Source organism: Pinus tabuliformis, chromosome Q, assembly GCF_031772625.1.
Source record: "Pinus tabuliformis cultivar Carrire ecotype Pingquan chromosome Q, CPIR1, whole genome shotgun sequence".
Taxonomy (NCBI): Eukaryota; Viridiplantae; Streptophyta; class Pinopsida; order Pinales; family Pinaceae; genus Pinus; species Pinus tabuliformis.
Genome location: NC_142296.1, coordinates 562,441,571 through 562,513,659, shown reverse-complemented (window position 1 = coordinate 562,513,659; position 72,089 = coordinate 562,441,571). Strand labels below are relative to the sequence as shown.

The 72,089-nt window shown below is 37.4% G+C and overlaps 2 protein-coding genes and 1 pseudogene across 2 annotated transcripts; all 3 read left to right on the top strand.

Moving 5' to 3' along the window:
* The first annotated feature begins 47,412 nt into the window (after positions 1–47,412).
* On the top strand, positions 47,413–49,041 carry LOC149220682 (DEAD-box ATP-dependent RNA helicase 45-like; annotated as a pseudogene).
* Positions 49,042–52,313: 3,272 nt separating this feature from the next.
* On the top strand, positions 52,314–53,662 carry LOC149220681 (beta-glucosidase 26-like). The gene is made up of 4 exons (XM_089387166.1): positions 52,314–52,475; positions 53,155–53,221; positions 53,340–53,398; positions 53,564–53,662. Exons 1-4 carry the CDS (start codon positions 52,314–52,316, stop codon positions 53,660–53,662), a joined length of 387 nt encoding a protein of 128 aa, XP_089243292.1.
* A 1,705-nt stretch (positions 53,663–55,367) lies between these two features.
* On the top strand, positions 55,368–59,620 carry LOC149220680 (ABC transporter C family member 8-like). Its single transcript, XM_089387164.1, has 7 exons — positions 55,368–55,556; positions 55,691–55,754; positions 55,870–56,016; positions 56,110–56,372; positions 56,721–56,834; positions 58,844–59,125; positions 59,258–59,620. The coding sequence occupies exons 1-7, from the start codon at positions 55,368–55,370 to the stop codon at positions 59,618–59,620; spliced, it is 1,422 nt and encodes a 473-aa protein (XP_089243290.1).
* The last annotated feature ends 12,469 nt before the right edge of the window (positions 59,621–72,089 follow it).

Below are 72,089 nucleotides of genomic sequence, written 5' to 3'. Positions count from 1 at the left end.
AAGGATAGGTATGCTAACATGGAGGATATACCAGAGAACAGCCAAAAAAAGGATGATCTACCGAGCATTGTGGAGCTCGGTAGAGACCATGAGATGATCCCAAGTGAGGCGGGAATGGAGGACCATGAACTGCAGGAGATTCTTGAGAAGGAGAACTTAGATCTAGAAAATTTTCTGGAGCAGGGTATTGCCAAAGGGTTTGACTCCCAGAGAACAGCCAAAAAAAGGATGATCTACCGAGCATTGTGGAGCTCGGTAGAGACCATGAGATGATCCCAAGTGAGGTGGGAATGGAGGACCATGAACTGTAGGAGATTCTTGAGAAGGAGAACTTAGATCTAGAAAATTTTTTGGAGCAGGGTATTGCCAAAGGGTTTGACTCCCTGCCAAAGGAGGAGTTTGACAGGGTTCAATAGTTCTTCCTCTGAAGATCCCAATCGAAGGGTTTTGGAGTCAAAAGAAAATATGACAACCAGGAGAATAGAGGGATAAAAACAATGGAGGAAACACCGGGGCACTCTTCTAAGAATCCGTGTAGGAAAAGAGGAAGAAAAAGACAGAATGAGTTGTTGACCAAATGTGGAAAACTCATGATTAAATCAAGTAAGATGAGAGATCTCATTAGTTACTCCTTTACAAACCTTTCTTAATAAAGATTACAACCTGGAACACTAGAGGCCTAGGAAGTAAAAGGAAACAAATAAATCTTAGCAGTAGATTAAAAGAAGAAAAACCATATATGGTTTTTATTCAGGAAAATAAGTGTTCGATGGACAAGATCAAAGAAATACATAGAAAATGATTAAGCAAGTATGAGTATCTAGAGGTTAAGGCAGATAACTCGGCAGGAGGGATTCTTACGCTTTGGGATCCTCAGAAACTTGGAATCCTGGATGCGGAAGCGTCCGGGAACTATCTATCTTTGGTGATTCAACCTTTGGGTGATAGGGAGACTTACATGATTACAAGTGTCTATGGTCCTAAAAAAATAAAAGAAAAACTCAAGCTTCTCACCTCCCTTGAGGAGTTGAGAGAGAGATATCCTGATATGCCCTGGATTCTGGCAGGGGATTTCAATATGATCAATCTCTTACAGAGAAAAAAGGTGGTACCAGAACACTTGGCAGAGACTCCATTGCCTTCTAGAACTTCATAAATAAAATGAGACTAGTGGATGCTGAAACAATAAATGGCACTTTCACATGGAACAACAAGAGAGGAGGGGCTTCTCAAGTTGCCTCTAAACTAGATAGATTCATAATCTCAGAGGACCTCCTTCTCACAGGCCTTGACATGTCAGCTCTATTCCTTCCCTTTGGAGGCTCGAACCACTGGCCTATCCAGCTTGAAGCCACTTTTATGGGTACACCGAGGAACATACCTTTTAGGTTTGAAAATGTCTGGCTCTCTCACCCTGACTTCACCAACAATATTGACAAATGGTGGATGGAAGATTTGCCCATTCAAGGCACTAAAATGTTCATGCTGCAACAAAGACTTAAACAAATCAAATTCAGACTCAAATATTGGAACATAAAAGAGTTTGGTAATATTTTTAAAGCCAAAAGAGAATTTGAACAGAAACTCTAGGGGATTAATTAGATCATAATCACATATGGTTTTACTGAGGAAAGGAAAAACTCAAGCTGATTCTTTTCAGAAGGAATGGGAAGATAGGTGCATCCAAGAGGAGATATTTTGGAGACAAAAATCGAGAGTGCACTGGATTATAGAAGGGGAAAGAAACACAATTTTTTTTCATAAATCAACTTTGGATCACAGGTCACATAACAGAATTTCAAAACTCAGAGATTTTCAAGGGAAAGAGCTTGTCTTCCACAAAGAAATGGAATTTGTCCTAGTACAACACTTCCTTAGCATTGCAAAGGAGCTTCTCTTAGACAGGTCTTAGTTCATTAACAAATTCACAAAGTACATTCCCAAGCTTGTAACAAGGGAAGACAATTACAATCTTAATAGGCTAGTGTCTGAAGATGAGGTCAGTGAAGTTATAAGTGAGATGCAAAATGGGAAAGCTCCTGGCCTTGATGGATTCAATGTGGACTTCTTCAAAGCATGCTGGAAAACAATCAAACAAGACATCCTTGATGTAGTGGAAGACTCAAGAAGATCTAGAACGGTTTTGAAGGCTCTCAATGCCTCTTTCATAGCTTTGATTCCAAAGCAGGAAAAAGCTATGACACCGGATAGATTCAGACCCATAGCTTTATGTAATGTGGTGTACAAAAATATTTCCAAAGTGATCGCTAATAGACTCAAGCCCCTTCTTCCAGCTCTTGTCTCAGAGGAGCAAATTAGTTATGTGGAAGGAAAACAGATTCTCAATAACATCATACAAGCTCATGTGGTGGTACACTCTCTTAAGAGAAATAAGCACGCTGGTATGATCATACAGCTTCACCTAGCGAAAGCTTATGACAAGCTAGGCTAGTCTTACATCAGGGCAGTGCTGAGAGCTTATGGTTTTGACCAAAATTGGATTAGATGGGTTATTTCCATTGTATCCATGGCTAGTTTATAATCCTGCATAATGGCTTGCCCTCAAGAACTTTATGCCTTCTAGGGGTCTCAGGCAAGGAGATCTGCTCTCCCCCTTCCTCTTTGTGCTTATGATGGAAGGGCTAGGAAGAGTGATAAAATGTGCAAGTGTTGAAGGAAGAATCCAGGGATTGAAACTTACCATAGATGGAGTTGCTTCAACTCACCAACAATTTGTGGATGATACTATGCTGCAGGGCATTCCCACGGTCAAGGAAGCCAAAGCTTTTAAACAAATCTTGAACGACTTTTCTATGGTTACTGGTACAGAGGTAAGCCTTGACAAATCAAAAGTTTTCTTTTTAACACTGACAGTGCTATTCAGAGAAACCTCACCAAAATTCTAGGGTTTCAAAGGGATCAGTTACCTTCTGAGTACCTTGGAATGCCTCTTATAGACAAACCTCTAAGCAGGGGAGTGTGGGAGCCGGTAATTAACAAACTTCAATATAGGATCAGGAAATGGACATGCATATCTTTGAATTTAGCAGGGCACCTTGTGCTTACAAAGGCTGTCCTATAGGCCATACCCATTTTCATGATGTCAGCTCTTCCTGCTCCTATAGGAGTTATGAAACAGATCAGGAACATTCAAATAGATTTTCTTTGGGGCAAAGGGGAAGAGAAAAAGAAATGGGCTTTGGTAGCTTGGGACAAGCTCTGCAAACCTAAGGTCCATGGTGGTTTGGGGCTTCATGACCCTGAAACCCTCAACAAATTTTAGGGTGCAAAACTTTGGTGGAGGTGGCTTAAGGAATCAGCAACCCCTTGGGCCAAGCTTTGGAAACAGAAATATGCAAATAATTGGCAGGAGAGGGATCATATCTGAATGTCTGGGCTTATTAAGGGCTCCCACATTTGTAATCTTGCTTGGGAAAACAGAGCCATTGTCCAACAACACAACTTCTGGGAGATCTGAGCTGGGAAGCTGGCAAGATTCTGGGAGGACAACTGGCAGCAAGAACCAAACTTATTTAGGGAAGAACTAACCGCTCTCAAGATTGACATTGAAAAAAAAGGTTTATGCATGGTAAGTGACTTCTGGGATCAGGTAAGGAACAATGGTAAATGGAAAATATGGAAGGATTTGGGCTATAGTGAGGAGAGCCCTTTGAAAGCTTAGGCAGGCTCTCTTGCTCTGGATTTGGAAGAGAGGAAGATTTTGGTATCATCCTCCTTTGACGAACTGAGATGGGGAAGAAACATAGAAGGTAACGTTAACCTCAAAGAAGATAAAAAAATAGCCCCAGTGTTTGATTATCAAAACCCTGATAAGGTATGGAAGGACCTTTGGCAGCACCAACAATGGATGAAACTAAAGCTGTTTATGTGGTTGGTTCAACAAAAGAAAATTCTAACTTGGGAAAATCTTCTAAAAAGGGGTTTTGTTGGCCCATCCAAATGCCATCTTTGTGGTTCACAAGAGGAGATGATGGAACACTTACTAAACCTTTGCCCATTCACCTCTACCTTGTGGGATTGGGTGGCCTCAGTATTCAGGCAGACTGACAGGGACAAACTCAGTATTACCAACACTTTGAAGAATTGGAGAAAAGAATTCTCAGGCAATGAAATTATCAATAAAGCTTGGAATCTAGTTCCAGGCTTCTTAATCTGGGATGTCTGGAAAGAACGAAATGGCAAGATTTTCATGAATAAAAATGGCTCAACCCAAAACATTATTACACAAATATTAAGACATCTCAAAGACACTGTTGGAGCCCTTTTAAGGAGACCTCCTAAGGACCCTACTCTGCCCCAGGACACTCATATACTGCTGCAGTTGGGTCTCCATTCACTAGTTCCCCAGACCATAAACAAGGGTGTGAGCTAGATAAATGTTGGTAAAGAATTCTGGCAACATCCTCCTCATGGTTTCTTGAAATTCAATATAGATGGAGCCTCTAAAGGTAACCCAGGGATGGCTGGTTTTGGAGGGGTCATCAGAGATGAGCAGGGGTGCATTAAGGATATCTTTCACAGTCATCTGGGGACTGCCACTAATAACATGGTAGAGCTCATGGCCTTAGAGCAGTGCTTGGAAATACTGATCGAGTCATATTTACATAATGCCATCATTGAAGCAGACTCTGAATTGGTTATTAATGCGGCCAAGAAGATATGTAACAGAAAAGCACCGGGAAAAGTTTCAAAACATTGGCGGCTTTTACAGGTCTTTCAACGCATTCATTCCCACCTAAAAACCTTGAGAATGGTCAGCTTCATTCATGTGCGAAGAAAATCCAATATGCTAGCTGATCGTCTGGCGAACGAAGGAGTGTTTTGAAAAGAAAGTTACAGCAGGTATGCTTGGGATTTGACACCCTTGGGGAAATTCCGTGAGGATTGTCAAAGACAGGTGGCCAAAGAAATGGAGTGCTTCCAGACTATTAGGAATTAACAAGACGGGAGACTAGTGGAAGCAGGAGTAAGGGGAAGTGAAAGTCATTCTTAACTGTTGATCCCTCAAAAAATGCTTAAAACAGAGCTTTCTATAGGGGAGGGGCACTTGGTAAACAACATGCTTCTTAGAAGGTCGCTGACCATAGATCTTGACAAACTTCGTCATCGAATGGCTATCGGGTGGGAAAGTGATCGAAGGTTAACTATTCAAGCGGACACAAAGATTTTTAGATCAACGGTTCATAATCTTCATCGGGTCAGTAAAGAGGGTAAATATCATGCAAGTTTCCGATCCGATATCTCGGAGGACCGTCAGATCAACAAGGGCCTAATCATATGGATATCGGGTTCTAAAAGTAATCGAAGGTTAAGTCTCAGACCAGACCCGAACATTTATAAACCAATGGTTCATAATCCTTACCAGATTCGTGAACCGGGTAAAAGAGGCGCATGTTGCCGAGGTGATAGTGTTCGTGACTGTCAAATCTTGCGGGATCTGGATCGAAAGGATATCGGGTTTCAACATGGGAGGAGGTTAAGTCTAAGAACAGACCCGTAGTTTTATACATTGACAGTTTATTTACCCTATCGGCTCCGTAAAGCTGGTAAAGGTCGCGCATATCTCCGAAGCGATTTCTTTAATGACCATTGGATCACTGAGGGTCGTATCGAATGGCCATCGGGTTGGATAACGGGTAGAGGTTTAGATGTAAGATTTAGGTATAAGGTTTCGGGTTGTTCCAGGTTGTTTTGGGTTATCCCTTGTTGGTCTTTACACTTGTAAAGACATGTAATATATGTAATATTTCTTGTAGTTAATAGAATGTTCTACTCTTACTTGACCAAAAAAAGAATATGCATGGAAAGAAAATTTCAATTTGCAACATTTATTCTAGAGAATTAAGTCATTTGTCGAGTCGGTCAAAAGTGAGCTTGAGGGAGATAGGGAATTTGAGGACAATGACTTAATAACTTTTACTCACAAGCTTGATGTACTGTTTGATTTAGAAAAGAGAAACAAGGACTCTCGGATGTGGATTAGATAAAGCAGATCAAAGCTGCATGGTCTAAGATAATCAAAACATTAGAGGACATTATTTCTGAATGTGGAAGCATAAAAAGTAGAAGAGCTAATGCATATATCAAGGAGGTAATGATTATTCAGGATTTAAATAGTCCATGCATTACATATGAGTCTGGATTAGTTTCCAAAGACATGCTGATGGCTGAATTGGAGAATCTAAAGCAATTAAAGGCAATAAAGTTCGATGATAGAACTGATTTTATTGCAAAGGAAATTAATAAATGGCTAATTATTTTTTTAATGTTAACGAATAGTACTTTTCCTTAGATTCACAATTGCAGGAAGAAACTAGAGAGATTGAGGAGGAGATATTCAATGAACGTGTTAAATAGGAGATTACTATCACCCCGATGAAATATTTCATTAAAGATAAAGTGAAGGAATTCCTTGGAGAAATCGTAATTCTGAAAGATGTATAGTAGTCAAACAATGTTGGTTATGCTTTTTCATATTGTAAGTGTTTTAATATCTTAGAACGCTTGTTTTTCTATTTATAATGTTTAGTTATTGAATTTTTCTGGGTACGTTATCATGAAATAATCTAATTCTTGGATGTAGTTTCTTGTTTTCCATTGCAAGTGCCTTTATGAGATTACGGTTCATGGGAGCCCAATCCTAGTCTCCATTGGGACGAATGCATTTACTTTTGCATTTTAAGTATTATGATTTTGATCAATGCTTTATGCAACAAATATTATTCTCTAGACCATGCCTCTGTCGTGAATCCTTGTTTCAATTTTGATTACTGTGTGGTCTAATTCTCATTCTGTTTACTAGTTATGTAAAGAATTATGAGATAATGTTTTGTGTGGGATGTTGTATAGGTCCTAATTTTGTGACGTTGTGCAAAAAAACACTAATCGAACATGTGTTTTACAATATTTTCTTTGATATTTTATATATTAGCTAATGTTTAGTAATTCATGATAATGAAAATGAATTTTTGTTTACTCTGTCCTAATACTGAAACTATTTACTAATTTTATCAAGAATTCTTATATAATGTTTTGCATCTGAACTTGTATAGCCCTGGATTCCGTAGCATTCCTCAGAACATTGTTTGAACATAAGTTTATGAGAGTATGCTTTTGAGATTTTATATTGTATGTAATGGCTTGTAATTGATGATAATGAAAATGAACATTTATCTAGAGTTTTGGTTCTCAAATATTTATTCCATTTGTAATATTTATTTTAATCAAAGCTATAGTGATTGGAATTTAAATCTAAATACAATTACTGTTACTATAACTATGTTGATTATTGTTCAAGGTCTTTCAAGCACAAAGATAGATTACTTTGTTCCAGTTCTCTTCATTTATGAATGCATGCACAAAAGCTTGAGTTGTAGGGATCAATATTTCATTATGCAGAGCTTTCATTGTGCATAGGAAGCTTACTCCACGCAATGAAAGCTTTCATTATGCAGAGGAAGCTTCCTCCGCATAGTGAAAGCTTTCATTAAAAAAACCATAAACCTAAAAATAATAAATATAAATTAAATTAATTTAAATTTATGATAAAATCAAATTTATTTAATAATAAATTTTATCAATTGCAAAAAAAATTAATATTTGTTATGAAATCAAATTCACTGTCATTTTTGAATGCATGCAGGGAATATTTCACCTAGAAAACTGAGAACCATGGTTGCAACAACATGTTTCATTGTGTAGAGGAAACTTATCTTTGTTTTAATTGGATATGAAGTTTTTGCTTATAGTTTTAATAATTTCATGTATACATAATAAATTTCCTTCTGCAACAGAATTCCACATTATTAATTTATTAAATAATATGCATTGTCATGCAAGAGAAGCATGTCCAGAAAGAGGACCAAAACATTGCAGAAGAAAATCTTTGTTCCTTGCTCCACACACCCATTCTCTTGTACAACATTACATGTTTAAACACATTAAAAAGAAACTTAATTTAGTGTTGCACAAAAATAAAAAGTATTTAACGCACAAATGTTGAAACTTCTTTGTTTCGAATATTAGTTTGGGTATTTGTTGTTATTATCACATTAGCACTTCTGCACTACGCACAATGAAAGGCAACTCCACCCATTTTTTTCTACACCTACGCATTCTACACATGTGGTTGATAAAAAATGTCTTATAATTTTTGATATATTGTTCGAAGTATAGAGGTGCGAATTCATACATTATGCAAAGTCTAGAAATTCATATTGAGAAAATACCAAGCAATATTATATATTAGGTTTGTCCATTGTGCAGAGCTTGGAAATTCGTATTAAGCATATACTTAGGAATGCTAAGCCTGAAAATTATAATCTTGCTTGTAATGAGTTGGAAAGAGGGACAATGCAAACAGAAAAGGCACAAAATTACAAACTAACGTTATGTATAACCGAAAAAGCTTTCATTGTGTGGAGTGCACTTTTTTTCTTTTCATCTTTCGCATAATGAAATTAACTCAATACTAAGACATTTCAACATTCTTTTAGCAAATGAGAAAATCGATAGGTCATCAGGAATGGTAAGTGCTACCACGTACAAACTGACATCGACATAAAAGTGGGTGCCAACTGAACTATGAACTCGTTTCATAATAGAGATAACAACTAGCTAGGTTTTTGCACAATATTTGTTCACAATTGTCCTTGCACGCCTTTTGATTTAGAGTTAATATTGATAGCCTATAGCCTGGCTATCATTATCACAAAGAATTCACATTTAATTTGGTTCATGTATCGATGATATTAAAGAAACAACAAAGTGCAAAGTACATGGAGTAGATGGTTTTGGAATTTCGAGATTTGTTTTGGTGTTGTCTATCGAGGCCACTATTTCGACCAAAGAACGAATTTATTGTTAGAAATTGGGAAAAAATTATTCAAAAAGTTTGACTGTGGGAGTGTTTAGATCGTTTTTCATGGCAGAAATGGGTTCAACACCATCAACAATCATTGGGGCACCGAAAATCTTGAAGCTTGACAACTATAACCTGGTTTAAAAAAAATGATCGGATTTTCTAAAAATCATGCCGAAATTTCTTTTGCTTTTTGGGTGAAATTATGGGTTGTTTTGACTACACAAATTATTTCCACTACTTGTCGTAAATGCCATCTTTGCTATTTTTATTTTTTATTTATTGAGAGTGTCTTGTAAAACATATTTCACACGCAGTATAGTAACAAATAAAACAAACGGAAAAGGAACAACATTACAAACTAGTATTATAATTAGGATATTTCTTTCAACGTTAGCTACTAAGGCCACAATTTTGTTTGGACAAGGAATTTCTTGCCAAAAACTGGTGGAAAAATATTCAGAAAGTTTGATTGTGGGAGTGTTTAAATCATGTTTTTTTTATGGAAAAAATGGATTCAACACCATCAACAATCATTGGGTTGCCCAAAATCTTGAAGATTGACAACTGTAACCTAGTTTTTCAAAAAATTCTGTTAGCTTTTCTAAAAATCATGCTGGAATTTCTATTGTTTCTAGGAAAAGTTGTGGCTTGTTTAGACTGTTGTGAATTATTTCGACTACTTCCTGTAAATGTCGAATTTTGTATTTTGAATTTCTATTTATTGAGAGTGTCCTGTATAATAGATTTCACATGAAGAATAGTAACATATGGTGATTATTTAGCATATCAATAAATTTATACTTTAATGGCATTGAAAATGTTACTGATTGAGTGAATATTTCGAAAGTACAAAGTGGAAATGGCTAGCAGAGGAAGGAAAGAAGATATTTGCACTAATATGATTAACTCACTTGCGCTTATTGATGAGATATTTTAGTGGTCGGTTGCGTATCAACGATGTTATGAACCAGCTCAAAAAACGATAGAAAAAATAGATCAACGACTTCAAATCAACCACTTCGAGGGGGCAACCTCCTTTACATTACACAAATGAACAATTCTTGGATGATACTGTTATCACCCCAAGAAACTCTCCTAGGTTGTATCTCAGAGATGCTCGGGAACATTACAAACTCAACATAATGTTGGAAATGGATGAATGGAAGGAATGATGCATATTCAATCCAGATAACCACTCCTACTATGCTTAACTCCAAACATGGGTGAACACCCCCAGACTACAAGGCTTTATACCACCAATTACTCACAGTTTCAGGATTAGGTGAATATGGAGAATACTAACCACACCAGCAGATGCACAAGACCATGTGATGGCTGGCTGCAACCAGTAAAGAGGTCTGCAAATCTATTTCCTAATGCACAGATAGGATGACAGCTCTCTGGCACTAAGTAAACAGAAACCTGCATAACACATTCAATGATACATACTAGACTTCAACACATAGGTGGGATGACATCCCCTCTAATGCTGAATATCAAGAGCATATGAACAAATGCATAACAGGCACAGCCTAGAACATAGTAGAAATGGAAAGTGAGCAATTAACAGCAAAAGAAGCTTGTATTAGCTGAAAATGAAGACTAGATGCTGCAAGTATCAAAGTAGTTACAGTCTCTAGAAGTTGAACCTTACATCAAAACAACAACCATCAACCCCCATTACATCTGTTTTCTGGGTATATATAGATTTTCTTTACAAAAACGCTCTGTTATTCTATGCGTGGAGGGGTCATAATGGACCACCAACCACTTTAACTGTCTAATATGTGTCTCTGCTGCAATCTGACTGTGTCTGCGAATGAATTTGACCTTCTCGGATGCTCTGCTATCCTTCTTGAGCAGGTGGAGTGTTATATGGAAGGAGTTCCATAACTGATAAATGAATTCAACTGCTCGAGGCATGTCCTTTCCCCCTTGGCCATTTTGTCTCTTGAAAGCGGTTGTTGAGGAGAAAATGCGCCGGGTACTGGATATTAGCCTCCTTCTTCCTTCGGGCACACAGGATAGGCTATGGACGTGAAGACTGCATGGCGGATGAATGGGCAAGATGGGAACAAATATCAGCCATTGGATCACATGGATGGACGACAGAGATCTATCGGCGAGATACATTAGGAAGAAGCGGGAACAAACAGTCCTGAGCCGTTGGATCTCGGGCGAATAGATCCAACAGTTATTGGGGGCAAAAGGTACACGGAGCTTAACGGCCGGGGAAAACTATGCAATATGGAAAATACACTATCGGAGGCGGAAAGCGGATTTGAAATTTATTACATGGAAGCGGTGAGTCATATCAGGTCCAGTACTTTCCTTTGATAATTTTGGGCCTTTACATTTGCCGATTTGCCGATAACGATTAGATCACATCGGCAGAAGTCAAGGGGTGCAGCCTTATGCACATAGATGCGATTTGCTGATGGCGATTAAAGCCCAGACCCGATAGAGGAATTAACTATTTTTAAGACTGATGAAGGGAGAATGAGGTAAGGAGAAAACAGGCGATTTGCGATAGCGATTGAGGGAAAAGAGCTTATGAGAAGTGCTGTCACGTGATCATGGTCTCATGGGTTTAAACTTTACGCCCGTGGACCTGAGGGAAAGTGGGTTTAACCAAGTTTTGGGGGAAAACAAAGATAGTGAGGGCTATGAGAGTATAAGGAAAACGAAGGAGAAGAAGGAAACAGACTGCTGCGATCTCCTTTTCTGCATAAACACACGGCCAAGCTAGTATTTGGTCCTCTAAATGCTGAAGCATGTAGCAGAGCTAACACTGGCTCCTTCTAGGGATGAGATCCTCCCTATGAGGTCTCAAGAACTTGTAGATCAATGCCTTTCCTGTGAAAAATAAATTAGCAAAATTTCCTAGTTTTCCATTGGGCATGGAGTCTACTTAACCTACACTAAAACTGATAAAATAAAATATTTACAACTTTAAGGCCAAAAGACCTTAAACCACATAAATTTTCAGAAAACGCCCATTAACTAGGCCATCAAAAACTGCTTCTCCTCCCATACTTTTCAGTATGAAGGTGTTGTTCCCTTGGATTTGAGAAATGATAAAAGGCCCTGTCCAGAAAGCATCAAACTTCCCATGATTGCCTTTCTTTTATTTTAGTGCATCCCACTTCAGAACCAAGTTTCCCACCTGAAAATTATCTATTTTTGTCCCTTTGTCAAAAGCATGCTTGATCTTCTTTTGATGTGCTGCAGACCTTTCAGTGAGCCGTTCTCTGATCTGAAGCACTTTTGCTAAATCAGCGATCCTTTTTGCCATGTCTTCTTCCTCATTATGTTCTTGTTCAGTCAGAGGAAGGAGCAAAGGGTTTATTGGCCTCAGCTTCTGTTTGAAAGGGATGGTGTCTTTTTTTAAAGGAATTTTGTGCTCGATGATTTTCTTATCATACGTTTTCAGGTCACTATATTCCCAGGCAAAGACATCAGCAAACTACCTCATTAAATTGCAGTATTCAGAACATTGGTCAGCAGATAGATGAGTGGACAGATTTACGTATCTAGGCTGACCGGGACTCCCTATATCATGCTTACAGACTGTAGACTGATCTTCATTTTGGGCAGCTTTATAAGGCACGTCATTCTGGTCAAACAGTCTTTCTAGAGGAATTAAGCCTTTAGGTATATGATTGCTGGGGAGTTGGACAATACTATCTTTGCCAATTTTATTTCTAAGCTGAGACTGGGGGTATTCTTCTAAAGCTTCATTATCTTGGTTAATTCGCATTTCAGAAAATTCATCAATGACTTGCAAGAATCTGTTCACTTCATCATCATCTTCAATTTGCTCCTCCTCAGCCTGAACAATTGGTTTCTTGAGCTGCATTGAGGCCTTCCGAGATTCTTCTATTTGGAGAATACATGCTCCAAAATTGGTATCCACAGCATAAATGGGATGATTGGAAGGATTCTTCTCATCACTGATGATGTATGCCAGCTGTGCTTCTCTGTACAATCTCCTGCTTTCTCCTCCAAAAATTGGGACAGTGGCATAAGATAAATCATTCTGCAATGTCCCACCCAGTCTCTTAATCCACCCTCTGGACAACAGCATGCCAAACTTGGGAGGGATATCTGCTACCACAATATCCATCATCATGCTCTTCATGGGCAGCTGAGTTAGGGTAATGGCTAGGTCTTTGATCAATCCTAGGCATTTTACTTTCCTTGAATCAAAAGAGAATAAATCATGATATGGTCTAGTGATGTCAAGGCCTAGCTCTTCCATGACGGCTTTAGGCATCAGATTGTGGCTAGCTCCCGTGTCTAGCAGGCAATTGTGGAGGATTTTATCATGAATAGTCAAGGAGACATAAAACGATGGAGAATTATTATCAGCAGGTTTAGTCATTGGGCTAAGCACAGCTGCAGGCCTATCATCTTGCAAATTGACAGAGTCATTGGAGGTTTGTGTGGATCTCAGCTCAAGAGCTTCAAGGATAGGCTTTCTAAACACTTCACTCTTTACCAACTCTATCAGAGGCACATATATTTTTAACTTCTGGACTTCTGATTCAAAGCTAAAAGAGGAAGGTATCTTGTCAGAACCTCTTACCTCTTGAACTGGTGCTTTAAGGATGGTTGGATCAGCTGCTGGTCTTCTCTGTCTGATATTATGTGACTCTGTTTGGAAAGTAGCTCTTTGGGCAGGATTCTCCTTGACATTATTTGCATTTGATCCTAGATTATATCTTTGCTACCCCTCAGTTTGTAGAACATCCTCTCTGTCCCACCTTTGACTGTCTTGTTCCTGTAGCAAAGCTTCTTCGTATGCAGCCAATGTCAAAAAGGCAGCACTGCCTTTATCTTCCTTACAATGAATTTCATCCTCATCCAATCTGTTCCTCCTCCGTGACTATGTTCTGAAAAGGAGCTTTAACCTTTTGATCTTCATTAACTTCTTTACCCCTCTAGATGATTTGCATTTGCTCATTTACTCTTCTGAATGGATTCGGATTTCTTGGAGCAAATGTATTTGGGAGCCTTGCCTTCCCGGAGTTCTGCTCTGCCTTCAGCTTAGATATTTCAGCAGCCAATGACTCTATCATTCTAGTCATTTATCAAATTTGGGATCGGAAGGTGAGGCAAAGGAAGAAGAAGCCTCACCTCTCTGCCTCCTTCTATCAGCATGAATTTTGAGCTTTTTTGCAGCTATGATATTAGACTCTACTTCTAGGGCTGCATCTTGCATGTCTTCCAGAGTAGCACACCTTCTTTCTCTTAATAATCAAAGGCACTGGCATAGGCAAGTTTGGAAGAGGTAGGGGTAGGCTTTACTTTAGCTGGTATCTTACTATACATACAATTAAATCTCTTATTAAAATCAGGCAATGATTCCCCATTTTCCCTCTTCAGGTTACCAAACTCAGTATGGTAATACAACAAGTCCTTTTTATCTCCCTAGTGCTTCAAAAATTCTTTATCTAAGGCTTCAGTATCAGCAATAGATCCAGGGGGCAATTCTCTGAACCACTTTCTATCCTCTCCATCAAGGCTCTAGACAAAATCTCTCATCCACACATCATTTTCACTGATGTCTAAGTTATCAACATAACTGTAAAAAGCCTCAAGGTGTTCTTCAGCTGTTACTCCCTCTGTGCCAGTGAACTTGGGCATATATTTCTGATATTCTCCCACAGGCATGGGATTCAAATGAACAGGCAAGACCAAAGGTCCATACCTAGCAACAACAATTCTTTCTATCTTCGTAGGTGCTTGCTGGCCTGCCATGACTGGGGTATGCGGAAGGATACCGGTAGATTGAATAGTGGGGAACAATGAAATGGATGACAGAGACAAGGGTATATGATGGACTGTATGGGATACTTTCTTTGGCCTGGGATCCAAAGGGGAACTCAATGGACAAGGAGCTTTATGAATCTCTGCAGGTATTTCTTCACTAGCAATACTAGGCTTTATATCTTCAAATTGTGTATTCTCAACTAAAAACTCCTCATGCAGAGACAAATAAGATTTCTTGGGCTTACCTGATCCTGATGCTCCTTTCTGTGATGTTTTCTTCGGGTTAACAATCTTCTCAGGGTCAGGTACTGGAACAGCTGGTGATTTCTGAGGATTTCTTTGAGTGTGTCTCACAAACTGAGCCAAGACTATAACGTGGAGTCGCCAAAGGCTGGTCTTCCTCCAGTGGAGTCGCCAGATAGATGATTATAACTAGAAATGTGCCCAGACTTTGTCTATCATCAAAATCTGGAACTGTGTCGTCTCCCAGGGAAGTTGAGCTTCAATCTCCTCTCCTCGGAAACGACGCCATTTAATGTTATCACCCCAAGAAACTCTCCTAGGTTGTATCTCAGAGATGCTCGGGAACATTACAAACTAAACATAATGTTGGAAATGGATGAATGGAAGGAATGATGCATATTCAAGCCAGATAACCACTCCTACTATGCTTAACTCCAGACATGGGTGAACACCCCCAGACTACAAGGCTTTAGACCACCAATTACTCACAATTTCAGGATTAGGTGAATATGGAGAATACTGACCACACCAGCAGATGCACAAGACCATGTAATGGCCGGGTGCAACCAGTAAAGAGGTCTACAAATCTATTTCCTAATGCACAGACAGGATGACAACTCTCTGGCACTAAGTAAACAGAAACCTGCATAACACATTCAATGATACATACTAGACTTCAACACAGAGGTGGGATGACAGCCCCTCTAATGCTGAATATCAAGAGCACATGAACAAATGCATAATAGGCACAACCTAGAACATAGTAGAAATGGAAAGTGAGCAATTAACAGCAAAAGAAGCTTGTATTAGCTGAAAATGAAGACCAGACACTGCAAGTATCAAAGTAGTTATAGTCTCCAGAAGTTGAACCTTACATCAAAACAACAACCATCAACCCCCATTACATTTATTTTCTGGGTATATATAGAGTTTCTTTACAAAAACGCTCTGCTATTCTATGCGTGGATGGGTCATAATGGATCACCAACCGCTTTAACTGTCTAATATGGGTCTCTGTTGCAATCTGACTGTGTCTGCGAATGAATTTGACCTTCTTGGATGCTCTACTGCCCTTCTCGAGCAGGTGGAGTGTTATATGGAAGGAGTTCCATAATTGATAAATGAATTCAACTGCTCGAGGCATGTCCTTTCCCCCTCGGCCATTCTTTCTCTTGAAAGCAGTTGTTGAGGAGAAAATGTGCTGGGTACTGGATATTGGCCTCCTTCTTCCTTTGGGTGCACAGGATAGGCTATGGACGTGAAGACTGCATGGTGGATGAATGGGCAAGACGGGAACAAATATCAGCCGTTGGATCACATGGATGGACGACGGAGATCTATCGGCGGGAGACATTAGGAAGAAGCGGGAACAAATAGTCCTGAGCCGTTGGATCTCGGGCGGATAGATCCAACGGTTATCGGGGGTAGAAGGTACACGGAGCTTAACGACCAGGGAAAACTATGCAATATGGCAAATACACTATCGGAGGCAGAAAGCGGATTTGAAATTTATTACACGGAAGCGGTGAGTCATATCGGGTCCAGTACTTTCCTTTGATAATTTTGGGCTTTTACATTTGCCGATTTGCCGATAGTGATTAGATCACATCAGCGGAAGTCAAGGGGCGCAACCTTATGCACATAGATGCGATTTTCCGATGGCGATTAAAACCCGGACCCGATAGAGGAATTAACTATTTTTAAGACTAATGAAGGGAGAATGAGGGAAGGAGAAAACGTGCGATTTGTGATAGCGATTGAGGGAAAAGAGCTTATGAGAAGTGTACGGTCACACGATCATGGTCACATGGGTTTAAAATTTGTGCCCAGGGACCTGAGAGAAAGCGGGTTTAACCAGGTTTTGGGGGAAAACAAAGATAGCGAGGGCTATGAGAGTATAAGGAAAATGAAGGAGAAGAAGGAAATAGATTGCCACAATCTCCTTTTCTGCATAAACACATGGCCAAGCTAGTATTTGGTCCTCCAAATGCTGAAGCATGTAGCAGAGCTAACAGATACAAAGGACAATACCTCCTTTCTATATATAGGAGTCTAAGTGGTCCCAATATAATCAGAGCCTACATAACAATAATATTGTAGGGGCACACCAATAACAATAATGGGCTTCTATGGGGCACAATAACAACAACATGGGGACTACATGGGCACAAAAATACCATAAGGGGGTTGCACTAATAACATTAAAGGGCTACACTAGTAGTATAGGGACCTAACAAACGATATGTGAATTTGTGAACGGGAGGGAAGAATAGCAATAAGATTTTGTCTAGCAGATTAACAAATGTTGCATGCATTTTGAAAGTGTTTGATTTCAGAGAAATCACTTATTTGTGCGCATAGAATTTTGATTCAAAGATGAGAATAATTATGCTAACAACCAACAAGATTCCTATTCCTTTGACTCTGAAGCATTCAAATGCACATTCAAGCTATCAAACCCTCATAGATGCTTAAAATTATTAGAAGAAAATAATTTTTTGGATTCATAAGCAAGGGGCATGAACATCATTCAAGAATTCATTTTTCCAACTTCTCAAGTTCATTTTGATCTTTCTATTCTAGATATTTATTTGTTTAGACATTCGTTTAGAGACTTCTGTTGACTTTGTTCCTATCCGATGGGCCAAGAAACTATGGCCAATGTTTGAAAATCCATTCTCTATCTGCATTATTATTCATATTAAAAATATTATTTATTCAATTGGGTTGATCTTATTTCAAATGAATTAGCCTTTCAATTAGTGAATTTGTTCAAAAGCAATAGATTCTTCATTGTGGTGTACCTGATAAGAAACCTCATCTTGATTCATGTCTTTCATGACTTATCACATAAAACTAAATTTAATTCTAATGAAGAACTGATGCAGTTCTAGTATCCCATACTGTGGAAGCAAGAAACTACAAAGTTTTGTCTAGTCCAAGATATATTTGTAATGAAAATCATTTACATGATAACTGAGCAAGAGCCCCATCGAATATCTTCCCAAGCCAAAGTATTCCTATGGGTAAAGGGGGTACATGTAAAAAGAGAAAATAATAAAGTTATTCGAATTTATGGGTTTCAAGGTAAACCACTATTGCTTCCAAGAATGATTGTAGATAGGTATTTTGTTGCCAAAGTCTGCAGACAATACCATGATTGACTAGTTGTATTTGAACAATAAAAGAAAAATAATTTATTTCTTTGCCATTTATTGTTGGAAAAGTAACTATGAAGAATGCAACTCACATTGCATAGCTTGCAAAATCTTTTCATTGATATCATTTAAAAGAAACTGAAGCCTGACAAGGTTTTGATCCAGAAGGCCTATTTACTACACATTAAAGGAGTTGTTAATTACGGTAACTTGTTTACAGGAGTTGCAAAGCAAAGTGAAGAGATTCATAATGCTCCAATAAACAATTAACAACCAATAATGAGTATTGGAGAAATTGTTGAAGAAGCAAGCATCAACACGAAAACAAAGAACAAGAAAAGAGGCACAAACCCTCCACATCAATCTTCACCTTGCACATCTGGAATTGGTTTGGCTTCATCTTCTAGTTAAATAAAGAGAAAAGATATTGTAGGTGAAAAATTGATTCATGGTCAGCTATCAACTCGTGAAGAAGATGAAGAGCCTCGTCGGACATTCATTCTATACAAAATGCACATCGTTGAATCACCCAAATCCAAAAGTACCCCAAAAAAAAGAAGCGTTGAACAAGCCCTGAACGTGGAAATTGTGAGTGCTATGCTACCTAATTTGTCAGTACTTGTTTAGCAAAAAATCAAAAAATAATGGAGAAAATTTCCAAAGAAGATTCTAATTTCGATGATCACCCTATCACTTTGCAAGATGCAAACTATGACAAGGATAGTAAAAAATTGAAAATTGAAAAAGTAAAGGTCCATAATAAAAAAATTATTGATAAAGTAGAAACGAATGTTGATGTGTTTGGAATTACAACCAATAGATTCATGATATTCCATCATGCTATTTATAGCGCACTTGCAGTGTCTATTGGCTAATAGGACGCATAGAACTTGACACTGAAATTAAGAATAAAAGAGCTAGAAAATGCTCTAAATCCGAGTCCTTTGTTGATGACTCCACTCGCAATATGGACACTACCATCTACACTTTGCATTCGCAACACATTCGATGGACCTAATAAAGCTCTAAAACTCCTTAATGCTATCAAATATTGTGTTATCACTAACATATGCCAAAGATAAGAAATCATTGAACATGCATGAAAAAATAACTTTTGATCTGCTACGTTCAACATAAGAAATCAACTCTCCCGGATGCGGGTGTTTGAGGTGGCCTTAAATTCGACGGGACAAGGGTGGGGCGAGGCAGATCGCCACCTGCCCACCCAGTACAGAGTGTTAAAGAATGGTAAGGCAGTTGGCGCATGGCATGCGCGCAGAGCTTGGTTTATCGGCTCTCATTCTAGAGGATTCGGTTCTCACATCATGTCCAACGCTATGGTTCCTCCCTCCGCACGCTCCAGCCTGCATCAGAAGGCGAGGTTCATCAATGCGAAAGTTATGGAAGGAGCCTCCCGAGGCGTGCCAAAGGAGGATAAGGCCAGGAGATGTCTCGGGGATGCGGTGATTTCGACATTGCTGTTTCATTTGATTTACCCTCCTGCCTCTGGTCTCATTTCTGATTTCCGGTCGCCTGAGGGGAACCTGGTCATTCCTAAGGTCTCCCGGAACTTGCGGGGGAAGGTTCCTCTGTCACTTGGCTCGGCCCTCTTGGCGGAGCGGACTCTGTTCCTCCTCTCGTTCCTTTCCGGAATTTCGAGCTGTTGTTTTCATGACTTTGTCTCAGTGATTCATCTCCTTATCTATGGCCTCGTTTTTGGTTTTGGGTGGTGGGATGTTGGCTCTGTCATAGGAAGGGATTTTTTAGAGCTAAGCTTTGCTCTTCTGGCGAAGAGGCTTCAGCTTTACCGCTGGCTCCCTTCCTGGAATTTGGGTCTCTGTTGTAAAGTTTGTCCGTTCTGCAGGCAAAGCTGCTGCCACTCCCTGGTTCTTGTTGTTGCTCCGCATTCCTGGATTCCCGCTGTTGCTCTATCCCAGATGCCTCGTTTACGCCAAAGGATGGGATGCCGTAGAGGCCAGCCGAGGCGCGCGCCTACCAGTTCGTCATCTGACTCGCCTTCCCTTTCCAGTGAGTTGCTTGTAGGCCGCTACCCCAGCACCCGTAGTGGGAGAGGGAGGCTCCATTCCACCAGCTACCGCCATGGGCCTCCTTCCACAACTGGCTCTGCTATCTTTACCTTTAATAGTACGCTGAATCGGCCCAGGATAACTGCTCATTTCTCGGTGGTTTTCCATGAAGACAACCAAACAAAAGACTCTGGTACCCATCCGGGGGGCTCGGAGGCAATCTCTGCTCCATCTTCATCCCTCCAGCTGAATGTTGGAAATGCGCCTCGGCAGGATTTGAATGTACAGGTTCGCAGCGCTCAGGATGTGGTGATGGCTGACCCTGGTCCCTCTGTTCCGAATGCGGCTCAAGCAGGGGATTTGCCAGATTATGGTTGGTGCCGTATCGAGGAAGAGCCTCCTGATGACTAGTTCGTTCACCCAAGCCTCTTCTTTTTGCAGTGCGACTTTCACCTCTGGGCAAGTTTGTAAGGCAAACAGTTTAGTGGTTTTCTGGTGTCTTCTGGCATTTTTTGTTAATTTTGTATTATCATGTGAATCACAGTCTGGTCCCCTGCGTGGGTCCTGAAAACTGGCACATTACTATCAACAGACAATATTCTCATCTGCTTTTTTTGACAGTTCTGCCTCTCGTCAGTGCAGAGTTTTGACTTTGGTCACGTTGTAATTGTACCTCCTTACTTTGTTAATAGAATAGTCTTATTTAGAAAAAAAAACATAAGAAATCAACTCATTTTCCAATTTGGTTAAAAGTAATGTTAATGAAGACAATAATTTTGTTAATAATAACTTAATTTTAGATATCATTTTGGGATTCAACCGCGTTAAAGTAAGTCATTCACGTATGACCATTTCCATGAGAGGTACTCGTAACTGACTAATTTCTCATGATTTTTGAATAGTTCACTTAGCACTCATTGCATCGGTGATGCTCACAGGGGTGAAGAAGTGGGATTGAAACTAGTGAAATGAATCACATAGCATCAATCATCACTTCCGGGGCTTGCACTCGGTAACCAGGACTTCCCAGGAGGTCACCCATCCCAGAACTCCTCTGGCTCAAGTGCGCTTAACTGTGGAGTTTTCCCCATAATCAAGCCCACTTAGCTTGCTACCCCATTTGCAAAACCTTAGCAAGTATTGTGCCTCATGAACCATTCAAGTAGAGATCCCTTGACTCTTTTTGAATTTAAGTATGGGGGTTTACGCAGTGCATTATATTAGATATCATTTTGGGATTCAACTGCGTTAAGTAAGTCATTCACGTATGACCATTTCCATGAGAGGTAGTCGTAACTGACTAATTTCTCATGATTTTTGAATAGTTCACTTAGCACTCATTGCATCGGGTGATGCTCACAGGGGTGAAGAAGTGGGATTGAAACTAGTGAAATGAATCACATAGCATAAATCATCACTTCCGGGGCTTGCACCCGGTAACCAGGACTTCCCAGGAGGTCACCCATCCCAAAACTCCTCTGGCTCAAGCGCGCTTAACTGTGGAGTTTTCCCCACAATCAAGCCCACTTAGCTTGCTACCCCATTTGCAAAACCTTAGCAAGTATTGTGCCTCATGAACCATTCAAGTAGAGATCCCTTGACTCTTTTTGAATTTAAGTATGGGGGTTTACACAGTGCATTATATTAGATATCATTTTGGGATTCAACTGCGTTAAGTAAGTCATTCACGTATGACCATTTCCATGAGAGGTAGTCGTAACTGACTAATTTCTCATGATTTTTGAATAGTTCACTTAGCACTCATTGCATCAGGTGATGCTCACAGGGGTGAAGAAGTGGGATTGAAACTAGTGAAATGAATCACATAGCATCAATCATCACTTCCGGGGCTTGCACCCAGTAACCAGGACTTCCCAGGAGGTCACCCATCCCAGAACTCCTTTGGCTCAAGCGCGCTTAACTGTGGAGTTTTCCCCATAATCAAGCCCACTTAGCTTGCTACCCCATTTGCAAAACCTTAGCAAGTATTGTGCCTCATGAACCATTCAAGTAGAGATCCCTTGACTCTTTTTGAATTTAAGTATGGGGGTTTACGCAGTGCATTATATTAGATATCATTTTGGGATTTAACTGCGTTAAGTAAGTCATTCACGTATGACCATTTCCATGAGAGGTAGTCGTAACTGATTAATTTCTCATGATTTTTGAATAGTTCACTTAGCACTCATTGCATCGGGTGATGCTCACAGGGGTGAAGAAGTGGGATTGAAACTAGTGAAATGAATCACATAGCATCAATCATCACTTCTGGGGCTTGCACCCGGTAACCAGGACTTCCTAGGAGGTCACCCATCCCAGAACTCCTCTGGCTCAATCCTAATTGGTATGAACACATTTACTTTGATGGTTAGGTAGTAGGATTTTGATAGCCTCTTTAGACATCAAACATAAATGTAGGTTATGTTACATAATTTCTTCCATCGACATGTGCTTTTCTTTTATCAAATATATTTTCTCTAGATATAAGTTATGATTTATTTTGTTTAACCATTTTCCCTGGAATGCAAGAGTGGATTGTTAAAGAGAATATGCCAGAATAGCATAGTGAATGAGCTCATGAGCTGAACTGTTGAGAATTTTCATTACCAATATAAGAAACTTTCACTGAAAATCAGAGTTCTTAATGTTTTGCATAAGGTCTTGTATAGATATGGATTCTATGACATTGCTCAAAAATATTAATAGAATATAAGTTTTTTGAGGATATGCTTTAAACTTTTATATTATATATAATCTTCTGTTATTGATCACAATGAAAATGAATAGTCAAGAACAATTTTAGATTTTAGATATATGTTATGTGTATTGTATTTATTTTAATCATAACTATGATGATTGAAATTTGAATCTCAATACAGTTCTTGTTACCATAATTGTGTTTCTTAATGTTTGAGACTTATTCATTGAGCTCCTATATTATGTCATACATACATTTGGAAATAATACATAATATAAATGTAGTTAAGAGTTTTTTAATTTTAGTAGTTCTATTTGTTAGGAAGCTCAAATAATGTTGAATGCTTTAATATTTTCAATTTTCGCAGAGTGCATCCCATGGGGGAAACTCAATTGGTGATCGAAGTAATGTGAAATATGTGAAAACTTAGAGATCCAAGGTTCAAGCCCCCCTCGGTTGTGACCCGTTTTATGGAGAGGAGGACAAACTATAGATCCCGATAGGTTTACTAGTAGCTATGTGGCAGGGAGGTTGCTGGATTCCTCTAGGATACAAAAAAAATGTATGGAGTGTGGAGGTATGGGAAAGGATTTCATTTTTCTTTCCCCATATCTACCTATTCTACATAATGAAATCTCTTTCGTATTTCAAAATGAAATATATATATTGATTTTTTGCAATTTTGATTCTGGGTATACATTTGCTTTATATAAAATGTTTTGATCTTAAGTAGCATAAGAACTTCTAAGAAGTTGAAGTGTTATTATTCAAGAGAAAAGAGAAAATAAATTCTTAGTGTTTCTCTCGTTTCTATTATTTAAATTGATTTAAAATAACAAAATAAATTCTTTATGCATCTTTTCATGCATTCTGAAAAATATAGGAAGTTTTAATATTTTTAATTTGTGTGGAATACAAAAGTGTGGGAAAGGCTTTCATTGTTCACTACCCCCTCCCCACAATGAAAACATTGACTTCCCCTTAACATTTTGCACGTTTCACACACCCTATCTCCTTCCTCCACATATATGTTTAGCCCCCCCCTTGCCTTTTGAGTACTTCTGTTTATCTTCTTTAAAGGATCCATATATCTATGCACCAAATATCTCTTGGGCAATGAGTTTTTAAACATAGAAACCATCTAATTATTATAGACTCACCTATTTAATCATATTTCTTTTCTTGAACATAATTCTATTGCAAAAGGAGTATGTGCAAAGATAAGGAACTACACACAATTAAAATGTTCACTACCCCTTTGCACTCTGCACAATGAAAATGTTTACTGCCCCTTGGAAATCCACATAATGAAACTGTGAAACTCACTTGAATATGTTTTGTTTTTGTTTGTTTGTTTGTTTGTTTTATTTTTTTGTTTTGTTTGTTGGTTTTGTTCTTTTGTTTTTGGTTTTTTGTTTTTGTTTTGTTTTGTTTTGTTTGTTTTGTTTTGTTTTTTTGTTTTTTGTTTTTTTGTTTTTTTTTCTTTTTCGAATGAATTGTAATGTTTATTTCTCATGCATTTGTGATTTCACATTTGTACATTAAATACTTATTATTATTATGCAATATTAAATTAAGTGTCTTTTTAATGTGTGTGAAAAAGATTTATTCCTTCGCACTCTTCATCAGACTAATTTAATACGTGGAGTTTGAGGAATGGACAAAAAAGGCTAATTTTGTGATTTATAGAGGAAGGAGAACAGTTGTGGAGGAAGTGCGAAAAAAAGAGTGTGTGGAGAAATTAAGTGTGGGGGAGTTTGTTAATTCTAATTGTCCCTTTTTCCTCCCCAATGCACACACCACAAAATGAAAACGTTGAATTTCACATGTGTAATGTGTGGAGGAGTTGACGACAACTATGTGCAAATAGAAGCGAGCACGAAGAAGCACTTCGTTCAATAAAATTTTTGACTCCACTTTTGTAGTTTGCATAAGGAAAATGTTCACTTCTCTTCTACACTGTACACATTAAAATGTTTACCATCCCTCTGCATTCCACACTTCCCGCACGTGTGCAAATGCGTAAATAACGACAAATTGTGGAAATGTGAGCATTTTCGAATAATGAGAAAATGCAGACCTCACAAAAAGACAGATAGAATTGGTATCTAAGACACATTGTTAAGCAGGCACATGTGCTAAGTTCTGACAAGAGCTATGTGTGGAGGTAAGCGAAAGAGGATAAACACTTTTTACAATAAAAGTTTTCACTCCACTTTTTCACTCTGCACAAAGAAAATTTTCCCTTATGCACTCCAACCTTACTATGTAATATCAAATAAAGTCACCTTTTAATTCGTAACTATTAACTATGTTTAGTACAATGTCTGAATCTGCGCCTCTGTATTTTATAATGTATGGGCGACCACATGTGCGAAGTGCTGGCAAGAGCTATGTATAGAGATAAGAAAAGGTGGAGAAGAACTTCGTACAATAAAAATTTCGCTTCCACTTCTGCATTCTACACAAAGAAAACGTTCGCTTCCTTTTTGCAATGCGCACGAGAAAATGTTCTCCAAAATCTAATATCAAATGAAGTATCATCTTAATGCATATATATTTACTATGTTCAATACAATATATGAATCCACAACTTAGCATTTCGTACAAAATATAAAAAAATCTTGATATTTTGTTATAATTCTAAGGCATATTGTTGAGCGGCCACATGTGCAAAATGTGAAGGTGTTGGCAAGAGCTACGTGTGTGGATAAGCAGAAGCAAAGAAGAGTTATGTACAATAAAAGTTTCAACTCCAATTTTACGTCGAGCATAAAGAAAAATCTCACTACCCTTATGCACTATGCACAATTAAAATGTTTACTACCCTTCCACATTTTGTACTTCCCGCACTTATGCAAACACGTAAATAATGACGAATTGCAGAAATGCGGGAATTTTTGAATAACGATAAAATGTAGGCCTCTCAAAAATAAAGATAGCCTTAGTATATAAGACACATTGTTGAAGGCCACATGTGCAAAGTGTGCAGGGGCCGACAAGATCTATGTTCAGAGATAAGCGAGTGGAGAAGCGCTTCATACAATAAACGTTTTGACTCCACTTATGCACTCCACATGAAGAAAACATTCACTACCCTTTTATATTGTGGCCTTAGTATCTAATATCAAATTAAGTCTCCTTTTAGCTATTAACTATGATCAATACAATGTATGAATACGTGCAATGTATGATTCAACATCGTCGAAGTTCGTACAATGTATCAAAAAATCTTGATATTCCATTATAATTCTAAGGCACATTATTCAACAACCACAAGTGTGAAGTGTGGATGATTTTTCAGTGTAGCTATGGTTTTTCTTGGTTTCTAGAGACATTAAACAAATATTAAGGCTCCATATAATCTTTAAGCACTTTGCATAATGTATCAACGTTATTTTCTCTACACTTCTCCCAATAAACAACAGAACCATAATTGTAGCAACCTATTTCCTTTTTCAAAGCTTTCCTTGTGCAGAGCTTTCATTGTGCAAATCTTTTCTTGTGCGAAGCTTACAATCAAATATTTCATTATACAGAGGAAGCTTCATCTACATAGTGAAAGCTCCACATAAGGAGAGCTCTGTACAAAGTAAACATTCATTACCCTTTTGTATTATGCATGAGAAAATGCGAGCCCCACTCTAATATTAAATGAAGTCTCCCTTTAATGCCTAATTATTAACTATGTTCAGTACAATCGATGAATCCACAACAATGCATGAATCCACACCTTAGAATTTTGTACAATGTATCAAAAAATCTTGATATTCTATTATAATTCTAAGACACTTTGTGGAGTGATGACATGTGTGAAGTGTGGAGGTGCTGACAAGAGCTACTTGAAGAGATAATAAAAAGTGGATAAGCACTATGTAAAATAGAAATTTTGACTCCACTTTTGCACTTTGCACAAAGAAAATGTTCGTTGCCCTTATGCACTGTGTACAATTAAAATGTTCTCTACCCCTTCGTACACTGCACTTCCCGCACTTATGAAAATGTGGGCCCCTAAAAAAGAAACATGGATTTAATTGATTAATTAGCGTTAGAGGCAGGGACTATGTTGTGTTGTAGCTATTACCCTTGTTATATATCATTTCAATTCCTTTCAATCTTTGTAGGTGATGATATGTAGGTTTGGTACTAGGTTGATGAAGTGAGGATTAGTTGGAGGATTCAGGACCTTTTGCATCAAGTGAAAATTAAGACTAGATTGACGGAAATGAAATTTGGGAGTGGTGTGATGGTTCATTTTTCAATCTCATGTGTGCACCAGTAGGTGGAACAAGGGAGGGTGACTCTAGCTCCATGTTAGCTCTCACGAACCAATTTCTTGGTGGCATGTTCATATTTTCCAAGTAGAATGGAGGAAAATTACTTTGTCACTTCTCTTATCCGTATGTCACAAGGGGGTTTAACTAGTCAATTTCAGATTAAATAGAGGTATAAGAAAGCATATGTGGAAACATGTTGCTTTCTTATTACATACGTTTTCCCTCTGGGAAAAAACCCTAGGAAAGAAAGGAACCTAGAGAGAGGCATTCAATTTCTTTAGTCTTAGGAGGAGTGCACTCCTGTTATAATAGTTTGTTATGAATGTGGTTCAAGGGAGATGTTATTTAGTGGTCCATCAAATTCTCATGAGCATAGTAGACACTCTACATCAAAAGGAGGCAAAAAATATCATAGTCCAATTGTTTGAGTGGATGAATGATTTCTAATTTGGGAAAAATAGTAGATCAAGGAAACTGGATAAAGGTTTGGGTCCTCAAAGAGGATCTTTGCAAGATCAAGTACAAAAAATGCAAGTAAATTTTTTGACACAATAGAATCACAACCAAATTCTTTCTAGTTTGACCCAATCCATGGAAATTCTCATAGAAATTAAAAGTATGATTAAACAATTTGAGGATGAAATCTCATACCTGTGTTAGAAGATGGAAGACATACATATCTCCATGGGATAACATCATCAAGCAGACTACTTGGAAAAACTTATGCGAACTCTCCACAACAAGCTATGCCTAACATTAATGAGCCAATTTTGAATACAAGGTTATGTCTTCCTTAGGATGTCTCTTCCCCTTCCCTTGCTTCTTAAAAATTATGGAAGTTAAAGCTTGTATAGTCTAGGAGTTTTTTATGGAGAATTTACTCTTGTTGGCTACTTGGCATAGACATAGTAGTAGATTGACATTTTTAATAAGAATTAAGCTATCTTTTCCATTTTGGATCAATAAATTAATTAGTTATCTCCAAGATTCAGGGGTATTTTCTTATAACTGTTGTGCTGCAATCATAACTTTTCATTAACATAAATTCTTTCTTTAATTAAGAAATGAATCATGAAAGTGACTTAGGTTACCAATTTATGTTGGAAGTGAGATGAAAAATTGTCGATTTAAAAAGTTGGTATAGTTACAATAAAAAAACATCATATGATGGAAGGTTCCACATTTTGTAGTGATGATGTCAAAATTAATGTCACTAGACTATAAAAACTTGCACGCAAATGTAATAGTGGTCCATACCTTAGCCTCCCTACTTTGAGGTTAATCATTTACTATATAAGGGCATGTTCTTTAAATAAGGCCTATTAGGTAGTTACTAGATAGTTACTTAATGCAACTTATGGTCATCTTTATTAATGAAGGTCCACTAGGTGGATAACACTCATTAATGGTGCGGCCATAGGTATTTAAGGTTTTCTAGTGAGAAAATATGTATAGAGATAGAAGGTTATGCAATATTTTTTCATGGATTGTTATGAACATTGTGTTCTTTAAATGAAAATTTATTGTAACTATATTATCTTTAAAATTTGATTACAAATTTCATAAATTTAATATTTATATTAATGATAATGTTGATATTTATTTTGTCCTATGACAAACAAGAATCATCACATTAAATATTATCCATAATATGACTTTTAATTTGAACATTGTGAAAGTGAATATACCGAAGTAGTTTTGATATCATAAATCAAGAAATCTAAAAAAATAATTAAAATTTGAAACAAGACAAATTCGTGTAAGCACTTCAAAAGGAATGACATTCATCCTCAACCTTTCATATATCACATTGGACTTACAAATTTGCTTATCTCATTTTGTTTTCTAGTTAGTTCAACAATAAGCTTTATTATAGATATTATGAGTATTATCACTAATTTTAACAATATTCATTGCCTTCTTTAAACTTATAATGTTAACAACTATTTTGATCAACCAATTAACATTAATAAAATCTTTGTAATATTTCAATTTCTTCTTATTAATTGTTTTATTGTTATTCTATGCCCTATTTTAAACTTTTATAAATATGTAAAATTTAATTTTATCAATATTATTAATTTTATTGGCTTCTTTTACATTCCAATAATTGAGCTTGGATGTTGTATTTCTAACAAAAGTTATTCTAAGCCTATAACATCCACTATTTACTCTAGAAGTAAATAATAGAGTGGTTATCTTTGCTTAGCCTTAACAATTTATGCTTATATTTTATACTAGTTATGGATTTAGATTCCATGAATGTATATCCAACTTTGAGAGAATGAATTAAAGAATGATATATTCAATTTAAAAATTATATGTTCTATGTTATATTTAAGTTTTTGCTCAAATTTATTCCAAATTTTAAAAGAGATGTTGCAAGCTCAATTTTCATAATTATATAACACCATCAACATAACTAATGTGAAAATAAATATTTTCGTAAATCTTAATCCTAAAGTTTAACATTATTATATCTAGTTTCAAGATCCCAATAAAATCTCCAACCTCTAAGCATTATTTCCTTGACACTATGGTTATGGTGTAGATGATAATTAAAAAAATGTCTATGTAATATAGAATTGTATCTTTTTGAAAAAGTTATCAACATATAATAAAATTGATTTTTTTTTTTAATTTTTTTTTATTGAAGTATTGATTTTAGTAATATTAATAATAATGAATTTTCTTTTGATAAAATTATAATTTATATATATAAATTTTCCACTCCAGGAAACGTACAATTTCTTAATCATAGAGTAGAATCCTCAAAATTAAAAGTAATAAGAAAAACAATAACAATAAATTTTGGGAAAGAATTTTGTTTACTGGGGTATATGGGCCTCATAATTATAGAGAGAGGAAAGATTTTTTGAAGAATATCCATACTTTGAGAGGTTTAATCCCGCACACCCCGTGGATAATAGGAGGGGATTTTAATATGATTAGGAATCTAGGAGAAAAGAGAGGAGGAATAAGGAGAGATGATCCGAATATGGAGGAGTTCAGCGATATGATTAGGGATCTGAGGCTAGTAGATATTCAAACAACGAATGGAGTACATACCTGGAACAATAGACGAGGAGGCCAGAATCAGATTGCGTCTAGACTGGATCGATTTCTGCTCTCGGAGCAAATTTTAAATCGGGATGTGTTCATTGAAGCTAAAATTCTCCCTACTCTGGGATCTGACCATTGGCCTATTCAGTTAGATATTGATATTAAGCAGGTCAAAGGGAAGAGACCTTTTAGATTTGAATCCTTTTGGCTTAGAGATCCACAATTTATAAGGAAAGTAGAAGATTGGTGGAAGCAATGCACTATCAGGGGCAAAGGGAAAATGCATACTATACAATTGAAGCTCAAGGCAATCAAACAAAGAATTAAAGAATGGAATAGGAAAGAATTTGGGAACATTATGGAGGCTAAGCAGAAATTAGAAGGAGAAATGGAGGTAATCCAGCAACAAATAATTTTGGATGGCAGGGACGAAGAGAAGAGTAGGGAGGAAGGGAGAATTATCAGTCAGTTAGAGGAGAGAAGAAAACAAGAGGAGATTTTGTGGAGACAAAAGTCAAGGGTACGGTGGTTAAGGGAAGGTGAAAGAAATACCAAATTCTTCCATCAAGCTATGATCCAACATAGACAGAGGAACAGAATTTTTTCAATTAAGAATGCAGCAGGAGACAGAGTGATAGAACAGGCAGATATCGAAAAGACTCTAGTGGATTACTTTAAAGGGATTTTAACGGAAGAGCTAAGAGATAGAGAGGAAGCCATTACTAATATCTGCAGGGAGATACCAAGAATAGTAACAGAGGATCAAAACAGGGCACTCATGCGGATTGTAACCTTGGAAGAATTAGAAGAAATAGTTATGAATATGAGTAGGAACAAGGCTCCTGGTCCGGATGGGTATACAGTGGAATTTTTTCAGGCAAGCTGGCACTTTATAGGAACAGAGATATTAGAGGCGGTGGAAGAATCACGAATCAGACAGCGTATATGGCCAGGTATTAACTCAACCTTCCTGACCCTGATTCCTAAAAGTAATAATTCGGACGAACCACAGGGCTTTCGACCCATAGCCTTGTGTAATGTTATCTATAAGATTATATCCACCCTGATTGCAAAAAGGTTGAAACCTCTCCTACCTACTTTAATTGCGCCTGAACAGACTGGTTTTGTGGAAGGTCGACAAATCTTAGATGGTATAGTGGTTTCTCAGGAAGTTATACATTCTTTAAAAGTGAGGAAGAAGAAAGGGATGCTTATGAAGTTGGATTTGTCTAAGGCCTATGATCGATTGAACTGGAGGTATCTCAGTGAGGTTTTGGGAGCTTTTGGATTTGAACATAGGTGGATAGCATGGATAATCAGTATGATCTCTACTCCGAATTTCTCAATTCTGGTCAATGGTATTCCTACAGATACATTTAATGCCACCAGGGGCATTAGGCAGGGGGACCCAATTTCGCCATTCTTATTCATCTTGGCTATGGAAGGATTAAGTAGAAAACTGAAAACTGAAGTAAGTGAAAGAAGAATCAAAGGCCTTCGATTGTGGGGGAATAATCTAGTCATTACACATCAACAGTTTGTTGATGATCTGATGCTGTTTGGAGAAGCGTCGCTTAGAGAGGTAAGGAGATTCAAGCATATCTTAGAAGTTTTCATGAACGCTTCAGGCATGATGATCAATAATGATAAATCTTGTACCTTTATCTTTAATTCACCTGAAGCGGTCAAAGCCCATTTAACACGAGTTTTAGGCTTTAGGCAGGGAGAGTTACCTACAAAGTATTTGGGCATCCAACTGGATATAAACTCAAATCGCATTAAGAATTGGCAGAGTTTGTTGGACAGGATCAGGAAAAGATTAGCTAGCTGGTCATTCAGAATGCTGAATATAGCAAGTCGAGTTATCCTTTTAAAATCGGTATTATTATCTATTCCCATATACCAGTTGTCCCTTATGGCTGCTCCAAAAGGCGTCTTTTCTAGATTGCGAGAAATGATGGGTAAATTTCTTTGGGGGGGACCTCAGCAACAGAAAAAATGGACTCTGGTTTCATGGAAGAATATCATCAAGAGGAAAGAGGAAGGAGGCCTTGGGATTAGAGATCTGGAAATAGTTAACAAGGTTTTGGGAGCGAAATTATGGTGGAGATGGGTACAGGGGGGAACTGACGTGTGGAAAAGAATATGGAATCAAAAATATGATATGCCAGGTACCATTGAAGGGCGGCTAAGAACAGAAGGGAATCCACAAGGATCACAAATATGGGATTTAGCAAGAAATAATAGGGATATCGTTAGGAACCTGGCCTTCTGGGAAATTCGCGAAGGAAGTTCAGCAAGATTTTGGGAGGAAAGATGGCAACAGTTTGATAAGCTGAATAGGAACCAATATCTCCATGAAATTCAACTTATAGCGCAAACAGCAGGAATGGAATATGTGAGGGATTATTGGAGAAGAGAAGCATTAAATGATACATGGAGAGTGTGGAAAAGGCCGCAGGAATGGGATGATAGGATAAATCCAGAGACTGGGCAAATGTATATTAGAGAAATTGAATCGAGGAAAATTAAGATAAGAGAGGGTCAAGATATCCTACGATGGGGTAAAGCGATGCGGGGGATGTTTACAGTTAAAGAAGCTTATTATTGGGAAACCAAAGAGGAAAGGGACGAAGAACCAATAGACTGGAAGAAGATTTGGGAAGCAAAATGGTGGCCAAAAGTAACATATTTTGCATGGTTGGTGTGTCGAGGAAGGATTCTGACTTGGGAAAATATTCAGAAAAGAGGTATGAATGGACCATCAAGATGTTACCTATGTAATAAAGAGATGGAGAATCAGGAGCACCTACTGAATCGATGTATATACTCTCGGAGTCTCTGGGAAGAACTTAGGGTACTCTTTGGTAAGTCAAACAGGGATCCAGATAGTCTTCGGAATACTATAATTCACTGGGGAAAGGGGAATTTTCAAAGTAAAGTTGTAAGGAGGCTATGGAATTTAGCGGTTGGATTTGTAATATGGGAAGTGTGGAAAGAACGAAATCGAAGACTCTTCCGAGACAAGAGATGCCATGAATCAAGAATTTGGGATACAATATGTAAATCGATAAAAGAAACGGTTTTGTCTGAAGTTTGGGACGAGGACGATTGGAAGCTAAATCCGGAGGAACAACGAATAGTTTCAAAATTGAATATTGATTTTACGATGATATATCCCAATACAGATAGGAAAAATAGATCTCGCATTCAAAGTCCAAATCATTTTAGATTTCCAGGTGATGATCGGATCAAATTGAACTTCGATGGGGCATCGAAGGGTAACCCTGGACAAGCAGGATGGGGAGGTATATTCAGAGACAGCAGAGGTATTACACGGTGGGCGTATGCTGAATGGGGAGGGGAAATGACAAACAATGAAGCGGAATTATGGGCAGTATATAATGGACTCCGAATTGCAGTCCGAAACGGTTATAGGAATCTCGAAATTGAAGGTGATTCCCAGATTACAATAGATATGCTCAAGAAATTAAGGGATGGCAAAAGATGGGATCACGTGGCGAAGAGCTGGCGGACAGCAGGGATTATACAGGATATAGAAGGGCTGCTAGGGATGATAGAATATATAATAATAACGCATGTTATGAGGAATGGGAATAAAGCAGCCGATCTCTTGGCCAATTGGGGAAGTGGAGCGCCGAACAGGATAATGGACGGTAGCTGGACATCATTTCAGGCTGAGTTAAGGTGGAATGAGTTAAAAAATATATTAAGTCAAGATAATGATGAGGCTACTGCGCAAGCAAGGGAAGATTAGCCGCCTCCTGATTAAGGATAGGAGGGGAAAAGACAGTACAATTAATGCTGGAATAGGGTGTATGAAGAAGAGCGCATATAAACTTATAGTTATCGAAGGTGAATTTGATTATATCATGGAACAGATGACCTTCCCAAGGACGATAATGGGCAAAGAACCGAGGAGGAGTGATGGAAATGTCAGACAGGTAGTGTACGTCTCACATCATAATAAAGCAAGTGCGACGTGTATTAATGAAGAGGGTGGGCAGCAATGCAAATTCAAGAAGGAAAGGTGGCCGCGCAGGGATTCATTTGTGCTTGCATATAGTCGAGCGGAGAGAAGGAATAACTCAGGAGTTCATTGCAGTAAAGGGAGGAGGAAAGCTACGAAGGTGATACAGTTGCAGGCAAGCAATATGGCAGCAAGTCAAGAAAGGGGCGAAGGTAGGTGGACGCGCAGCAAGGGGATTAGTGCCGACAAGAAAGGAAAAAGCCCGGTTGGGGATACCTTTCAGCGGATTTACTTGGACATCCTGGACGAGTCTGAGGAGGAATTTGATATACGGGACTATATTTTAGAGGAGGATCAATGTCGGTCTACGGGAGGTAAAGTGGGTAAGGGGAAGCAGCATAGCAACGAAATGGGTGGCGATAGGAATGAGGATTCGGAAGCTGACGCAGAGGAAGCGGGTGGAAGATGTGGAAGGAGCAGGGGATTGCGTGGTAGTGGTTTACAGAGAGGTAGAGGGAGGCCTGTAGGATGTCGGGGTCGAGGACGTCGGACTCAAAGATCTGGATTTGAGGAGGGATCAGCTAGTGAGGTCAGTGGCAGGAAAAGAGGGAAGAGGGATATGAGGAAGAAACTGCAGGAGGCAGAGGAAGCATATCTTCATGATACCAACCCGAAAATCAGAAGCATCATAGATCAATTAGAGGAAGAGGCCATGCAGGAAATCTCTGAGCCTGAAATGGATGATTGGGAGTGCTTTATCCCTGACCCGGGCCACACAAGAGGTAGGATGTCTTTATATAAGCAGTCACTACATGTATATTGGGGCATGAAGAGATTAATGGCCAAAGCTATGGAACAAGTGGCCCTGGAAATGGTGGAATTGGCTCAAGGGATCCCCACCCTCAAAAGGGAGTTGAAGAATATACAGATTACTCTTATGATGCAAGACAGGAAGTTGGACAAAATTCTGCAGCTGTTTAAAGCATGTGGAATGGAGGTCAAGGCAGAGAGCGAGCCCCAGCCAAAGACAGTGAACCAGTAGGATATGGAAATGCTGCAAAGAGGTGTTTATCAATTTCTTTTTGGACTATGTTATATTAGATGTTAATGTTACAAGGAAAAATCAGTTTGTTAGTAGTAAGAATAGATGGGATTTTTGCTTGGTTAGATAGACTGGTTATCTACTTTTTTGGATGGCTGTTAAAAACCTTCGAGGGTCACCCGGTTTCCCTTTTGGACGGGTTGAGACTTGCCGCAATATGTAATTTCTTCTACTTTTATTAATAGAATACTACCTCAATTTACAAAAAATAAATAAATTTTACTCTGCTTCCAACTTCTTATAAATATTACTTAATTTCATTCAAACAAACAAACAACAAAAAGTGAAATACCATTTTAACTTTAATAATTAATAATTTAAAATATTTAAATAATTTAAAATTTAACAAACTACCCAAATTTTCTGGAACATCAATTCAAATGAATAGGAAATTGAAATTTTGAAGTATGTGTGGCCATACTAGGGCCAAATTTTTTAATATGTTGCATTAAAAGTCAATATGGGCAATCAACTTAAAAGGAACTTCTGGTGGAAGTCCATAACAAAGAATGCATCAGCTTAAAGAATGCATCATATTTTGGGTCCATGCTTTAATGGAAAAAGGCTTCACGAACACGTACTATGTAATACAAGATTTTATGGATTACATAATTACACACAATAAAAATTGTTGTGTTAGAAAGTGTAAACTTTCCGGTCTTTCCTCCCTGCGTGCACATCCTGATGGTATTCGTTCTTTGAAAGGAAACCTTGATATTCCTTCCGGTCTTTCCTCCCTGCGTGTAGATCCCAATGGTATTTTTTCTTTGAACATAAACTTTGATATTATTTCCTTATCTCTTGGACTAGTCAATTATAGCGGTTACTCAATCAATTATAATGGTTTCTTTTACTTAAAAATAGTCGTTTCTTTTTAGCCATTGTATGATCGATCTTTCTATTTAACTTGTTGCCATGATCTGGTTCTTCATCCTATCCTCATGATGACGATGAACCACACTTTTGGTTCGAAACACTTCTGGTTGGAAACACATTGACAAATAAATTTTGATATAATTATCGCCAAAATGTTTTCTCAAAATCTTAATATAAATCACAAAAATCTTAATTCAATAATAAAATAATAAATCACCTACAAATCACCTTTGCCATAAAAAAAAAATCGCTATACAAAACCAAAAATATCTACGTACAAAATTAATTGAAAAATAAATTTAAAAAAGCATATCTTTATGCAAAGAAATCACTCTAATGCTCATAATACAAAACCAAAAATATTTACATACAAAATTGATTGAAAAATAAATTAAAAAAACATATCTTTATGCAATGAAACCACTCTAATGCTCATAATACAAAGCCAAAAATATTTACATACAAAATTGGTTGAAAAATAAATTAAAAAAGCATATCTTTATTCCAAGAAACCACTCTAATGCTCATAATACCAATCTTAATAATAGTTAAAGTTACGACTTAGACTTATCAATACAATATTTGCATTAATATATATACAAAGTTCGTTAAAAAAATAAATTCCATCCACTATAATGCTTATAATACCAACTTTAACAAGGGAGCCACTGCCGTAACGGTAGTCCCTGCCGGGATCTGCCACAAAAACAATACAAATGCTCTTTGCAACATGCTAAATTCAATGTGTAATTTGTTACAAAAATTCAGATTAGGGCTTGAAAATAAAAAAATTTAGTCCAACTCACATTAGGGCTCAAATTTCCTTAGGGAACCATGAATAGGCTGCTTTAGGAAAAGCAAACAGACTCAAATAGATATGCCTCAGAATAACTTAAAAAATGAAATTGCCTCATAAATTCTCCCACAGAAATATTAATATTGCCACGAAACTAGAATGCCATAGATACTTGGATTAGGCTCAAAATCACAATCGAGACAAACTTTGTTCATGAAAATTAGATTACCAACAATACTTCAAATACTTGAAATAGATATGCCAGATCAGCCAAAAATGTGCCAGAAAAAGGTTTTCGTAGATCAATGTAGTTATGTCCAAAAGGGGTCTTAAATAAAGAAAACAAAGTGGCTTAGAAATATTGTTTCAGGTGTACCACATAACTGAAATTAAGCCAACATGATGGCGTTGCAAACCTCCACTGAGGTACCATGCTTTCTGCTTGACAGATGGAGCCTAGCTTTATATCTTGAATGCATGGAGAACAACTGACCTCTGACGAACAACAAAGCTTCAACCTGCCTTCGTCAAACAAACTTGCTACCTTCCCTGAAAGATCTTGCTGCCTGCATGGCGTTGCAAATTCAATGTGTAATTCGTTACAAAAATTCAGATTAGGGCTTGACATCGGATTCAACCCGAGCAGCCGACAACCCTGTGTTTCAGCTTTCAGCAATAGACATCGAAGTGGAAAGAGCATATATCAGATATATACATATGAATATAGATCAGATGAACTCTCTCTCTGAATACATATATTTAGACGGCTGATAACCTCAAATAGACAATCTCCTACAGTATATGAAAATGCATTTAGTCTAAAAAAACCATTTCTTTTTAATACACTATCAATGTTGTCAGGCAAAATGCATTGTGATCTGAATTTGTAACAGTCAACATCTGTTATTGTGATCTGAATTTGTAACAATCAACATCTATTATTTCTTCCATCATTTCCAATTGCTTACCAGACTTGCCTTCTGCAATTGTCTTCTATAGGTTTGCAAAAAATATTGATCAAATTAGCAAAAAGTGAAGATGATTGTTTCGAACAAAATATATATATTAAAACAATAGGCTGTTGCATTATGTTGCCAAACAAATATCAAATTTCTAGCAACAAGTCATATTTATAAATAACAAAGGAATTGGAAATGAAAAAATTGCTCTGGAGAACAATATAACTTGATAAAGGAAGTAGTGGAAAGACATAACTTCTGCAATTGTCTTCTACAGGTTTGCAAAAATTATTGATCAAATTAGCAAAAAGTGAAGATGATTGTTTCGAACAAAATATATATATTAAAACAATAGGCTCTTGCATTATTGATTTACTCAATTGAGCAGAATATTAGCAGCATACAGAAATGTATGCAGCACATAACAAGAAGCATAGTCAGCATACTTATGCGTATCATGCAAACACTTTTAAAGCCTTAAACCTGAGAACTACGGGAGACAAATATACACCTATTCATAACCTAGAACTAGTATGCTATCATTCCCCATTACTACCTCCCAAAAAAAGACTAATGAAAACAGAAAATAAGTTTCTTTCAGCGTAAGTTCAGTTTTGTATTATTTCTAAATACAATAACTTAGATGTAGACTTCATGGAGTGACTTGGAACCTTCGACACTGTTCAAGCATTTTCTTTAGCAGATGCTTCAAATAAATGAAGCCTAAAATAACAGTTCCAAAGATAAATAAAGGATATGCTTAGTTGATAAACCAGTTAGAAGTGGATCTGTCCAATTCCCAACTTTCCTAGAAATATTAAATACCCTGCCTCTTTATACGTGAATATTGTGAAAGAATAACGCATACCAGAATACTGCGGTTTGCAACAGATCGCCAATTGAAGTGCAAAGGCTGTCAAATTGAACTGGACCTCAAACGCTGTAGCAATTCACTGGTCTGAAACCGTAATGTATAAAAGCAAAGACAAACTGTATCGTAACAAGGTAAAGACAGAGCTTTTAAACAAGTTAAAGACAAAGCTTTTAAATAGACACTTGTCACACATGCAAAAAGAAATGTATAATACAAAAACATATTTCAAACACGTAAAATACCGTGGGGCCCACAACTTTACCTCTGTCTCATTTGAATGTCCAACGTGTCTACCTCCTAGCTAACCAACGCGAAAGCAGGAGTTCCGGGTTCACCACTGGATACTACAAGGCTTAACCCTGAACCCGGGAATGCGCCAGATGACCGGGAAATTGCATTTACGGGGCGGTTGGGGGAGGGCTGACCTAACTTGAGGTCTATTACAGACAAGGGGAGGCTACTCGGCATGCGAGAAGAACTCCTTGTCCTTTGGCAATGCGAGTAGGAGTGCAAAGGTGGGAGATACAGGAGCAGATCGAGTCCCAGATAAAGTTTCTCCGGAGGCCTATCTGGTCCATCCGGGAAAATTGTATACAGTCTCGAATGGCTTTTTTTCTTCTTTGATCGCTAGACCATTGGGCGATTCCTCCTATTTCCCCCATCTCTTAACAACAGCCTAAAGTGAGCCCTTAGAGCGGATTTGAAAAGATTAAGAAATTCGCAGATTTCGCAACTGTGTGGCTTCCAATTTGGCATGAGGTTTGCTGTAGAAATCGAAGGTCGGGGTAACAGCAATTGATGAACTCAGGAAGCAGACAGCTGGTACTGAAGGTGTCTGTGGAGTAGTTTGGGGTAACAACAATGACATCGCATATAGGTGCCCAACACGGGACTGCTCGGTTTGGCAACAGGGGGCTCAAGAACTAGTATAAGGTATGCTTTGGCCTCCCGATCCGAGAGCGACGCGATGCGAGATGATGATGGGTCAACCGCGACTGGCACTGCTACTAACATAGACTTCACTGTACCCAATCAGTGGCCTGCAGACAGAAGAAATTTTATCAACAACTTCATCTCAATCTTCGATGTTACTAAACATTTAGGTAACAACACTTTGGTTCAGGGCTTCTTCCTTGAAACCCTTTTAACCTTTTGCCCATTTTGTTCTTCTGGACTTCCTAGTGCTTGATTGTAACTCTTTAAAGCGTTCTTCTCTGGTCTTGCTGTCTCCCTGCTTTTTCCTAGAGTTGTTTTTTGGCACTCTCAATGTACTCATCTATTTTTTATCTATGGCATTCTCTTGCAGACGCTTTAGCCGTCTCAAGTTTGAGCTCGTTTTTGCAGTCCCATTCACTAGCATTGGCAACTGGTGGACATTAATATTTAAATTTAATTATTAGAATTTGCAAATATGACCTCCTCTCTCCAGACAGCCATTCTTTCACATTCATTCTCTCGGCTAATGCATTAACTCAATCAGACATAAGGGCTTAAATTTTCGGTGAAGTATAAAAATTCCAGGATATGAAAAGTAATGAGATAAAAACATCAGACATGTGGATTATTACCGTTTTCTACCCATGCTCCTTGTGGGTTCCCGTATATAACATAAAACTCATCATTATATAGCAAGTCCATGACATGATAAGCAATACCAAAGAGAAAAAAGCTAAAAACCATCATCACAGGAGAAAGCTTATGGTCCCAATATATATTTCTGTTGGGAAGAATAATGAGATGAATATAACAAAAGCTTACCTGAGTCGGGATTGAGGAGATTATAATGGGTACTGAAGGAGATATTGGCGAGTCTGAGATATATGTAGGCAGGTAGGCAAACTGGGCATGCGGTGGGGAGTCCGTAAGCTGATTTTCTTACGACCAGGACCAACCCATCTCCGCCTTCTCCTTCCTGTTGCTCCATATTTTTATCTCTGCAAGCAAATTTTTTTTGTCAACGCTACGCCAACAGACTCTGATGTTCACAAATTTTGCGTTTTAAGAGCAAATATGGACTACCATCTGCTTTTTGGATTCACATGGAGTACCCATACCAATTCTAAAGTCTGGAGAATCTGCAGCTCTGAGTATATTGGCAAAGAATAGCGTTATGTAAACAGACAGACAGGGTTAGTGATCTCACAAAGCATAAACATAAGGAAAGATCAAAGATCCCGCGTGCCTTAATGTACAGTTATCCTACGTTAGGGCATTATAACATCTGGCACTTGCAGCATGCAGGACACTGCATGCAGGACACGGAGAACAGGTACCAAAAACAACTTAGGATAAATTAAGTTGTGCGCACATCGGGCCAAGTGAGGCGGGCAATAAGAGGGTAAACTGAAAACTTTGGTTAAAGTTTTCTGGTGAACAAAGTGCCCAGCATAAAGTTTGGTTAACCAGTGAGGCAGGCAATAAGAGGGTAAACTGAAAACTTTGGTTAAAGTTTTCTGGCGAACAAAGTGCCCAACATAAAGTTTGGTTAACCAGTGAATAACCCGCAGAAATTGATGGTCAACGCGCAATTTAATAGCCAGTCAACGGCCTATCGAACGCTATAGTCCCTGCTATGCCGGAGGCAGGGACTAATAATAGTTAAGATTACGACTTAGACTTACCAATACAATATTTGCATTAATATGTATATACAAAGTGAGGTAGAAACATAAATTCGAACCAAGGAAGGCTGGAACAATTTTGCAGTAACATTCTATTTATGTAAAATATTTATTTTATTTTATAAATAGAGGTATGCATTTTATGTTCCATTAATAAAGGGGCAAAGTAATATTTTTTATTTTTATATTAATATATTTATTATAATTTTTTTATTAATATGTTGAGAGATATTTTATTTTATATATATATATATATATATATATATATAAAACAATTGGTTTTGCAATGAAGTTGAGGTGTTCCCTCTCCTACTACTCATTCCCTCTCCTACTGCTCATACACTAAGGTGACTCCGTGCAACACTACGTGAAAGATCAATCAGTGATTAAAATTGAAAAAAAAAGATAGTGTATGTATTTTAATAGGTTTGTATAGTGTTGGTTACTAAGCTAATCGGATTATATATTACAAATATATAATTTTTACGCCGTAAGGCGTTTCCCTCTGGGAATATCTTTCTTATCTGCCACAGTGTACTATCCTGAATCGTTGATATGATACGTTAGACGATTACAGAATTTTCATCCATTGGATCATTATAGGATCATTATAGGCGGCAATAACTGCTGCGTTGGAGGTTGGTTAGAGGAAACACTCTGCTGTAAGTTCGTTACAATAAAGACTCATGCCACTCTGAATTTGGAGAGATGCCACTCTGTATTTTGAGACACGGTAAAAAGGCGAGAAGGGATTATAGGCTAGGGTAATTGTTGCGCTGGTTATGCCGTAAGGCGTTTCCCTCTAGGAATAACTTTCTTATCTGCCACTGTGTACTATCCTGCTTTGTTATCTGCCACTCTGTACTATCCTGAATCGTTGATATGATGCGTTAGACGATTACAGAATTTTCATCCATTGGATCATTATAGGTGGCAATAACTGCTGCGTTGGAGGTTGGTTAGAGGAAACACTCAGCTGTAAGTTCGTTACAATAAAGACTCATGCCACTCTGAATTTGGAGAGATGCCACTCTGTATTTTGAGAGACGGTAAAAAGGCGAGAAGGGATTATAGGCTGGGGTAATTGTTGCGCTGGAGGTTGGTTATAGGAAACACTCAGTTGGAAGTTTGTACGACTCATGCCACTCTGTATCTTGATAAACCGTAAAAAGGCGAGAAGGGATGCTACCCCTGGCTTTCTTATGCGTTGTGGAGTTTTCCCATCATAAACGCTTTCGTAGCTATGGTTTTCCCAGGGATGGCTATCTTCTTGTTCCCCTGATTTGGAATTTTCTCAACCCTTTCATTTCCAATGGTGGCGGTGTAGGCGCTGCTACTGCACCTGTCTCTTGGTTCGTTGCCCATTCTTCTGCGCTGTATAGATTCGAGGAGTGGGTAGCTCCAGCGGTTGTGGTCAAATCAGTCTGCGTGGCCTGTAAACAGAAAGAGGTAAACCATCTCTCATATGCAGTGAAAGTGAGAGAGCTCTGGTTTCACACCATTCTCTTCTAGAGTTTAATGTTTTCTCTATACATGACGAAAATTACTCTGTATTTGCAGTTGTGCTTGTGGCTGGAATGAATCCGAAGCTTCTGGTTGACGATTTGTCCGAGGAATTATTGGGTGAGTATTAATCGGTCATGGGTTACACTACTGTGTCTTATACTACTGTGGTGAATTGCCACAACCACCAAATCTGCCCAGAGCGTATGAAAGCAAGCGGCCTGGATTTGGTCAAATAAGGGTGCTCAGGGCTTGAACAATTGGCCACTGTAGACAGGATGTGTGATGTTATTATTATTGTGATTTTCCCATGAGTAGTCGTGGATGTCAATTCACTGTCACGAGCACTAAAAGATTATCTCTTGATTCTCTTGTTTTTTCTGTAACTTTCACCAACAAGAACATTCCTCAAAGTGCCTCTTTTGGTCCAGTAGCGTTTGCATGTCTCACAGAAATAGCGAGGTTGTGATAGACTGTAGATGTAGTAACAAAACTTGGTATTTGTAGATTCACATTCTAGGTATTTCAATGTAGTGGCCATCGTTGCACTGAGCAGCCAGAATCCAGGAACTCAGCAAGTTGCGGCGGCCTTATTCGGAGCAGCCTCCTCCATATCTATATAAATAAATAAAAGGTCAGCATTTCAAAGTTGCGGCGGCCTTATTCGGAGCAGCCTCCTCCATATCTATATAAATAAATAAAAGGTCAGCATTTCAAATGTGACACTGCGTTTGATATACATGAATCACAACATGTCTGCGTTTGACATACATGAATGACAACATGTTAATTGGGAAGTGGTATGGGTGTTTGTTTAGATGGTTTGTATCATTTGAAAATAAAAGGTCAGCATTTCAAATCTGACACTGCGTTTGATATACATGAATGACAACATGTTTGGGAAGTGGTATGGGTGTTTGTTTAGACGGTTTGTATCATTTTTCAATAGTTCGGACAAAAAAAGATGAATAATCAACATCCACCATTGTCACCCAGAAAACATCATCCTTTATAAAAATTGAGTGTCAAAACTACAACAAGGACTTTGATACATTACATAGATTATTAAATTAAGTAATTATATTGATAAAAATATTCACAATTTCTTATTACAAATATTAAAAGCCTACATAATCTCATTCTTTAATTATTTATTGAAAATACATTAATATATACTTATACTTATCCCATACATAATATATACTTATGGTCATCTTACAGGGCAAATTGTTTAAAAATAGAATATTAAGAAATATAATAGAGATTTTAACGCAGCTCAACACAGGAGCTTTTAACGCATTTAAAAAGTCCATGCACATAAATATTGAACACATTTGGTCCAAGAAATCATTCATCCATTAGAAGAGACTTCGGTTTATAGCTGTATTTCCCTCTCACAGATTAATTACGAAACAACTGCACAGCCAATACCGCACTGAATCCAATAAATTGCATTCTATACAGGTGGATCTATTATCAGAACTCATATTTACAGCACTTAATGACTACTGAAATTATTAACTTTTATCTGATCTTTGATGTATTTTCGCTCTATGCATAGGTGCTACATCCAAAGCAGCTTTTTACAATAGGCTCTGCAGCCACAATCCATTGTTGTGCTACATTTTTTTTCTTTCAGACTAACAATAAAGCTTGCAATTAAAACACCTTGAATCAGACATTCTAGTTATCTAGGTTGGGTTGAAAGACAAGGCTCCTCAGATGTAGGTTTTTGCGATCCTGGTCATGTGGATCAGGACAGCTAGGTAACCAACTCCATGAGCCGTGGGTGACACTGTAGACAGCTACCTTTAGACTCCCATGAGCCCTGAAACATATCTTGTCTCCCACTCCCACGCACTCAAACCACGTGGAGCACGAATCCCTCCAAAATTGTCGACACACAGACTCAGACATCCTCCCCATCTCCTTCCAAGAAAATCCATCACCATCAAAACCATCCATTTGAAAAAGCTCCCACATCATCACTTCTTTTCTATGCCTCCAACCATCACTATTGATAATTCAAATGCCACCAATCGATGCCATATATTGGGTCCAGAATCAGGTAGATCAATGGCTAATGACATTCCTTTCTGGACGTGATACACCATGATGCCCACCGCCTGATTTGGCCCACAGATGGCCGATATGCTTGCATGACAAAGCATCGTTCCAACACTTTCAGACGCTACGGAAACGGAGAGAAGACAAGCGTGGAATATCCAAAAAAATATTTAAGTTACTCAAAGTTTATAAATTAAATTTATAATTTTAATAATTTATTTTTGTCAATTTCTATTTTAACAAAAATAAATAAAAAATAAAACTAAAACAGTTAAACAGTGGCCAGAGAGAAATTTGTATTTTCGTATAGTTCAAGTTTTGAGTTTTTTAATTTTTTTTGGTCGTTTTCCAAATGTTAAATAACAGAGAGAGAAGACGAGCATGGAATATCCTTTTTTTTGGGGGTCATTTTCCAAATTTTGATTAACAGAGAGAAGACGAGCGTGGAATATCCAAACAGTGAGAGGATTATTAAAGAAAGGGAAGACCGGGGTCTCTTTCGTTTTCATAGGCTCGACTTTTGGGCCAAGGATAGTATTCACCACACACTATTACATTCTCAATTTCTTATTGCAAATATTAAAAACAATATTCTTAGTAATTTGCATTTTTATTAAAAAGAGGGTTTGGGATTTTAAAATATAATGAATAATTTAATGAGTCAACTTTGGTTGTAAATTAAATTTATTGGCCAATATATTGTAGAAACCTCTTTTAAAGTGAAAAGAAATCTTTGTGGTAAATTTGCTTGGATTCTTTCCTCAACTAAAATGACCAACTCATAACTTTTTCTTAGAAACATTATTTCATGGTTGGAGTAAGACTTTATCTGAGATCGACCTTTAAAATCCATCGTGACGAGGAGTAACCTATTATCATAACAATTGGTTTCAACTTTGATTTTTCCAACAAAAGTTTGTCGAAATGGATACAAGAGAGAGTCTTCTAGAGGCCATTCAACTCAATAGTAAGAGTCTTCTAGAGGCCATTCAACTCAATGCAGGTGATTTTATGTGCACCTCCATTATGAAGGAACACCAAAAGATAGCAAGCCAAAACAAGATTATCTGCAAAAATTCAATAGATTTAAAACCCTAACTTGCTTGGATTCTTTCCTCAACTGAAATGACCAACTCATAACTCTTATAGAAACATTATTTCATTGTTGGAGTAGGACTTTACTGAGATGATCAACATTCAAAATCCATCGTGACAAGGAGTAACCTATTATCATAACAATTGGTTTCAACTTTGATTTTTCCCACAAAAGTTTGTCAAAATGGAAATAAATAAGAGTCTTCTAGATGGCATTCAACTCAATGCAAGTGATTTTATGTGCACCTCCATTATGAAGGAACGCCAAAAGATAGCAAGCCAAAACAGGATTATCCACAAAAATTCATTAGATTTCAAACCCTAACAATTAAGAAGAGGAAACTCATCACAATGATAGAACAACGAGCCTTATGGAGTAAACAATATCTTTGCATTCAACCATAGTTACCAAGTTCAAGTTCAAGTTCAAATTCGAGTTTGATTCGATATGGGAAATGATGGGATTAGATGGATCCTGGGCAATAGATGGCTCATTGGAGGAGTGGGAGGAAGCTCACCTACCACCACCATCATCACATGTAATTTTGTGTACTGAGAATGCGGTCAATGAAGTCCTACTCAAGCATCCCAAGCTCTAACCTATTATCATAACAATCGGTTTCAACTTTGATTTTTCCCACATAAGTTTGTCAAAATGGATATAAATAAGAGTCTTCTAGAGGCCATTCAACTAAATGCAGGTGATTTTATGTGCACCTCCATTATGAAGGAATGCAAGCCAAAACATGATTATCCACAAAAATTCATTAGATTTCAAACCCTAACAATTAAGAAGAGGAAACTCCTCACAAAGATAGAACAACGAGCCTTATGGAGTAAACAATATCTTTGCATTCAACCATAGTTACCAACTTCAAGTTCAAGTTCAAATTCGAGTTCGATTCAATACGGGAAATTATGGCATTAGATGGATCCTGGGAAAAAGATGGCTCATTGGAGGAGGTGGGAGGAAGCTCACCTACCACCACCATCATCACATGTAATTTTGTGTTGTTATGAATATAATTCATAACAATTAGCTAAATAAAATGAATATAAATATTAAATAATTAAATAATTAATTAGGTTAATTAGTCATTACATTAAGTGAAAAGGCATGTCTAAAAGACATGCCCATTCACGAAAGGTCACCTGCTGAGGTATAAAATCAGGGTCCTCATTGTACATTCAAATCATCATATACATTTTTATATAATAATAAATTATTATTTTTAAATGCCTTCTGTGTATTTTAACATTCAAGTTTACCAGCTATCATTTTCGTGCATCAACATAAGTTTTTATGCTACAGTGGTATCAGAGCTATGGCACACGATATAATCATGCAGGCCTTTGAATGTAGTTGGCCACACAATATATCATTACATTCATGTTTTGAATCCATGGAGAATTCTAATAAAATTCAAGAAGTATTTTGGCATTTAGAAAAATCATGTGCTAAAGCTACAACATGTTTTAAGGAGACTTGTGCAGAAAACAATACATATTCATCGCTCGAACCAGATTGGCAAGAGCTGAAGCGAATGAAGGAAAAGAGAGGGGAGGATAAGGGTGAACCAGAGGCTAAAGCTGGAAAAAAATGGACCCTTGAAGGTGAAGAATCTGATGATGATGATGTATTGGTTGTTATGAAAGCACATGGAGATGTTCCTGGGTTTGAAAATGGAAATGTTGTAATGGTTGATTCGGAGGATGAAAATATGCAGAATGGAGAGGCCATGAAGATTGATAAATCCGATGCCAATGTTGAAGATGAAATTGATCCTCTGGATGCATTCATGAATACCTTGGTTACATCTAACATGGAAAATTTGAATAACACAACAGAAAATTCCATGTTTGGTAATGAAATTGAGAATGAAGCCAAAGGTGTAGGCTCCAAAGGAAAGAGGACTATCAAAAACACTCTCGGGAGAATTATACCAGGTGAAGAGTCTGATACGGATAACGAAGAAGATGAAGACTTCAATGAAGATCAAGTGGATGATGAAAATGGTGACGAGTTCATGAAGAGAATGAATAAAACTAAAATTGAGAAACTATCTATTGTGGACCACTCCAAGGTGTAGTATGCTCCCTTAAAGAAAGACTTTTACCGGAAAGTAAGAGAAATATCTCTGATGACATCAGAGAAAGTTGCACTTTACAGAAAGCAGCTTGAGTTGAAGATTCGTGGAAAAGACACACCGAAGGCTGTCAAGACATGGAACCAGACTGGATTGACTCGTAATGTCCTCGAAGTCATCAAAAAATTAGGCTTCGAGAATCCTATGTCTATTCAAGCTCAGGCCCTTCCTGTGATCATGAGTGGAAGAGACTGTATTGGTTTAGCAAAAACAGGTTCGGGTAAGACTCTTGTATTTGTTTTGCCTATGCTAAGGCATATTAAAGATCAGCCTCATCTTGCTACAGGTGATGGACCAATTGGTTTGATTATGGCTCCCACGAGAGAGCTTGTTCAACAGATTCACTCTGATATCAAGAAATTTGCTAAGGTTTTAGGATTGAATTGTGTACCTGTCTATGGAGGTTCAGGAGTGGCACAACAAATTAGTGATTTGAAGAAAGGTACTGAAATCGTGGTATGCACACCTGGTAGAATGATTGATATCTTATGTACAAGTGGCAGTAAGATATCAAATCTTCGCAGAGTCACCTACCTTGTTATATATGAAGCTGATAGGATGTTTGATATGGTTTTTGAGCCTCAAATAACTATAATTGTTCAAAATACCAGACTAGACAGACAAACCGTGCTCTTCTCTACCACATTTCCTAGGTAGGTAGAGGTTTTTGCTTGCAAAGTATTGAATAAGCCAGTGGAAATTCAAGTTGGTGGACGTAGTGTTGTTAATAAGAATATAACGCAGTCTATAGAGTTTCGTCCCGAAGGTCAAAGATTCTTGAGACTTTCAGAGCTTCTTGGTGAGTGGTATGAAAAGGGAAAAGGCAGATGGAAGTGCGCCATATGTTTAGGATGGGATATACCCATTGCAACATTTGCAGAATAATAATGTCATATTTTGAAGCTCACACAGGTATTCTAAGCCAATGGGATATACCCATTGCAACATTTGCAGAATAATAATGTCATATTTTGAAGCCCACACGGGTATTATAAGCCAATGGGATATACCCATTGCACATTTGCAGAATAGTAATGTCATATTTTGAACCTCACACGGGTATTATAAGCCAACAAAGTGTAAAGGATAAACTTTTGGCTGTTGTGAATACACATATTTTGGACAACAAGCGTAAAAATGGTTGATGACAGGAATGTGGAGTTACCATTTTGAGTGGGGTAATGATCTAGATGCCGTGCTTATGAGGTATATTGACTCTATTTGGTGCAAGGGTGATTGGACAAAGATCACCCCTGCCCACAACGCCATGGACGGATAGTTCATTGGGAATTTCAGACGCAAACTGAATCATGCACTCAACAATCTAAAGAAACAGACACAACAGGTTTTCCCTTTTATTAGTTATCCTGGTAATGGAAATTGCATTACTTGCAACCTCCAAGGGCTGTTGCTATTACAACAATTAAAACTCGAAACCACAAACAACAATGAAAACTGCAACATGACCAAGTCCTTTTTCTCACAAGTTGCCCATCGGTCTCGGTCTCCGTGGCACTCACACTCGCATTCACTGTTCCAAATAGCTGTCAATGGCTCCTTTTAAAACTAGGAATTATGGTTACCCTGTTTCTGCATTTTCTCCACAAATACAGGATTGATGAAGTCATTTTGGGCGAAGGCAAATGGCACTTTGAACATCATCCAAACTGGGTGGGAACATAGACATGAAAATTTGGAACTTTGGTCTTTTCCCTTTCTTTCAAGATGAATAAAATCAATTTGATATTGTATTTTTGGTTTCCAATGCAAGTAATATCGTTGAGCCAAATATCTGTGACAATGTTGTTTACTCTTCCACCATTAGCCTTGATGATAAGTGAAGTGTTTCTCCAGAAACGAAAACTTACATTTCACGCTGTAAATCCCAGAATTCCAGTGAAAGTATGTTCGGTTGCAAAAGTCTCCATTCTAAAATCCATTTTCATGGGTTCTTCGAGGGGTTGCCCTGGCAATGCAGGTTTTGGGTTTGTAATTAGAAAACACATGGAAGAACCATCCTCTGCTGCTATAGGAAATATAGGCTAACCCGCCAAGAAGGAACTAAAGCGTCCATAAATTTGCATCACCAAGCATAAACTTGGAAGGGGGCTCTAAACTCAACCGGGTTCAATTAAGGAATCAAGAATCTTTCATGGATCATTAGAGGTTGGAGTCCATCCATCATGGCACTTGAGAGCATTTGAGAGGCATGGAAACCCCTTGATCATATTAATCATCATTGGAGAAGGAAATACAAAGCGAGGCACAATGATTGGTCTAATGCGTTAAGTCGATGACAAGGAGATATTTAAGATGTACGCCTTAGTATCCCCACATGATCTACACAAGCTCCCGAGCTTATGGTTTCAGTATATGGAACTCTACTCGCATGTTGTGTTTCTCTTGACATGATATTGTCCATCTCTATCTCTGTTTGAGCGAGTGTTTTGTGATTTTTATCATGGAGGATCCTATCTAGGTTTCCTTCTCTTTCCTCCACGCATCTGTTTAGCTCTTAGCTCTTGGAAGCATCCCTTCCTTATTGGTACTTGAGATAGAATTTTATCATTAGCTGCCAACAAACAAAACGATACCACTCCTAGCCAGAATTTTGGGAGCTATACCCTCTTCTTGAGCTCCTCATTTGACAAAACCCCATCTTGACATGATTGCTAGGTCTCCATCCTTTACTGGGCATCTGTCCTGTTTCTTCAGCTTTCCAACAAATTTTGTGTCATCCATTCTTCTAAAATCACCTTTCTCTTTCCAAGTTCAACATTGATGATTTTGACTTGCTTTGATTTCAAAGACATCGAGCATTGCTCTAACACTTTTCATTTTAGTTTTATTTAACATGGCCGTATTTCTGGAGGCCAACGAGATTTCTTTTCTCTTTTTTTTTTAATTAGAACATTATGCACTCACATTGCGGCTGGAAAATTCGAAGTCTCCTTGCATATAAATTGCATTACAATGAGACAAAGTAGGGGGAGGTGGGAAGGTGGCGTTTGCCAAGAAATGATCCTATACCCAAACTCTGTGGAGTTATTGCATGCATACACCAGCTCTGTGGAGTTATTACATGCATACACTAGAAAGATCAGATCAAAAAGGCAAACCATCGCATATCAATCTGGGAATTGATGGACACTTATATTTTCGTAGCTACTCCTGTCAAGTCTTCCTATCCTCACGAGAGGTGAGTATAGAGCTGTGATTGCATCCCAAATAATTGAGATCAATGCTTTAGCTACAATTGTAGATGTTGAAGTCAGGGTTCACCTGCTTGTAGTGCATTGTTTAGCTAAGCAGAACAACATTAGGCATGCTTTGAGTTTATGGTACACTGCTACCTTTATTCGTGCGAATATTGATGCAAGGGCACAAAAAGATGAAAGACAATTAGCCAGCCCTACAGTGAATGGTAAGATGAAATCCTTGAGTGAACAGACCTTGACTTGAACCCAATCAAATTGACCTAACAGGGGTCCCTGTTATTAGAGAGAGCATAAATTGGCTATTTTGCCTTCACTACATGTTTTCTCCTGACAAAGTATATACCTGGAAACTAGCAGAACGTGAGTGAACAGACCTTGACTTGAACCGAATCAAATTGACCTAACAAGGGTCCCTGTTATTAGAGAGAGAATAAATTGGCTATTTTGCCTTCACTCCATGTTTTCTCCCAACAAAGTATATACCTTGAAACTAGCAGAAGGTTACATAACATAACCACAATCACAAAGCTTATTCTCCGTATATATATATATATATATATATATATATATATATATATATATATATATATATATATATGCACATGCAATACAGACCCAAATGCTGAACACCGACCACCCATGATGGCGCGATCAGTCTGTTGCATGTGGGTTGATCACATTCAAACCACAGTGTAAGCTCCAAGTACAGTAATAGGATTTGGCCATTCCCAGGCAAATATAGGTTCCACGTACAGTAATAGGATTTGGCCATTCCCAGTCAAATATAGGTGAGAAAATCAACCACAACATATGCCAGTAATCATAGTTTCCAATCTCTCTTTGTTGGCTACATGCTCCACAACATAGTTGTGCACTGTGTGTTTTTTATCGAATTAAAATACATGAAAACACACTCAGAGTGTGAGCTAAGTGACCGAAATGGAGATGGGAACGATGATTATCTTTCTTTTCCTTTATATAAATCTCTGCATTATTGAGCACTTTGTATGGCAGCCAAGTCAAGAGGTTGACACTGGCGGGCTGACTAGAGCCAGTTTTCCCAAGGGTTTTGTGTTCGGAACGACGACTTCGACTTACCAGGTGGAAGAAGCTGCCAAGTCTGATGGAGGACGACCGAACATTTGGGTTAATTTTATCCGTCAACCAGGTATGCATTTTTTCACAACTAATTTGGCTTCATTGGATCAATCATATCCCTGCACTGTAATGTTTTTCACACATTCAGGTTTTCCAGATTTTAGGGGTGTTTGGTCTTTTCTTTTCAGGGATTATAGCTAACAATGTCACTGCCGATATTATGGTGGATGAATACCATCTTTATAATGTATATGCTTCTTCTGCCATTTGTCCATTTTGGCCTTTTTTTTTCATGAGAATTCAAATGATAAAGTTTATGGTTTTTTCAATGGAAGAAGATTTTGTAGGAAAAATGTTGTTTCTACATGAGTTATTTAAATGTGGAAATTTAACTGCAAATATTTGTTTCACAAAGCGATGTAGAGTTGATGGTAAATATGAAAATGGATGCCTACAGTTTCTCGATATCCTGGTCTAGGACTTTTCCAAGTAGGAAGATACTTGGGTTTTGATCGCTGTCCAAATTTAATATATGAATGAAAGATTTTGACTGTATTAAATTTATAAGTTAAATATTTAAGTTACTTACATTAAATTCCAGCTTTTGCTTCAGCATACAAATAACTTTCAAAAATATAGAATGGTCCCTTGAAGTATAGTTTATGGATCTGGGACTTACCAGGTGGAAGGAGTTGCCAAGTCCGATGGACAAGGGCCGAACATTTGGGATAATTTTATCTGTCAACTAGGTATGCATTTTTTCACAACTAAGTTGGTATCATTGGATCAATCATATCCCTGCACCGTAATGTTTTTCACACATTCAGGTTTTTCAGATTTTAGGGGTGTTTGGGCTTTTCTTTTCAGGGATTGTAGCTAACAATGTCACTGCCGATGTTATGGTGGATGAATACCATCTTTATAAGGTATATGCATCTTCTGCCATTTGTCCATTTTGGACTTTTTTTCATGAGAATTCAAATGATAAAATTTATGGTTTTTTCAATGGAAGAAGATTTTGTAGGAAAAATTTTGTTTCTGTCTTGAGTTATTTAAATGTGGAAATTTAACCACAAATATTTGTTTCACAGAGCGACGTAGAGTTGATGGTAAATATGAACATGGATGCCTATAGTTTCTCGATAACCTTGTCTAGGAGTTTTCCAAGTAGGCAGATACTCAGGTTTTGATCGTTGTCCAAACTTAATATATGAATGAAAGATTTTGACTGTATTAAATTGATAAGTTAAATATCTAATTTACTTACATTAAAGCCTATAAATTTTAAAAATATAGAACGGATCCCTGAAGTATAGTTTATGGATCTATGATTTATAACCGTGTTTCTGAAGTTGTGTGTATTTGATGATGCAGAAGGAGCAGGTCGGATCAATTACAAGGGCGTCCAATATTAAAATAATCTCATTAACTACTTGCTTAAAAGAGGTAATTGTGCTAGCATCTCATACAAATTCCTTCAGCTATTGCATCTTTTGAATTTTCAAAATGTAAAACGGGGGATTCCAGTAGTCTCCTAATCGTTGTGATAGGAAGAATTGTAGTTCTGGCGGCTTACTCTTATTTTGTATCATCCATTGCTTTGTTTTATTCATGCTTCTTGCAATCTATGTTCTAATGCAACTGTCCCATTAGGTTTAGTTATACCAACTTTAAAAAGTTCTATCATATTGGTTTTCAGTGTGTCTTACTACATCCCTTGTCCATGTTCTACAATATTTCTTGTGTCTTTTCTCAATGCTTGTATATCATTTAAAATGGCAGTCTGTGGTTCAAATAATTTGTGGTCTATGATTCTTGAGATTCTGGCCTATTTGTATTGATGGCTTACCTTTATTGGCACGAACTCAAATTTTTGTAGTTTGTGATCTATGATTCTTGAGATTCTGGCATATTTGTATTCATGGATTTTTGGGAAGGAAACATTTAATCTCTACAGTTTGTGATTTATGTTGTACAATACTTCCTATGGGTATGCCCAGTTGGATGACTACTGATTGGTATAGCCTGTTTGTGTTCATGGCTAAAACCTTGGTTTTTGTGGTGTAGACTGGTGCATTCCTGTGATTATGGTCTATTTCCATTGAAGTTGTGTATAATAGAAACCATTGCATGTGTTTCTCATTGTTGCAATTTATGCAATTCAAAGTGTTATCTGTAACTAAGGCCCTCTTGTTCTTATGACATTTACATTTTTAGCCTTTGGCCTTCACTAGCTGTTATCGCTAAAATTTGACTTCATTTTTGGATATCATGCCCTCTGCAATTTTTATCATTATGACTTACAATACTTCTTGTGGGTATGGCGTGTTGGATGAATACTAATTGGTATCACCTGTTCGCATTCATTACTAAAATCCCAGATTCTGTCATGTAGAGTGGTGCATTCTTGTGTGTTTCTTGTGGCTTATATCCACTTAAGTCCTGTAATAAAAACATTGCATATGTTTCTTATTGTTGTAATTTCTTCAATTCAATCTGTTTTCTGTGACTATGGCCTTATCATTGTTATGAATTTTATATAAAAGTTCTCTCAGTGTTATAGTGTTACCGTTTGGCCTTCACTAGCTGCTGTTGTAAAATTTCATTTCATTTTTGGGTATCACGCCCTATGCAAATCTTTATCACTAAGATTTATCGGAAGTGCTTGAAACAACCTATGGAGGGTTGATAAATTCTGGAGTTGTGTCAGTTATCTATATTTCATTAGCACTGATACAGAGCATGTAATTCGAAACCCATATCATAATTTCCAGCTTCCGATACTTTCCATTGTAGTAATAATGACATACATATCATTTTTTGTTGCATAGTGAGGGCTATGCAAAATTTGCAAAGTTCTGCTTCAAAACCTTTGGCGACAGGCTGAAATACTAGATGACATTCAATGAGCCACGGGTTGTTGTTGCTCTTCGTTATGACAATGACATTTTTTCTCCTAGAAGGTGCTCTGCTCCATTTGGGAATTGCACAGTAGGAAATTCTGTGACAGAACCCGACATTGTTGCACACAATTCGCTGCTTTCACATGCTAATGTTGTAAAGATTTATAGAGAAAAGTATCAGGTCTGCTACAATCTAGAAAAAAAATTCTCTTTAAATCTTAATAGAATGAAATGGCCACTGATGCTGAAAACTTTCTCCAACTGCAGCCCATGCAAAAGGGAAAAATTGGGATACTTTTGTACTTTGTATGGCAGCTATATATCATAACAACTTTGGCTATCCAGTCTAGGAAGACGAAGACATGCCACTGGCGAGATTGTAAACTACATAGCTGTAGATGCATATTGTTTTGGAGAGTTTTCGTGGTGGCTGCATTGGGGTTGGACCGTCCCTTTGCAAATAAGTGTAGCAATTGGCATCCTTTTTGCCACAGTTGGATGGGCAGCTATTCCAGGTTTGCTCATCATCATTCTTACTCTCATTCTAAACAAACCTCTGGCCAAAACCCTCCAGAAGTGCCAAGCTGAGTTCATGACTGCACAGGATGAAAGACTCAAAATAGCATCTGAAATTCTTAATAGTATGAAAATAATCAAACTACAAGCATGGGAAGAAAAATTTAAAGAGCTGATAGAAAATCTCCGAGCTGTGGAGTTCAAATGGTTGTCTTCAGCACAGTTTAATAGAACATATGGTACCATACTCACCTGGATGTCACCCATCATTACTGCATCTATAGTTTTTGCCGGGTGTGCTATCATAGGGGATCCAACGTTAACTGCCACAACCATATTTACAGTGCTTGCAACATTTCGTGTGATACAAGATCCAGTGAGAACGCTACCTGAAGTTTTGGCTATATTAATTCAGGTTAAAGTCTCGTTAGATCGTCTGGACAAGTTCTTACAAGATGATGAGCTGAGACCGAATTCTGTTGTGAGGAAAGCACTTGCCGGATTCCAGTATACCATCAAAATTCATGAAGCCATACTCAGCTGGGATCCATAATCTTCATTGACAAAGCCAACATTGAAGGGAATAAATCTGCACATTAAAACTGGAGAAAAGGTAGCAATTTGTGGCTTAGTGTGATCACGGAAATCTGCTTTGTTATATACAATTCTTGGAGAAATCCCAAAAATTTCAGGAGATGTAAGTTGAACATTAACTACTCTTCTTGAGAAAAAGTAACCATTTCGTAGTTCAACAAGATTGTAGATGCAACTTTTTTGCTTTCTATATACAAAAATTCTTCCATAAACTTTTTGATTGGACTACGTGCAGGTTGAAGTATATGGCAATGTTGCCTACGTGGCACAAACAACTTGGATTCAGAGTGGTACTGTTAGAGATAACATATGCTATGGGAAACCAATGGACAAAACTCAATACAAGAAGGCAATAAAAGCTTGGAGGATTGAATATGAGTGGAGGACAAAAACAAAGGATTCAATTGGCTAGAGCAGTATATAACGATGCTGACATTTTTCTATTGGATGATCCCTTCAGTGCAGTCAATGCTCATACAGCTTCAACTCTATCAAATAAGGAGGAGACATTACATAACAGAGACTCCAAGACTTGCTAATATTGCTTGTCATAGTATGAAAAATCTGGTTTACCTTTGTATCAGATCTGTAAAGATCTTAGAATGAGATCTAGACATATTAATGTGAAAATTTCTGTGCATATTAGATATAAAAGATTTGAGTTTTGGGTTATCAAAGCTATAGATTGAGAACTACATGGATTTCTTGATAGGATGGCTGGTTCGATTTGTATATCAAGATTGATAGCTTCTTTGTGGTGGTAGTGTGAGATCAATTGGGAATTACTACTTGTTTCATACTTCAAGAGGGAAATGAATTTCCCAATGATGGTGGTGATGAAGGAACCCAGCAAAAGCACAGAGAATAACATAGTTGATTGAACAAAAAAATCAATTGTGTAAATACAAATAACACACCCTACAAAGTGATGTCTTCTTGAATATTGATCAATATGAATTATTTTCCTTTCACAGTTCTTGTGTTTTGATTCTTTATGAATAGGAATTGATTCATTCAACTAAAATTGGTATTGTTGATTTTGATGGCACTTCTGTTCTCCAGCTTGATGATTGGGTGCTGTGCTGAATTTACAAGAAAATGGTCATTCTCAGAGAGTACAAGGGGTAGAACGAGATGAATCACCAAGTGCAGATGAAGTGATGGCTTCTTTGCCTAATATTGATCAGCAAAACAAACTGCAACTGCCCAAAATTGCCTCTTTCAGTGGGTTGTTGGAGAGTGACGATCCTTTCATAGATGGTTTTTTAAATGATGAAGCCATGGATGGCAATGGAAACAGCAATAGACTACCTCAAGTCCAATCCTCCAACCTCTCTCATAACAATTTCAGAAATAACAATGACAACAATAGCAATTGCCGATATGAAGTTGTCCCAAAACAAGAAGAATTAGCAGTGGAGAATGACAACAAATTCAATTCTCTCAAGAGGACCCTCTCCTTAGCATATGGGGATGATGAAACCAACCCTACAAAGAGATTCAACAACATGTAGAACAACTACAGCTACAACGTCAACAATAATGTTTCAGCCTTGCTTAATTCAATGCAGCCCAATCAAACTTTCCAACAGCAGAACTTCCTAAGCGCATTGAATGATAGTCAACAGAATTCCAGATTTCTGTACTTTCAGAACATGCATTGGACCACCTAAGCAAACAGAAAAAAAATACTTCAATTCTAGACGAACAGGTATGCGAATGCATTCCACCTTGATGGCAGCTGTATATCAGAAACAACTTCAGCTATCCAGTCTAGGAAGATGAGGACATGCCACTGGTGAGATTGTAAACTACATAGCTGTAGATGCATATCATTTTGGAGAGTTTCTGTGGTGGCTGCATTGGGGTTGGACCATCCCTTTGCAAATATGTGTAGCAATTGGCATCCTTTTTGCCACAGTTGGATGGGCAACTATTCCAGGTTTGCTCATCATCATTCTTACTCTCATTCTAAACAAACCTTTGGCCAAAACCCTCCAGAAGTGCCAAGTTGAGTTCATGACTGCACAAGATGAAAGACTCAGAATAACATCCGAGATTCTTAATAGTATGAAAATAATCAAACTACAAGCATGGGAAGAAAAATTTAAAGAGCTGATAGAAAAATTCTGAGTTGTGGAGTTCAAATGGTTGTCTTTAGCACAATTTTATAGAACATATGGTACCATACTCTACTGGATGTCACCCATCATTACTTCATCTATAGTTTTTGCTAGGTGTGCTATCATAGGGGATCCACCGTTAACTACCACAACCATATTTACAGTGCTTGCAACATTCCGTGTGATACAAGATCCAGTGAGAATGCTACCTAAAGTTTTGGCTATATTAATTTAGGTTAAAGTCTCCTTAGATCGTCTGGACAAGTTCTTACAAGATGATGAGCTAAGACCAGATTCTGTTGTGAGGAAAGCACTTGTCGGATCCCAGTATACCATCGCAATTCATCAAGCCATACTCAGCTGGGATCCAGAATCTTCATTGACAAAGCCAACATTGAAGGGAATAAATCTGCGCATTAAAACTGGAGAAAAGGTAGCAATTTGTGGCTCAGTGGGATCAGGGAAATATGCTTTGCTATATACAATTCTTGGAGAAATCCCAAAAATTTCAGGAGATGTAAGTTGAACATTAACTACTCTTCTTGAGCAAAAGTAACCATTTCATAGTTCAACAAGATTGTAGATGCAGCTTTTTTGCTTTCTATATACAAATATTCTTCCATAAACTTTTTGATTGGACTACGTGCAGATTGAAGTATATGGAAATGTTGCCTACGTGGCACAAACAGCTTGGATTCAGAGTGGTACTGTCAGAGATAACATACTCTATGGGAAACCAATGGAAAAAATTCAATACAAGAAGGCAATAAAATCTTGTGCATTAGAGAAGGATATAGAGAGTTTTGCTCATGGAGATATGACAGAGATTGGGGAGAGAGGATTGAATATGAGTGGAGGACAAAAACAGAGGATTCAGTTGGCTAGAGCACTGTATAACGATGCTGATATTTATCTATTGGTTGATCCCTTCAGTGCAGTCGATGCTCATACAGCTTCAACTCTATCAAACAAGGAGGAGACATTACATAACAGAGACTCCAAGACTTGCTAATATTGCTTGTCATAGTATGAAAAATCTAGTTTACCTTTGTATCAAATCTGTAAAGATCTTAGAATGAGATCTAGACATATTAATGTGATCATTCTGTGCATATTAGATATAAAAGATTTGAGTTTTGGGTTATCAAAGCTATAGATTGAGAACTACATGGATTTCTTGATAGGATGGCTGGTTCGATTTGTATATCAGGATTGCTAGCTTCTTTGTGGTGGTAGTCTGAGATCAATTGGGAATTGCTACTCGTTTCATACTTCAAGAGGGAAATGAATTTTCCAATGATGGTGGTGATGAAGGAACCCAGCGAAAGCACAAAGAATAGCATAGCTGATTGAATAAAAAAATCAATTGTGTAAATACAAATAACACACCCTACAAAGTGATGTCTTCTTGAATATTGATCAATATGAATGATTTTCCTTTCACAGTTCTTGTGTTTTGATTCTTTATGAATAGGAATGATTCATTCAACTAAAATTGGTATTGTTGATTTTGATGGAACTTCTGTTCTCTAGCTTGATGATTGGGTGTTGTGCCGAATTTACAAGAAAAACGGTAATTCTCAGAGAGTACAAGGGGTAGAACGAGATGAATCACCAAGTGCAGATGAAGTGATGGCTTCTTTGCCTGATATTGATCAGCAAAAAAAACTGCAACTGCCCAAAATTGCCTCTTTCAGTGGATTGTTGGAGAGTGACGATCCTTTCATAGATGGTTTTTTAAACGATGAAGCCATGGATGGCAATGGAAATAGTAGCAGACTACCTCAAGTCTAGTCCTCCAACCTCTCTCACAACAATTTCAGCAATAACAATGACAACAATAGTGATTGCCGATATGAATTTGTCCCAAAACAAGAAGAATTAGCAGTGGAGAATGACAACAAATTCAATTCTCTCAAGAGGACCCTCTCCTTAGCATATGGGGACGATGAAACCAACCTTGCAAAGAGATTCAACAACATGAAGAACAACTACAGCTACAACGTTAACAATAATGTTTTAGCCTTTCTTAATTCAATGCAGCCCAATCAAACTTTCCAACAGTAGAACTTCCTAAGCGCATTGAATGACAGTCAATAGAATTTCAGACTTCCCTACATTCAAAACATGCATTGGACCACCTAAGCAAACAGAAAAAAAAATTCAACAGCTGCAAAGCCACTGACGTTTGACACATAGATAATATATCTAGGATAGTGATTTGATCTTTATCGAATTTAAATGTCATAAAAGTAATGTATGAAACAACTAAATTCCCCCACTTCACAATTAGTATAACAGCACATGCATGAACACCATAACATTAGAAAAACTAGCACGCCATGAATTGGGAAATGGAATGAAAACATACAGGACAATCTTCATCCCTCTTGATCAAATTGACATGTACTGGAACCCTCCTCTCTGCTGGCTCCAATTCTTTATGGCATTCAGACTTCTGGATACTCTGCAGAAAAACAATTCAATGCCTATAAAAAAAATTGTAGTGTAGGATGAAAATCAGATTATGCTTGTTTAAACTGACATAATATGCAGCTTTCATCATAAAAATAAAAATTCTAGCACATACTACTTGACACAGCATTACCATTTAGAATAACCATAATTGTCCAAAAGACATAACTGGCACAAATGCCGCTTGAATGAAAATAACGCTGGAGCACAATTCCCATTCTAAAATCTAATTTCTGCATCCCTGTAATAAAAGTGGCATCATATAGAATGCTTCAAGATAGGTCTGCAATTAGCTAAGTAATTGGACCATTGAGAGGCCATGATGGATGAAAGTTGTATATATTATTATTCTCCAAGGACCACGGAGCTAACTGAAATCCATTTTTATATGATTTGTGACACAGGCAAAGTTATTCAATATTACCATACTAGGAGTAATGAGCAAGAGATGTCTCTGTGTACGATGTTGCCATGGAATATAATAGGCATAGGAACAATGTGGGTTGGAGGACAATACAAAGCTTCTTCATGAGCCCAAGCATTTGTTTTCACCTCCTTATCAACCACTAGTAGCTTCTTTGCATCATAAGGAATATATCCTTGGCAGGGATTCAGTTCATCACAATGTGATATGGTTTAAGGTCTTCATATTTCTAGGCAAATACATTAGAATGTTGTTTGAAAATATTAACATACCTCTCCTTAAAATTTTGTATACTGATATGGATACCCAGTTGTTGTTCGTGTGAATTCATTTGTTTAACTTCACCTTCAACTAGGCAATCTTTAAGGTATCTAAACAAGTTCAATGGTTATTTATGACTACTTTTATTCCATTTCATAGCCACTTTAACCCTCAAATAGGGTTCTTGGCATGGCTTCCTCAATTCAAACTCATTATCATCGACCCTTGCTTTCAAAAAAACTCATTCACATTTCAATATTCTTCCACACACTATGCCTTACGGCGTTTCCTTTGCAACATTAGGTGCAAATGCTAGTTTAAATATTTTTAAGGCTAGCGGATAGGGAAGAATCATAGCATTCGAGATTTAGTGTATTTTGTTTTAATTTTGATTAAATTTATACAATGAAGCTGAGGTGTTCCCTCTCCTACTACTCATTCCCTCTCCTACTACTCATACACTAAGGTGACTCCGTGCAACACTACGTGAAAGATCAATCAGTGATTAAAATTGAAAAAAAAAGATAGTGTATGTATTTTAATAGGTTTGTATAGTGTTGGTTACTAAGCTAATCAGATTATATATTACAAATATATAATTTTCTAAATATTTTTAAGGCTAGCGGATAGGGAAGAATCATAGCATTCAAGATTTAGTGTATTTTGTTTTAATTTTGATTAAATTTGTTAAGGAAAGTTGTGAATATAGATATGGGGAGAAAGGTTGTAAATATTAGTTTAGAATTATTTTAATTCTAAATTCATTTATTTAGTTTGAAGAAGAATTAAATTTATTAAAGTATAATTTTAATTTAAAATTTAAATTTATTTTAATATTTAATATTTAATAAATTTAAAATTGAAATAGGGTTGGTAGAAGTAGGAGGGGTAATTTTCAATTTTGACGAAAAATTTGAAATTTTGTATAGTTGGGGTTACACAATTGTATAAACAATGCCATAGAGACATATGGATTACTACAAGATATATTTTTGGTCAAAGAAGCAAACATCAAAGATTTGGTGGTGTTACGAGATTCGTAGCAAGTTATCCATCACCTTGTTCATGGAGCTTTGTCTAAGGATTGCAACTTGGTAAGCATTATTGATCAATTAGTGTTCTTTCATGTGTTGAGACGAACAATTTTGTTGTAGATGATCTCGCTAATAAAGGTGTAAACTTGGATGTGGGTGTCCTAATGAGAAATGTTATTCCTTCCCTCACAACTATTTCTTAATAGTTGGTCTGATATGTAGTGTAACTTTGTCTCTATGTATAGGTCTTTTGGAGAATGTGCACCTCCAAAGATCATGTGTCCTTTAGGATAGTAAAATGATTAATAGATATTAAGAATAAAGACCAACATGGGGTTATAGATATAGTTGGTCTTGAAAGATTCTCATTATGCTCACCTATTGTATAGTTGGTCTTGAAAGATTTTTCATCCAACATGGGGTTATAGGTATAGTTGGTCTTGAAATATTCTCATTGTGCTCACCTATTGTATAGTTGGTCTTGAAAGATTCTCATTGTGCTCACCTACTGTATAGGTCGTTATCCTTTTGATTTAATACAATATTCTCATGAAAGTTTGATAATTAAATTAAAATAAAAAATTAAATTAATATTAATTAAAATTAATATATATTTATTTTTCTAATAATGTTAAAAAATAAAGTATATTTTCTTTTTTTTTATTATGATTATATAATTTTTTGAATTTAATTATGTTTTTTTTCTTAATCAAATGACTAATATGGGCAAGACCTAGGATCAAATCACACTAATTGTGACTATTCACTTGTACATTTTTTTGCCATAGGGGAAAACGTGTCTCCAAGGAATAGAAACCAAATGGAGGAGGAATTAAACTTACTAACTTACACTCAAGATATTATCCTATTATTGAATTTAATTATATTTTAAGTGGAGAAAAAAATAAAACAATAATATTATATTATTAAAGGGAAATTAATTAAACAACTAAAAATAATAACAAAATCTGGATAATAAAATGAAAAGAGAGAAAAATAATCATTTATTATAAAATATAAGAAGAAAATAAATTAGAAAAATAAAAATTTAGTATATATATATATATATATATATATATATATATATATAAAGAGTAGCCCTCGTAGGGGTAGCTTAATTGGCGATCACAATGATAATGAAGTGTTATGTATCATGAAACTCCATATTGAAATCCCTCATGTTTACGTGTGGTCATGTGCTGGGGCGAGATGGTTCACCTAGGGATTAGAGCAGTAGCAGTTGGAATCAACCTTATGTCATGTACGAGACGACCCTGGTTGCTGATTCCTCTGTAAAAAAATAGTATAAAGAGTAAAAAATAAATAAATTAATAACTTAGAAAATGATAAGTAAGATAATCATAAGAAGTATATGGAATTAAGGATGAAATAATGATAGTTATTTAATATGAAATTTTAATGGAAAAATGTGACTAATTATATTATTAAAGTATAAATTTGTTGATTTATAAATGAGGTATTTATGGCCCATTAATTTCACCAATAGAAATTTTCTATAGAAGTTAATTCTTAACCACTATTCCCAGTTCTGAGATTCGTGACCTCAATGTAGCCTACACATATCTTCAAAATCATAGTCTTAAAATAAATAGGACTCTAAGTTGTTTATCTATCATTGTTCACAAAATTAATGTCTATTTTGGTTGTCTTTGAGGCTTAGGAATGGCCAAGCCAAGTGAAGATAAATGCACTCTACCAATGTTTGAAGATATACATGAATCCAACTATTGATATCTCTATTGTGTTCAAGAATTCTATGAAAAAGTGTCCAACTGAATGGATATATATGGAGGTTTCTAATCAAAGTGCCAAAATATGAACTCAAAATATCTTAATAAAATTATTGTAAGTCTTCCAAGCCTTTGGTTTGCAACTTCTATAACTAAGAATCTCTTCTATGTGGGACAATATGAATGTTACTCCTATCTTTTGACCTCCTTCCCATAAAATTTGAGCAATGGTAGACTCTCTTAAAATTGTTGGAATGTGTTTAACTTTATATATTATGACATGTTCTCTTATACCAGTAACCTAAGCTAGCTCTATTCCAATTCTAGTTACAAATTTACCTTGTTTGTTAGCTTTGCAAAGGAAAGACAAATTTCCTACAAGGAGAAAGTACATTTCCTCTATATGGGGGCAACCAAATAACCATTGTGCAATCAAATTTATGTGTTTGCGTTGCATACACAATGGAAATGTTATACCCCTTCACTATTTCATTTGATTATATGTCTACAACTTAAATAAGTAGTAAGTTGAGTCTCTTTATGGATGGTTGTAGTTACTCATTATTAAAACGACAATCAAGCAAATTGAAAATATACCCATACAATGGAAGATATAAAAATAGTTGACCAAGAAAATTACTTAAACATACTCATGCATGGCTATAGGATCCTACAAGGGTTTATCAACCAAGTCACCAATAAGGTACATAGACACCTAGATCAATACAAAATGCATTGTACATAATGTCTAGGAGAAGAACACCTAGCATTCAGATTGTTGTAGCTTTCCATTAGTTGCAATAATGACTAAGTAATTGAATGGTGGAATTTAAGGATGCACACACATATTTTGGATGGTGCATGTATGGTTGGAGGGTAAAATAAAAGTGTTGGATTGTGATTTCATTCACCGCATGAATTTCTTTAGTATTTTTACACTGCCTAGAACTACCTCACATTTTTCCCAAGGTGAATCATGCCTAGATATTGTCAAATGGCCAAATAGTTTGGGATTTATTATATAGAGATCAATTGAGCATGAGGGAGCAGGGACGCCATTTCAACTCTTCTATTCACCCATAAGTAACCAATATCCAATGTACACATAATTGGAAATTATGTGTATAATCACAAAAGGGACACATATGGCTTATAGTAATGTGTATAGCTTATATGGCCACTGTATAGCATGTGTGAGGCTTCCCATAAACAGTATACATATCCATAATACAATTATTTCTAAGGAAGGTGCATGTAGACAATGGGAGAGAGAACACACATACAACAAGAAACTGCATCCAGGGGAATGAAAAATATGCCTAATAAATAAAAAAATGACTTGAAGACAATGCCAATGGTTTGAATGGAGAGACAATTATTGGTTACGAGGGATTAGAAGAAGAAACAATGGCCAACCACAAGTAACTATCTACCATTAAGCTTTGGATGGATGGTGGTCATTCCAAAACTATTGGAATTCATTAAAATTCAAATGGAAATTGAAATTATGAGTGAAACTATGTAATATACCTACACGTATATTATAATAAATTACAACTAAATATGGCTTACTAATAGTTTTAGGAAGATATTATGGAATAATGACAAGTCATGTCCCTTGCCAAGGATATGACGTATCATCACTATATATTTATATGCATGTTCATTTTAATTGAAGACAAATAGGCATACACACACATAGATGTATGTATAAGTATACATGCATACATACATATATCAATTGTGTTTATCTTAGGTAGTTTGGAATAATTATTGTTCAATTCCCACAAGTTACATATTGAGCATAGATTGAGGCTTGTTGTAAAATTGCCTTAAGCCCTTAAGAATATTTTACCCTTCTCTATGGGTTGGAGGGTGAGGTGCTTGCAGGGATATGATGTACCATCACTATGTATTTATATGCATGTTCATTTTAATTGAAGACAAATAGGCATACAGACACATAGATATATTTATAACTATACATGCATACATACATAGATCAATTGTGTTTATCTCAGGTAGTTTGGAAGAATTATTGTTCAATTCCTACAAGTGACATATTGAACATAGATTGAGGCTTGTTGTAAAATGGCCTTGAGCCCTTAAGAATATTTTACCCTTGTCTATAGGTTGGAGGGTGAGGTGCTTGTTTACATGGAATATAGATACATAATTTCACACACACACACACACACACACACACACACATTATCAAGGTATCTTATCGGTGGTATTAGAGCACTTCGACTTGTAGTGTTCTAACATTCCCTTGGAATCCATCATCTCAACAACCCTTCACCACATCCTCGCCATCATCACTCAATAACCCATCAGTGCATCCTTGTCCTCATCAGTTAACAAATTTTTGTTGTGTCCTCACCCTTTGCCTTGTCTACAATCATATTCTCATTCCTTCCAATTTTCATTGCAAATAGCGTCTCATTAACCCTCATTACATCCATCCATTTCTTCATGTTTTTCCACTCCCTCACTACATCCATCCATCCATTCCATTGTATCCCCCTCAATCACCACAACATCAATTCCCTTCCAAAATCTTTTCCTTGATTTATCATCTTCCATAAATTTATCATTCACTTTTTGTATCATACCATTACTCTTATCCTACATGTTCTTTCCTCATCTGTAGCTCATCAATACCCTTGACCATTATCTCTACATCCCCATTATGGGTGTCATTCTTTATATCATTCACTTCATTATTGCATTCCCATTTCTCATCATCCAATTTCACTCCATCTTCATTACACTATTTGTTTTATCTTGAATTTGAACAAGAAGAGAGAGCTAGACAAAGAATTCTTGGTAATTCTTGATGAGGCGAATGGATAATTTCCAAAAACAGTATTGAAGCTATGGGGAATCTATGCATTTTGCCACTCACCGAGGACTTAAATAATGAGCTAAAAGAATTAAAAGATTTAATGGAAAAATTGTAGCAATCTTTGGAACATAGATATAAAAGAATTAAAGGCTTTGGTTGATGAGATCTCCAATAATCTAAGTGGCCCTGGTACAAGTATTTTTAATACATTATCTCAAAAAGTCAATAAAATTGGATGAATTTTCCAAAAGACTTAAAGTTGTGGAAAGTGAAGTTAGTAGAAATGAAAAAGAAAAATTAAGTAGCCCAAATTCACACTCTCCTTTTCTAATGTTATGGATTCATCTAATTTTGATTCCTTTAACATATTTATACACAAAATAAAACTTGTGTACCCATATTTGACGAAGAGAAAGATAGAGAGTGACAGGCCTCCAAACTAGGTATAAATCAAGGCCCATTTGAACATCCTTCAGCATACATTAACCTATCTCTTTGCATTTTCTAATACCTTTTTGGACTATAATGTGTTTATTAGGGAGATTAAGGAATATTTATCATATCATGTGGCCTAACATGATTTATGTGCAAGAAAAGAATATTTAAAGTGCAGAAGTACGTTGGAGACCAACTGGAGGAAATGTAGGAGGATCCTTCCATACATTAACTCACCAACCAAATCGGATGGCTATTGGGAAGTGTTGTAGCAGCTACAATCACCCTCCAAAATGTTTCCTTAGCTTAATTTTGGAGCCTCCCTACCAACCATCCTCAACAACATGTCTTGCACTGTCAAGCACAACAACTTCAACTGTTTCATAGAGTCTTGTCAGCCTGTGCATGCAAGTTTGTTCCACCTCCTTCATAGGATGATTTCTATACTTAGTGTCATATTTTGGTTGAGTAGCTCCCTCCAGGAATTGCACAATTCTATAGGGGAACCAGCCTTCCCTCCAAAAATTGTGCAAACCCAGCTGGGCTCCAGAATTGCACAATTCTTCATGTCAGTCTTCCTCTAAAAAATTGCGCAATTCATCTTAGGACTTCTCAACCCAAAAATTGTGCAATTCTGGGTAGCAGTCACCTACTGCTCCCAGAAATTGTGCAATACCTTTGGGAAAGCTAGCCCAACAACTAGCAGAAATTGTGCAAATCAGTTAGTCAGCTTGCTGGGCTCAGAAATTGTGCAATGCAGTCAGACAAGCTTCCTTGAGAAAATTGCGAGGTCTGACCCAAAACAACGGCTCAGCCTAGAAATTACAAAATCCTGGGTGACAGTCACTTGTCCCTACCAGAAATTGCGTAATCCCTCTGGGACAACCATCTCTACTTAGCCTAGAAATTGCGCAAATTTTCATCCCAGGCTCGTAGACTGATGCATGTGCCTTCAGGTTGACTGGTTCCCTCTGGGACCGAGAAAAACTGATTTTCATGCATGGAATACTTTTCCCAAGGCATCATACAAAGGCATCTCTTGATTCAGGGATCTATTTTTAGCAGTTGGAGGTTACATGCAACGATCATTTCAGAAACCTCCCACCAAGTGTTGCTTTTCCTATATTTGTGGTATGTGCATCACAACCTCGATTTTATCAAAGCTCATTTTCCGGATGCTGCAGAGCTCATTCCTCGCATCAACCTTATAGCTCTGACATCCCAAATTTCATCTAGGATTCGTCATCAAATTCAACTCAGCTATTTCAGGGTAAGCCCATTTTTCATGTCTTGCGCAACGTTTCTGTCGCTTTTTGTGTTTTTCTTTGTGTGAGTGTTGTTTGCTTAATTTCAGTGAGCGCTTGCTGTCGTTTTCATGTATGTTAGCTTGTAGAAGCACCATTTCAATTTTTGTTCACATCCCACTGTTGTCGCATGCATGACATTGTTATTGCATTGACAATCACCATCGCGGTGACCCGCTTCACACACATGCATGTGTCTCATTTTCTGAGTACTGCACTTATCGTTTGCATGCATAATCATTCATTCTTATTTTCACTCATCTCGTCATGCGTTCATACTTCTAACGCTTTCAGTCACCCGTCGGCCGGTCTGGGTTGCCCTCTCCCAAACCGTGCCTTTCCTGGCTAACACTGCACATTTCTGGAAGCGAAGGCTCTGAATTCCCTCCAAAAATTACGCAAGTCTGGCCTAGCACCGACCTTCAGGCTTGCATTGCGAAATTCTTGCAGGCAGTGTCCTGCTGGCCCCAGAAATTGCGCAATGCAGTTTGGTGGTTGCATGTCAATGCTGACTGAAATTGCGCATTTTTAGTCCTCATTAGGCCAGGCTGGACTATGCATTGTGTAGTTCAAGCATTTAGCCAGCCTCCTGACAGCCCAGATTGTACCTTGCGTAGTTTTGGCAATCAGTCTCCTGACCTCCCGGTGGAAATTGTGAAACCTTCACGATCAATCACACAGGTATGTTGCAAGTCAGTCCTAAAGTTTGTTTTGGTTTTCGACTGACATATTTCTTGCCATGAGTGTTGCTATGTCTTCAGGCATCATAGGTGTTCGTCTGTCTCTCAGCAATAAAAGTACAATGACCTTAAGGAGAGTAGAGTCAAAGGACACTGTTGAGAGCACAACGTGGTTCTCAGCCAAGCAAGTGTCTATGAGCTTGCCTACCTATGAAGACATCAAGTTGTTCGTAGACAAGGACATCAAGATAATATGGAAACTACATCAAAACTAGCAACACCATCAGTAGCAACAGAAGGTAGCACACTTGCACGCGACGAATGCAAGAGGTAGTTTGTTGACATCATAGAGACAGAGCAAAGTTGCAAGTTTAAAGTAGATCCACTCATGGCAAAAGAAACTTTGGAGATTGAGGCTATGAGGTGATGACGCGACATGTAGATCGCGCGAAGGCAAAGAGAGAAACATAGAAGGAGTTGCATGTGCTGAAGGAGTAACTCAAGGAAGAACAAGAGCTGCGTAGATGAGAGAATGAGTTGTAGCAGGAATAGGTACAGTAGGAGGTGCACCATGCACAAACAGATGAAAATGCACTTGTACAGGTTATAGATCCATCCCAACAGTTGGCACAGAGCAGATAAGGTGAGAAGTGTTGTTGATCGCATGCAAGAGAATTCAACAGCATGCATGTCATTATGCGCATGCATGCGATCCCACCCATTTGACACTCTCACCTAGGCGAAGACAAGAAGCAAGTCCGATTGGAGTTGAATATGCATTCCGACAAGTTGATGCGCACAACCACCAACACATGCTTGGAGATCAACGCAGACACTATGCAACAACATGCTTCTGGTTCGGTCGCACCCAGGAGGAGGACAAGTTGGATGGAGGAGCCATATCAGTGTATCAGGATGCAATGAAGGCAAGAGTTCGCTTTCAGTAGGATCTCACCATTGAGCACACAGACACCAAAATGGACGACTAAGCTTGGCATCAGTTCACCACCATTGACCATCACAAGGATGTCAAAGAGTTGGTCTCACCACAACGATCCACGTGTTAGTGATGTCTTGCATGGCTTGCTCAAGCCATTTTCTCTCACATGGGTACATGTGTAGATTGTATGTAATGTCTTGGCAAGTGGAAGTTCAAGTGTCGATAGTTGAATGGAGTAGTCATAGAGTATTTGAAGAGTCATGAGGATAGATGAACGATCACAAAGGGGAATGTCAAGGGTAACCCCACCCTTTTCTATTTATAGTACCTCATCACTCATTGTATAGGATTTTGGTTAGCAAACTTTTGATAGGAGTTTCTTAGAGAGAGCTTGGATAGTATTGTAACGAGCCTTAGCTTCTCCATTGTGCAGAGCTAGTATATCTCTTTGGAGGAGAAGGTGGCAGTGACTGTAACATTCCACTGTTGGAACTAGTGGTTAGTCATGGTTGTATTGTATGACTGGAACTTACACTTCTTAATATAACAAAGCCAACATGTTTCATGCATATGTCGTATTGTATTTCAGCTATCTTGTTTACTCTAAATGATATATGTATCTGTTTTCTTACGCATGCATGTGTAGCTATTTTCTGTATATGTATGTATGAATCTTACTGAAATGTGTTGTTGGTTTAACCATCACTTTGGATTGCTAGCTTACTTGTCTTCCATGTTGTGAAGCAACTTTGCTTGTATGTTCCCTTCTTAACTGTAGAATTTCTCACTGTAGATCAACAGATTATGCAATATACTAAAGCAAAATACTAGATCTACTTCTACAACAAACTTGCAGAAGCTTAATCGATTATGAGCATGATCAAATAGAACACATATAACAGAGAATGAGAAAGCAATCACACATTAACACAGAAAAATACTTTGGGGAATGCCTCAGCTAAAAACCATGATCTCTGTATTATCATACAAGTGGAAATATGTCCGGGTTACACAAAGCTTTAGCTCACAAGCTATCCAGCTCTCAGTACAATCCTACAATGCTGCTCATAGACTGAATAGACATAACATATGCCTTCCCTCATCCCTCCAAGGCTCCTATTTCCTTGTGCAGTTTCTCCTGGGGTCCAATGCTGCCACCTGTGTGAATTCACCTCTCACACAACTCATCAAACTCAAAAGTAACTGCGCAGTCCTGAAGGAGATAATTCCTTCTGCATGGATGAGTTTCCTATATAGGAAAAATCCTCCAACTGATAGTACATTGTCCTTTCCTCTGATCTCAACTGGGTCTCTGACTGAACTGACATG

Excerpts from the sequence above, each read along its gene's own strand:
- LOC149220681 (XM_089387166.1), top strand. The coding sequence starts at position 52,314 with ATGGAGATGGGAACGATGATTATCTTTCTTTTCCTTTATATAAATCTC. Across the intron at positions 52,476-53,154 it reads CGACGACTTCGACTTACCAG|GTGGAAGGAGTTGCCAAGTC; the intron begins GTGGAAGAAGCT and ends GGGACTTACCAG. Across the intron at positions 53,399-53,563 it reads ATGAATACCATCTTTATAAG|AGCGACGTAGAGTTGATGGT; the intron begins GTATATGCATCT and ends TTTGTTTCACAG.
- LOC149220680 (XM_089387164.1), top strand. The coding sequence starts at position 55,368 with ATGACATTCAATGAGCCACGGGTTGTTGTTGCTCTTCGTTATGACAAT. Across the intron at positions 56,017-56,109 it reads AGCATCTGAAATTCTTAATA|CACAGTTTAATAGAACATAT; the intron begins GTATGAAAATAA and ends GGTTGTCTTCAG. Across the intron at positions 56,373-56,720 it reads AGCTGAGACCGAATTCTGTT|GTTGAAGTATATGGCAATGT; the intron begins GTGAGGAAAGCA and ends GACTACGTGCAG.